The 69,298-nt window shown below is 41.2% G+C and overlaps 1 long non-coding RNA gene across 1 annotated transcript; it reads right to left on the reverse strand.

The window, feature by feature from the left end:
- Window positions 1-27,000: 27,000 nt before the first annotated feature.
- Window positions 27,001-59,156, reverse strand: LOC135320526 (uncharacterized). Its single transcript, XR_010379695.1, has 2 exons — window positions 59,110-59,156; window positions 27,001-28,932 (listed from the first exon to the last, which is right to left on the reverse strand). It is a non-coding gene; the product is annotated as an uncharacterized LOC135320526 (long non-coding RNA).
- Window positions 59,157-69,298: the final 10,142 nt, after the last annotated feature.

Here is a 69,298-nt window from a genome sequence, read left to right on the forward strand (position 1 = left end):
AACCGGCACTAGGAAACAGACTGAGAAACCAGAGTAAAGTGTCTCCTGCAACCCGTTCCCTTGGTGCTAGATGAACGAACGTCTCTGTACACGCTCAGTTCTGAGAGATAAGTGTGTGTGAAAGCCGTCCTTCACCTAGCTTGTTGGGAACACAAAGTTACTTTTCAGTTGCAAACTCCATTCCATACATATATATGGCGAGGTAGAAGCTCCAACTCGGTTTTACAGTGAAAACTGCAGGAACTTCAAACCGGCACTAGGAAACAGACTGAGAAAGCAGAGAAAAAGTGTCCCCTGCAACCCGTTCCCTTGGTGCTAGATGAACGAACGTCTCTCCACTTGCTCAGTTCTGAGAGATAAGTGTGTGTGAAAGCCGTCCTTCACCTAGCTTGTTGGGAACACAAAGATTCTTTTCAGTTGCAAACTCCATTCCATACATATATATGGGGAGTTACTAGCTCCAACTCGGTTTTACAGTGAAAACTGCAGGAACTTCAAACCGGCACTAGGAAATAGACTGAGGAAGCAGAGAAAAAGTGTCTCCTGCAACCCGTTCCCTTGGTGCTAGATGAACGAACGTCTCTCCCCTTGCTCAGTTCTGAGAGATAAGTGTGTGTGAAAGCCGTCCTTCACCTAGCTTGTTGGGAACACAGTTTCTTTTCAGTTGCAAACTCCATTCGATACATATATATGGGGAGGTACTAGCTCCAAATCGGTTTGACAGTGAAAACTGCAGGAACTTCAAACCGGCACTAGGAAACAGACTGAGAAAGCAGAGAAAAAGTGCCTCCTGCAACCCGTTCCCTTTGTGCTAGATGAACGAACGTCTCTCAACTTGCTCAGTTCTGAGAGATAAGTGTGTGTGAAATCCGTCCTTCACCTAGCTTGTTGGGAACACAAAGTTTCTTTTCAGTTGCAAACTCCATTCCATACATATATATGGGGAGTTACTAGCTCCAACTCGGTTTTACAGTGAAAACTGCAGGAACTTCAAACCGGCACTAGGAAACAGACTGAGAAACCAGAGTAAAGTGTCTCCTGCAAACCGTTCCCTTGGTGCTAGATGAACGAACGTCTCTGTTCACGCTCAGTTCTGAGAGATAAGTGTGTGTGAAAGCCGTCCTTCACCTAGCTTGTTGGGAACACAAAGTTTCTTTTCAGTTGCAAACTCCATTCCATACATATATATGGGGAGGTACTAGCTCCAAATCGGTTTGACAGTGAAAACTGCAGGAACTTCAAACCGGCACTAGGAAACAGACTGAGAAAGCAGAGAAAAAGTGTCTCCTGCAACCCGTTCCCTTGGTGCTAGATGAACGAACGTCTCTCCACTTGCTCAGTTCTGAGAGATAAGTGTGTGTGAAAGCCGTCCTTCACCTAGCTTGTTGGGAACACAAAGTTTCTTTTCAGTTGCAAACTCCATTCCATACATATATATGGGGAGGTACTAGCTCCAACTCGGTTTTACAGTGAAAACTGCAGGATCTTCAAACCGGCACTAGGAAACAGACTGAGAAAACAGAGAAAAAGTGTCTCCTGAAAACCGTTCCCATGGTGCTAGATGAACGAACGTCTCTCCACTTGCTCAGTTCTGAGAGATAAGTGTGTGTGAAAGCCGTCCTTCACCTAGCTTGTTGGGAACACAAAGTTTCTTTTCAATTGCAAACTCCATTCCATACATATATATGGGGAGGTAGAAGCTCCAACTCGGTTTTACAGTGAAAACTGCAGGAACTTCAAACCGGCACTAGGAAACATACTGAGAAACCAGAGTAAAGTGTCTCCTGCAACCCGTTCCCTTGGTGCTAGATGAACGAACGTCTCTGTACACGCTCAGTTCTGAGAGATAAGTGTGTGTGAAAGCCGTCCTTCACCTAGCTTGTTGGGAACACAAAGTTTCTTTTCAGTTGCAAACTCCATTCCATACATATATATGGGGAGGTAGTATCTCCAACTCGGTTTTACAGTGAAAACTGCAGGAACTTCAAACCGGCACTAGGAATCAGACTGAGAAAGCAGAGAAAAAGTGTCTCCTGCAACCCGTTCCCTTGGAGCTAGATGAACGAATGTCTCTCCACTTGCTCAGTTCTGAGATATAAGTGTGTGTGAAAGCCGTCATTCACCTAGCTTGTTGGGAACACAAAGTTTCTTTTCAGTTGCAAACTCCATTCCATACATATATATGGGGAGGTACTAGCTCCAAATCGGTTTGACAGTGAAAACTGCAGGAACTTCAAACCGGCACTAGGAAACAGACTGAGAAAGCAGAGAAAAAGTGTCTCCTGCAACCCGTTCCCTTGGTGCTAGATGAACGAACGTCTCTCCACTTGCTCAGTTCTGAGAGATAAGTGTGTGTGAAAGCCGTCCTTCACCTAGCTTGTTGGGAACACAAAGTTTCTTTTCAGTTGCAAACTCCATTCCATACATATATATGGGGAGGTACTAGCTCCAACTCGGTTTGACAGTGAAAACTGCAGGATCTTCAAACCGGCACTAGGAAACAGACTGAGAAAGCAGAGAAAAAGTGTCTCCTGAAAACCGTTCCCATGGTGCTAGATGAACGAACGTCTCTCCACTTGCTCAGTTCTGAGAGATAAGTGTGTGTGAAAGCCGTCCTTCACCTAGCTTGTTGGGAACACAAAGTTTCTTTTCAGTTGCAAACTCCATTCCATACATATATATGGGGAGGTAGAAGCTCCAACTCGGTTTTACAGTGAAATCTGCAGGAACTTCAAACCGGCACTAGGAAACAGACTGAGAAAGCAGAGAAAAAGTGTCCCCTGCAACCCGTTCCCTTGGTGCTAGATGAACGAACGTCTCTCCACTTGCTCAGTTCTGAGAGATAAGTGTGTGTGAAAGCCGTCCTTCACCTAGCTTGTTGGGAACACAAAGTTTCTTTTCAGTTGCAAACTCCATTCCATACATATATATGGGGAGTTACTAGCTCCAACTCTGTTTTACAGTGAAAACTGCAGGAACTTCAAACCGGCACTAGGAAACAGACTGAGGAAGCAGAGAAAAAGTGTCTCCTGCAACCCGTTCCCTTGGTGCTAGATGAACGAACGTCTCTCCACTTGCTCAGTTCTGAGAGATAAGTGTGTGTTAAAGCCGTCCTTCACCTAGCTTGTTGGGAACACAAAGATTCTTTTCAGTTGCAAACTCCATTCCATACATATATATGGGGAGTTACTAGCTCCAACTCGGTTTTACAGTGAAAACTGCAGGAACTTCAAACCGTCACTAGGAAACAGACTGAGAAACCAGAGTAAAGTGTCTCCTGCAACCCGTTCCCTTGGTGCTAGATGAACGAACGTCTCTGTACACGCTCAGTTCTGAGAGATAAGTGTGTGTGAAAGCCGTCCTTCACCTAGCTTGTTGGGAACACAAAGTTTCTTTTCAGTTGCAAACTCCATTCCATACATATATATGGGGAGGTAGTATCTCCAACTCGGTTTTACAGTGAAAACTGCAGGAACTTCAAACCGGCACTAGGAATCAGACTGAGAAAGCAGAGAAAAAGTGTCTCCTGCAAACCGTTCCCTTGGAGCTAGATGAACGAATGTCTCTCCACTTGCTCAGTTCTGAGAGATAAGTGTGTGTGAAAGACTTCCTTCATATATCTTGTTGGGAACACATAGTTTCTTTTCAGTTGCAAACTCCATTCCATACATATAAATGGGGAGGTACTAGCTCCAACTCGGTTTTACAGTGAAAACTGCAGGAACTTCAAACCGGCACTAGGAAACAGACTGAGAAAGCAGAAAAAAAGTGTCTCCTGCAACCCGTTCCCTTGGTGCTAGATGAACGAACGTCTCTCCACTTGCTCAGTTCTGAGAGATAAGTGTGTGTGAAAGCCGACGTTCACCTTGCTTGTTGGGAACACAAAGTTTCTTTTCAGTTGCAAACACCATTCTATACATATATATGGGGAGGTACTAGCTCTAACTCGGTTTTACAGAGAAAACTGCAGGAACTTCCAACCGGCACTAGGAAACAGACTGAGAAAGCAGAGAAAAAGTGTCTCCTGCAACCCGTTCCATTGGTGCTAGATGAACTAACGTCTCTCCACTTGCTCAGTTCCGAGAGATAAGTGTGTGTGAAAGCCGTCCTTCACCTAGCTTGTTGGGAACACAAAGTTTCTTTTCAGTTGCAAACTCCATTCCATACATATATATGGGGAGGTACTAGCTCCAACTCGGTTTGACAGTGAAAACTGCAGGAACTTCAAACCGGCACTAGGAAACAGACTGAGAAAGCAGAGAAAAAGTGTCTCCTGCAACCCGTTCACTTGGTGCTAGATGAACGAACGTCTCTCCACTTGCTCAGTTCCGAGAGATAAGTGTGTTTGAAAGCCGTCCTTCACCTAGCTTGTTGGGAACACAAAGTTTCTTTTCAGTTGCAAACTCCATTCCATACATATATATGGGGAGGTACTAGCTCCAAATCGGTTTGACAGTGAAAACTGCAGGAACTTCAAACCGGCACTAGGAAACAGACTGAGAAAGCAGAGAAAAAGTGTCTCCTGCAACCCGTTCCCTTGGTGCTAGATGAACGAACGTCTCTCCACTTGCTCAGTTCTGAGAGATAAGTGTGTGTGAAAGCCGTCCTTCACCTAGCTTGTTGGGAACACAAAGTTTCTTTTCAGTTGCAAACTCCATTCCATACATATATATGGGGAGGTACTAGCTCCAACTCGGTTTTACAGTGAAAACTGCAGGATCTTCAAACCGGCACTAGGAAACAGACTGAGAAAGCAGAGAAAAAGTGTCTCCTGAAAATCGTTCCCATGGTGCTAGATGAACGAACGTCTCTCCACTTGCTCAGTTCTGAGAGATAAGTGTGTGTGAAAGCCGTCCTTCACCTAGCTTGTTGGGAACACAAAGTTTCTTTTCAGTTGCAAACTCCATTCCATACATATATATGGGGAGGTAGAAGCTCCAACTCGGTTTTACAGTGAAAACTGCAGGAACTTCAAACCGGCACTAGGAAACAGACTGAGAAAGCAGAGAAAAAGTGTCCCCTGCAACCCGTTCCCTTGGTGCTAGATGAACGAACGTCTCTCCACTTGCTCAGTTCTGAGAGATAAGTGTGTGTGAAAGCCGTCCTTCACCTAGCTTGTTGGGAACACAAAGTTTCTTTTCAGTTGCAAACTCCATTCCATACATATATATGGGGAGTTACTAGCTCCAACTCTGTTTTACAGTGAAAACTGCAGGAACATCAAACCGGCACTAGGAAACAGACTGAGGAAGCAGAGAAAAAGTGTCTCCTGCAACCCGTTCCCTTGGTGCTAGATGAACGAACGTCTCTCCACTTGCTCAGTTCTGAGAGATAAGTGTGTGTTAAAGCCGTCCTTCACCTAGCTTGTTGGGAACACAAAGATTCTTTTCAGTTGCAAACTCCATTCCATACATATATATGGGGAGTTACTAGCTCCAACTCGGTTTTACAGTGAAAACTGCAGGAACTTCAAACCGTCACTAGGAAACAGACTGAGAAACCAGAGTAAAGTGTCTCCTGCAACCCGTTCCCTTGGTGCTAGATGAACGAACGTCTCTGTACACGCTCAGTTCTGAGAGATAAGTGTGTGTGAAAGCCGTCCTTCACCTAGCTTGTTGGGAACACAAAGTTTCTTTTCAGTTGCAAACTCCATTCCATACATATATATGGGGAGGTAGTATCTCCAACTCGGTTTTACAGTGAAAACTGCAGGAACTTCAAACCGGCACTAGGAATCAGACTGAGAAAGCAGAGAAAAAGTGTCTCCTGCAAACCGTTCCCTTGGAGCTAGATGAACGAATGTCTCTCCACTTGCTCAGTTCTGAGAGATAAGTGTGTGTGAAAGACTTCCTTCATATATCTTGTTGGGAACACATAGTTTCTTTTCAGTTGCAAACTCCATTCCATACATATAAATGGGGAGGTACTAGCTCCAACTCGGTTTTACAGTGAAAACTGCAGGAACTTCAAACCGGCACTAGGAAACAGACTGAGAAAGCAGAAAAAAAGTGTCTCCTGCAACCCGTTCCCTTGGTGCTAGATGAACGAACGTCTCTCCACTTGCTCAGTTCTGAGAGATAAGTGTGTGTGAAAGCCGACCTTCACCTTGCTTGTTGGGAACACAAAGTTTCTTTTCAGTTGCAAACACCATTCCATACATATATATGGGGAGGTACTAGCTCTAACTCGGTTTTACAGAGAAAACTGCAGGAAATTCTTAGCGGCACTAGGAAACAGACTGAGAAAGCAGAGAAAAAGTGTCCCCTGCAACCCGTTCCCTTGGTGCTAGATGAACGAACGTCTCTCCACTTGCTCAGTTCTGAGAGATAAGTGTGTGTGAAAGCCGTCCTTCACCTAGCTTGTTGGGAACACTAAGTTTCTTTTCAGTTGCAAACACCATTCTATACATATATATGGGGAGGTACTATCTCCAACTCGGTTTTACAGTGAAAACTGCAGGAACTTCCAACCGGCACTAGGAAACAGACTGAGAAAGCAGAGAAAAAGTGTCTCCTGCAACCCGTTCCATTGGTGCTAGATGAACTAACGTCTCTCCACTTGCTCAGTTCCGAGAGATAAGTGTGTGTGAAAGCCGTCCTTCACCTAGCTTGTTGGGAACACAAAGTTTCTTTTCAGTTGCAAACTCCATTCCATACATATATATGGGGAGGTACTAGCTCCAACTCGGTTTGACAGTGAAAACTGCAGGAACTTCAAACCGGCACTAGGAAACAGACTGAGAAAGCAGAGAAAAAGTGTCTCCTGCAACCCGTTCACTTGGTGCTAGATGAACGAACGTCTCTCCACTTGCTCAGTTCCGAGAGATAAGTGTGTTTGAAAGCCGTCCTTCACCTAGCTTGTTGGGAACACAAAGTTTCTTTTCAGTAGCAAACTCCACTCCATACATATATATGGGGAGGTACTAGCTCCAACTCGGTTTTACAGTGAAAACTGCAGGAACTTCAAACCGTCACTAGGAAACAGACTGAGAAAGTAGAGAAAAAGTGTCTCCCGCATCCCGTTCCCTTGGTGCTAGATGAACGAACGTCTCTCCACTTGCTCAGTTCTGAGAGATAAGTGTGTGTGAAAGCCGTCCTTCACCTAGCTTGTTGGGAACACAAAGTTTCTTTTCAGTTGTAACTCCACTCCATACATATATGTGGGGATCTACTAGCTCCAACTCGGTTTTACAGTGAAAACTGCAAGAACTTCCAACCAGCACTAGGAAACCGAATAAGAATCCATTATAAGTCTTTCTACTGAACCCACTCCCTTTTGTTAGTTGAACAAATGTCTCTCTATATGTTGAATATTGAGTGTTAAGTTTTTGGTAAGTCTTCAATGTTCTAAATTGTTTAGAACACATTTTTTTTCTGTTGTAATCTGCACTACATACATATATATGGTGATTACTAGCTCCAACTCAGCTTTACAGAAAAACTTCATGATATTTGCCCGGATCTAGGATAAGATACTGATAAACCAGAGTAATTTTTTCTACTACAGTCCATTCCATTTATACTGGATAATAGAACTTCTCTTCTCATTCTCAATTCTGACAGATAAATATTTGTGCATGGCATCAGAAAGCTTAATTGTTGGAAAAACCGTTTCTTTTCAGTGGGTAAATACACTACATGCATATATATGGGAAAGTACTAGCTCCAAGTCGATTTTACAGTGAAAACTGCGTGAACTTCAAAGTGTCACTCTGAATCATACTGTGAGTCCAGGGTATGTGATTCTATTTCAACCCTTTTCCTTTTTATATATGAACGAACTTCTCTCCACTTGCACAATTCTGAGTGTTAAGTGTGTGTGAAAGTCTTCAATTAAATTTCTTGGGAACACACAGTTTCTTATGAGTGTTATAATTCACTACATTTGTATAAATGTGGAGATACTAGTTACAACTCGTATTTACAATGAAAACTGCATGAACTTCAAACCAGCACTAGGAAGCATAGTCAGAATCCAGTGTAGGTGTTTCTCCTGCACACCATTCCCTTTATGCTAGACAAATGAATATCTCTCCACATTCTCAATATTCAAAACTGAATGAGTGTTGAAGCCATCCTTCATCTACCTTGTTGATAACCCAGAGTTTCAGTCCAATGGAAATTACTTTTCTTTCATATATATAGGAACTTTCTAGCATGGACTCGGTTTTATACTGTAAACTTCTTTTATTTGAAACCGGCTTTGAGAAACATGCTGACAACTCATAGAATCTGTTTCTGTATATCACTTAACCTTCAATGCTGGATGAAAAAACTCCTCTCCACAGGCTTACTTCTGACATCTGAATTTGTTTTGGAGACGACCTTCACTTAACTTGTTTGAAAACCAGAGGTTCTGTTGTAGGGGAACTAAGCTACTTACGTATCTAAGGGCAGGCGCTCACTCCAATGTGGTTTTCCACACTAAATCGCTTTTACATTGAAAACGGCGTTAGGAAACATGCTGAAATTTTAGAGAATGTGTGTCTGTAATACCTCTGCATTTTATTCTGCATGAAGGAACTCCTCTCAACATGCTCAATTTTCATAACTCTATGAGTTTGGAAGCTTTAATTCACCTAGCTTGTTGGAAACCCAGAGTTTCAGTCCAAGGCAAACTAAGCTGCTTCCATATATATCGGGACGTAATAGTACTAACTCAATTTTAAACTGCAAATCGCCTTTACTTGAAATCGGCTTTGAGAAACATGCTGAGAAATCAGAGTAATTATTTCTGTATGTCACTTAACCTTCAATGCTGGATGAAAGAACGTCTCTCCATAAGCTCAATTCTGATATCTGAGTTTGCGTTGGAGCCGTCCTTCAGCTAACTTGTTGGAAATCCATAGTTTCTGGTACAGGGGAACTACGCTACTTACATATCTAAGGGGAGACACTCGCTCCAACGTGGTTTTCCACACTAAATCGCTTTTACATTGAAAAAGGCGTTAGGAAACATGCTTACAAATCAGAGAATTTGTGTCTAGAATACCTCTGCCTTTTATGCTGCATGAAGGAACGCCTCTCAACATGCTCAATTATCAGATCTGTACGAGTGTGAAAGCCGTTCTTCACCTAAGTTTTTGGAAAACCAGTGTTTCAGCCCAAGGTAAACTACTCTGCTTTCCAATATATGGGGATGTACTAGCATGAACTCGATTTTTCACTGCAATCGGCTTTTACTTGAAACCGGCTTTGAGAAACATGCTGAGAAATCAGAGTACTTGTTTCTGTATGTAACTTAACCTTCAAGGCTGGATGAAAGAAGCCTCTCCACAAGCTCACTTTTGACATCTGAATTTCTCTTGGAGCCGTCCTTCACCTAACTTGTTGGAACCCCAGAGTTTCTTGTATAGGGTAACTACGCTACTTACATTTGTAAGGGGGGGCTTTCGCTCCAACTTCGTTTTCCAGATCAAACCGCTTTTACATTGAAACCGGCATAAGAAACACGGTCAGAAATCAGAGAATGTGTGTCTAGAAGTCCCTCTGCCTTTTATGCTGGATGAAGGAACGCCTCTCCACATGCTCAATTTTCAGGAATATAGGAGTGTGGAAGCCACCTTTCACCTAGCTTGTTGGAAACCCAGATTTTCAGTCCAAGGTAAACTTCGCTGCTTTCATATATATGGGGACGTACTAGCACGAACTCAGTTTTTCACTGCAAACCGCTTTTACTTGAAACCGGGTTTAAGAAATATACTGAGAAATCAGAGAACGTGTTTGTACATCTCACTCTGCCTTTTATGTTTACTGTGAAACGGTGGTTTGAAAGAAAAATCACTTTGCTTTGGTAAACTGCTTTGAATCGAGTTCCTCCGCTTTGATATGTAAATTGGGTAGTTCCCGTTTTCCAGAAGCTCTGGTTTTCCAACAGGTTAGGAGAAGGACATCTCCAACACAAATTCAAGTGTCAGAAGTGATCTTGTGGAAAGGTGTTCTTTCATCCAGCATTGAAGGTTAAGTGACATACAGAAATACTTACTCTGAATTCTCAGCATGTTTCCTAATGCCAGTTTCTAAGGAAGAGTGGTTTGCTGTGGAAAACCACTTTGGAGCGAGAGCCTCTGCTTAGATATGTAAGCAGCGTAGTTCCCCTAGACCAGAAACCCTTGTTTTCGAAGAAGTTATGTGAATGGCTCCAACTCACATTTAGATGTCAGAAGTGAGCATGTTGGGAGGCGTTCCTTCTTCCACCATTGAAGGTTAAGTGACATACTGAAACACTCACTCTGATTTCTTAGCATGTTTCTGAAATCCGTTTCAAGTAAAAACGTCTTGCAGTGGAAATGAGAGTTGGTGCTAGTTCGTTCACATATATATGAAAGCAGCGTTGTTTCCCTAGTCCAGAAACTGTTGGTTCCCAAAGAGCTAGGTGAAGGACGGCTTCCATACATATACAGGTTTGAAAATAGAGCATGTGTAGAGGCCTTATTTCACCCAGCATAAAAGGCAGAGTGACATATAGAAACACATTCTCTGATTTCTCAGCATGTTTACTAACGCCGATTTCAAAGTAAAAGTAGTTAGCTGTGGAAATCCACGTTGAAGCGAGTGCCTCCCCTTAGACATGTTAGTAGCGTAGTTCCCCTAGACCAGAAACAATGGGTTTACTGCAAGTTAGTTGAAGGACAGTTCCAACACACATTCAGCTGTCAGACGTGAGCATGTGGAGATGCGTTCTTTCATCCAGCATTGAAGGTAAAGTGACATACAGAAACATTTACTCTGATTTCTCAGAATGTTTCGCAAAGCCGGTTTCAAGTAAAAGCAGTTTGCATAGGAAAACCGAGTTGGTGTTAGTACATTGCCATATATATGAAAGCTGCGTAGTTTCCCTAGTCCAGAAATTCTGTGTTCCCAACAAGCTTGGTGAAGGACGGCCTCCACACTTATACAGATCTGAAAATAGAGCATGTGGAGTGATGTTCTTTCATCCAGCATAAAAGGCAGAGTGACATGCAGAAACACATTCTCTGATTTCTCAGCATGTTTACTAACGCCGATTTAAAAGTAAAAGCTGTTTGTGTGGAAAACTGCATTGGAGAGAGTGCCTCCCCTTAGATATGTAAGCAGCGTAGTACCCCTAGACCAGAAAATCTTGTTTTCCAACATTTTAAGTGAAGGACGTCTCCAACACTCATCCAGCTGTCATAAGTGAGCATGTGGAGAGGCGTTCTTTCATCCTGCATTGAAGGTTAAGTGACATACTGAAACACTATCTCTGATTTCTCAGCATGTTTCTCAAAGCCGGTTTCAAGTAAAGCGGTTTGCAGTGGAAATGAGGGTTGGTGCTAGGACGTCCCCAAATATAAGAAAGCAGCGTAGTTCCCCTAGTCCTGAAATTATGGTTCCCAACAAATAGGTGAAAGAAGGCTTCCATACATATACAGATTTGAAAATAGAGCATTTGGAGTGGCGTTCTTTCATCCATCATAAAAGGCAGAGTGACATGTAGAAACACATTCTCTGATTTCTCAGCGTGTTTACTAACGCTGGTTTCAAAGTAAAAGTGGTTTGCTTAGGAAAACCGCGTTGGAGCGACTGCCTCCGGTTACATTTGTAAGTAGCTTAGTTCCCCTAGACCAGAAACTCTGGGCTTCCAACAAGTAAGGTGAAGGACACCTCCAACACACATTCAAATGTCAGAAGTTATCATGTGGAGAGGCGTTCTTTCGTCCAGCATTGACGGTTAAGTGACATACAGAAACACTTACTCTGATTTCTCAGTGTTTTTTTCAGAGCCGGTTGCAAGTAAACATGGTTTGCAGTGAAAAACCGTTTTGGTACTAATGCATCCCCATAGATATGTATGTAGCGTAGTTTCCCTACCCCAGAAACTGTGGGTTCCCAATTAGCTAGTTGAAGGACAGCTTCCAAACTCATACATTATCTAAAAATTGAGCATGTGTTGTGGAGTTCTTTCATACAGCATAAAAGGTGGAGTGACATATAGAAACACTAACTCTGATTTCTCAGCATGATTCTGAAAGCTGGTTTCAAGTAAAAGCTCTTTGGAATGGAAAAGCCAACTGGAGCTTGTGCCTCACCTTATATAAGTAAGTACCGTAATTCCCCGAGACCAGAAACTGGGTTCTCAAAAACCTAGGTGAAAGTTGGCTTCCACTCACATATGTTTCCAAAATGGAACAAGTGTAGAAGAATTCCTTTGTCTCACCTAAACAGCAAGGCTAAATCTCAAGCACTTACCATGATTTCTCTGCATGTTTACTTGAGTAGATTTAAAGCTAAAAGCATTTTTCGCTCAGATACCTAGTTAGAGCTTATTCCTGCTGTTATATATATCGGTTCGGGCAGTGCCCCAACACCACAATTCTGTTTTCCAGCAGTGTTGGTGAAGGGTGGCTTCCACACATATTCAGTTTTCTCTCATCCTCATTCTTCTGCTTAGACATCAATGCAGGTTGTGTATTGTGGAAGCCAAGGAAATTTTTTTTCATTTAGGATCAGCCTCGGAGAAAACTGAGACCTGCTTCTGCTTCTTTTCCCTGCTAGATTTCCTCTTGGTGCATTACCAATCCTCAAGAGTGAGTTCCTTTAACCAAGTAATTATTTCAAAAAAATGAGCAGGTTTCCATAGGGCCATTACTTCTTTTATATTCTTGCTTTTTAATACCTCTCTTCCATCTCTTTATCTCCAGGTGTCTTATTTCTATGTCCTTTGGTTTGGGCTGATGGCTAATCAGCATTAGTGTAGAAATTGTTGCTTGATATTACTGATCTATATTCTTTCCATGGATATTTGATTTATCATTGGATTTTAGGGAAGATAGTTTCTTTAAAAAATCTCTGGTAAGTAACTTGCGGAGGACCCTGATTCTGTTGGTCTAGAACTATAATGCTTAATTTCTGAATAAGTGATACTTTCACAGAGCTCAAAATTCCAAAGGTTTGCGTGTCACCTCTGTCCCGAAGACTTTCAAACTTTTCTTTGGGGGCACTCAGAACTGAGTGTGTGTGTGTGTGTGTGTGTGTGTGTGTGTGTGTTTGTGTGTGTGTGTGTGTGTCCTTCTGGACTTAGTTTAGCCTGAAATGAGCAAAGGCAAGTACCCCCCATTTTACACAATCAATAGACGACTTTCACAATTTGATACCTTTTAAAAATATATGAACTGTAATGTTGTAGAATTTTACAAGAGGCAGTGACCTTCAGGACTGTCAGCAATGGAGGCAGAACAGTTGGAGGGACAGCAGGTGCTCGTGCTCAGTGGCTGAAGTCACACAACATCCACGGCCACCTCTGGTTAATCTTATAGAGTGGGTGCTGTCTGCAGGCTTTCAGGGCTGTGCCCCCTCCCCACCAAACATATATATTAGGAAAAGTGGTGAGCCTCAGTATGAGAAACAATAAAGAATTAGTAGGGGAAATTGAGTTTATTGTTTTTAAAAGAAAAATTAACATCCAGGTAGTTTAATTTCAGCTCCTAATAGACTGATGTGTTGACATTCACAAGGATGCGTAAACACCTGCAAGATCATGGGGCAGGACCGGAGACTCTGAAGCAGCAATCACCACACACAACTTCCACTGCTGTCCTTGATAGCCTTATAGAATTACTTGATTAAGAAAAGGCCATAGATTTTAAATATCATCATTTTGAGAAACCAGTACTTTTGAAATCTTATATACTAATGTAACTGAATTGGATAAAGAAATGTTAAATGTGTAATAAAGCATCCAAAGAGGTAATGATTACTGAAAACACCACAAATTGAAGAGGACCACAGCATAATGTGCATATATATTTTAATGATCTGGAAGAATCAGCTCAGCAGTCTATTCGAGACATCTAGAGATGATGTCAAAAGTGGGTGTCCTTGGATAGCTTTTTGTGAATGTTAGAGTGAAGTCAGGGTCAGGTACACAAAATTAGTTTAAAAACAAAAGGTGAACCAGATTTCTTTTCAAAAATCTATTGTGTCTTGTTAGAAATCATCAAATCCAGTGTCAAGGGAAGGAAAAAAAAAACCTAGTGACCACGTGACTGTTTCAGGAGCTGGTAGTAAAATGACAGTTGACAATTGTGTAAATTAGATATGATCTTGATGTCCAACTGACCCAAAGATTTTTAGTCCATGTGCCAATAATATATCAAGGAATAAATAGTGATATATGTTTTATCAGCTCTGTTATCCCCCCTTCAAGCCTGCATTTTGATTGGGAAACTAAGAACTTCTACTGCAGGGAGGGGGATTTTCAAAAATGAAGTGTCCCCCAACCGAGAAAATTAAGAAAATGTAGCCATACACTGTAGAGACACAGGGAGATCTGTTGAGCCAGATGACACTTGCTTTACTGTCAACTAGTGGAGGTGCAGCTTTTTGAAGTCTTGGGTACCACGTTGCTGCCTTTCTCAAGGTATTGCCGACGGCTCTTGAGAAGCGATGAAGTGAGGCCAAGGAATTAGCCTCCGAATGCCCTTTGCCATGGATGTTGTCTCTATTCGCCACTTTTAAGCTTTAGCTTAGACAAGTTGCCGTGTCTTGCCAAGTGAGCTAAATACAGTAAGTACATCTTGAAGCACACGACTCTTTCCTCCTCACTGCAGCAGAGGACCTCTGCATTGGAGCATCCTGAGATGTCATCAATTGTCATTTTTTATGTTCGGAATCAGTAAGGATGCTATGTCCACATGGATGAGGAGGGTAAGATTTCATTCTCTAAAGTGTCAATGATGGGTTGACCTTTTCACTTAAAGGGTCTCACATCAACAAATGCGTGTCTGTTCTGGACCAAGAAGAAACAAGTGTTTGAAAAAGAATAGCTTGAAAGGTCAGTGGGACATGTCAGGCATCTTCTTCATGTCCTCAATTTCGGGTATCCAACATGGTTTTCCTATCCTGAGTGATACTGACAATTTGCCGTGCTCTGTGCCACATGTATACCAAAGGCTTTCCTAAATAAAATATCTAGAAATGGTAACATTCTTGATATGTGTTAAACCGGGGGATGTGAAGGATTTAAAATTAGTCCCTAATGTGCATTGATTTTTTTAAAGACATCAATTTTATAGAAACTTTTGAAGAATTAAAGTGACAGAAAATTACAAAGCACCTTTTCCTTCTGGTAAGAAAGGGTTCTGTATTCCTTTATTGATGAATGTAACATAGAATCAGTACTAATATTGTTTGTATTGTACTTAGTGTTTACAGAGTGATTCACAGATATTCTCCTATTTCATCTGTGCAATGACCTCTGGAAGATAAGATTTCCTAGTTATGCTTTTTAATGTCTATTTTTAACTCTGTCTAAAAGCAGATTGAGCCCCATTTGCTCAATTTAGAAGGCTGGACTGATATTGTGTCAGAACATTCCATGAGGCAGAGGAAAGGAAGAGACTGCGGTTCTACATGATGGAAGCTGCTCCTGAAATGATTTGACCAGCAGTCTTATCCATTTTTCCCAAGGCTGGAAACAAAACATAACCCAAGACAAGGAAAACAAGGATCCCATGTGACTCCAGCCTTGGCACATAGAGTCACTGCTGTCTTTCTGTGCCTTGGAGAGGAGGATGCTTTGGGACTGTGTTCTACAAACTCTGTTTTGTTTATCTCCACAGTGTCTTGTTTTACTGGCATATGCTGTAACTTGATTTAAATTTCATAGCTTTAAAACAAAAATCAAGATCTCTTTATCATTTATTAACTATTTGGTAAAGAGTTTTTGGTGAATATTGAACTTTATTATTAGGTCTTACCATGGCAATGCACAACACCTAGTTCCCCAGATAACAGCAGTGGCTTAAACATGCTAAAATTGTATTTCCCTCTTACATAAAGAAGTCAAGCAATCGGTAGCCCAGGGCTGGTTTGCATGATGGCCCCTGGGTCAGAGAACAAGATGCCTGTTATCTTCAGCCCATCAACCTGATGGCCCAAAGTGGCTGCCTGAGGGTCAACCATAAGGTCCACATTCCAGGCAGCAGAGAGGAGGGAAGAAAGGTGCTTCAGTTCCCTTTTGGGATGGTTCTGTAAAGTCCCAGGTAGCTTTCCTGCTTTTATCTTGCTTTAGACAGAGGGCTGAGAGACAGCTTGCTATGAGGTAAGCTCAACTCAGGACCAGCCTTCTCCCTCGAGGGGAGGGGAGGGAGTGCGCGGGGAGGAACCGATCATCCTGCACATGGTGTAAGACACCACGATGAGCCGCCGGGGGCCTCTGCAGTCCGCCCATTGCTTTGGGCTGCACTGAGCGGTTGGTAACGGTTGAGATTTTCACGTAGAGGTGCGTGTATGCTTGAACAATTGCTCGGTTCATTTAAACTAGTGGCTACCAGAGCACGTTGGAGAACACATTTGTTCTCACCTTCTAGCCAGTGACCCTCCCGCCAGGTTGCTGTCCTGCTGTTCATTTCCACGTTATTTTCCAAGACTTCCAGAGGAAATGTAAGCAGCCTGATGCTCAAATGCTTTTCTGTGTGATTCCCCCCTTGTTCTTTGAAGGAAAAACAAATTGCCTAGAGAAGAGTGGACAAAATTCCAACCCTCCATTTCTTTAAAGCTCTGAGATTTGGTGTTAGGAAATAGAAGAAAATTCCAGAAACACCGTTAAGAAACATTATTTCTTTCAAATGTGATTTTTAACAGCAAAGGACAATATAATTTATAGAACAACTTTTAAGACAATTGAATTGGCAGTAAGTTCACATAATGAAACTTCCAACAAGTCTTTATATTTCTCCTGGAAATTCCTTGGCTATTGGTGTAAATTATTAATAATTAATATCAGCTTTCTATTCTTTCTCTTCCTGTAGTTGTAGAGTTACATGAAAATAGCTTGTTGTGTCACTGAGAAAGCCTCCTGGTCAGCCTTTTAGTTAAACAGCTTGTGTGCGTTTCGGTGGCAGGTGTGCTAAATAGTAGTTTTCAGGCACTTGGGGGATGCCCATCACACCAGCACTGTGGGAGCCTATTTCTCACCCACGACCAGGTGAGACCCTCCTTTCCTCCGCTGCCTCGCCCAGCCCCCCGCATTCTGGTTATTTCTCACCACCCAATTTCATCAGATTCAGCCCTGCACAAGCAGAACAAGTCTTGGTTTCTCAAAGACCAGGATCTTAGTTCTAGGTTTTCTGTTAAAGGACAGTGTATAAAATCAGGCAAATTTATGTGTCTATTGAGGCCTCGGGATCTCTGCAATTAAAACAAGAAGTTGAGTTACAATACTATTCTTTTCCACTTCTGAATTTCTATAACTCCACACAATAGCTTTTTTATTAATTAGCTAAAAATTTTTCCAGAATATATTTTCCTAAGATTCACAAATATCTGTTACTTTATATTTAAAGATGCTATATTTAAAAAATGGAATAATTATTTACTTTTAAAAAGTAATTTAAGTCAAGAAATGTTTGATACTGAAAGTTTACTATGAGTCCAAGTATGTAAGCTTAATTTTTGTGGTACTGTCGTTAAAACACACAACGTGAGAGTTGTGGGTTAAGTTTTATCTGGGGCAAAATGAGGACCAGAGCCCAGGTGTCAGCATCTCAGAGAGCTCGGAGGAACTGCTCTGAATTTGAGGGGGAGTTCAGCATTATATGAGATTTCATTGAATGCTGACGTGCAGTCAAGTATACGTTAAGTCAGAGGCTGCTGCTATTCGAGGAACAGGTGTCTCTGTTAATGATTTTAGTGCTTTTCTAGATAGGAGGAGATGCAAGAATTTGGGCTCATAAAATTTCCTGAAAATGTCTAACTATCTGAAAGATTTTCTGCCCATTTTCCCAGAGCACAGAGCGCCCCATTCCTGATCTCCACCCTGAACTACTTTCAGAGGGAGTTCAAGGTCAGCAGCTGCAGCGGCTCATGACTTAATCAAATCAGAGGCAGATGACAAGTGCCAATTTTTAGTTGACAATATGTATATATTGTAGGAAAAAATGTTACTTTCCAACCCTACCCCTGTTTTACTTTTAGTTAGAGGTCAACTGATAACTGTTAGATGACTTAAGTCAGATGAGGGGTGAAGGAGTCGTCTCGTGAGCCGGCCAGTGCTCTATGTCAGCCTCCTTGATCACATTCAATTTTCTTTCTGTTCAAACAGCATGCATCTGATTTTATGAAGTTTGGAGACTGTCCTGAGCACATGGGGTCTGGAAGTGGCCCTGTTCCTGTGGTCTTTGTTTATTCTGTGAATTATGGTGTGAATCTTTATGTGCCCAAGCTTCATCATAATTTCAAACTTTAAGGATTTAAATATGGGAGATGGATGCCAAGTTCTGGGAATAGATTTTCAGGATAACAGCCAGGATTGGTAAAAAGTAGGGAGAATGGATACAGCCTTTAAAAAAGAAAAGTTATTTTACAATTTCTGGCAGATAAATTAAAGTCCTTGTTGGGATTCTATCAGGAATGTTTAATTGGGAGACCTACCTCCCATTTTCATGAAATAAAATAATTTTATTATTTGTTTAGTGCCTACTGTCTAACAAATAAGTATCCCCTTTGCATATATTTTTATCATTTAATCTCTACAAAGATTCCCTGGAGAACACACGTGTCACAGGTGAGGGAACCAAGATCATCCAGGGTAAGTGGCTGGAAGGCAGATGGGTTGGAGGGCTTACCCTCCTTCAGGCTGAGACAGAGACACCAAGGTTTATTGACAAGCGTGTAGCTGAAGTGGTTTATTTAATACTTTGCTTCCTTGATGAATTGGATCTCTTGAAATTGTTTATGTCTGTCTTATCTTCCCCTCTCTCCTCTGCCTCAGGACTTCTCCTCGTAAGTAGTATGAATTCAGCCTGAGCTGATTCAGGAAAATCAGAAAATAAAAAATTAGCCCACACAAATGACTTCTTAGTCCTTGTAATTCAGTACTTCCTAAAATTCTCAGAAACGCAAGGAAGGTGTGTTACTTCGGGGACTGAGTGCATTTGAAGTGTGAGAAATGTTAAGTGTGATCTGGTAAAGGCGCAGGCTCTATAGACAAAGATCCGGGTTTGGATCCTGGTTCCATCAAGTACTGGAAACATGACCACCTACAGCCTCAGTTTCTTCATGTGTTAAATGGGCTGATGGAGCTCACCTCCAAGTGGTCAGGTCAAAATGAGATGGTACGAGTGACTCTCAGGCAGAATGCTTGGCAAAGTGCTAGTTGCTCTTGCTGGTTTATAATGTCCTCTTAGGTAATTCCGTTGTCCATTGGCTTGAGAATACCTCCTCATTTGATTTAAGAAAAATAGCATGCATTAAGAATTTTAAAAATAAGGAATGAAGATTTACTGATTAATGCTGGGTGTATTTTTATAGTTCATTTATTTAAAAAAAAAGTAGGAGTTCTCTAAAGAGAATTTATTCAGTGTGCCTAGAATATGATTCAGTTAAAAATGGTTTTCCTTTAAATACTTTTCAGAAATTTTCTGTGATATTTTTCTTGAAAAGTACTTGAAGATTTCTGAGGAGGTTTTACATTTAGAAAAGTTTATTCTTGTAACAATTGACACATTAAATAAATGATTCATATCCCTGGACAGCATAAAGCACTGGCTTTTTTTTTTTAATATATATAATTTTGGTGGTTAGTTCTATGACATTTTATTGGGTAGAACTATCTCCCATTTCCATTTTACAGGCAGAGAAGATGAGTCATACGATACTCACTATACAAGAGAAGCAGAGGCTGATTAATTTGGGCAGAAGTGTAAAAGGGTATGGAGAAAAAAATCGTTGACTCGCAAACTGGACGCATTCTGTGGTGCTGTGCAGCTGAAACGGATTTGATTTTGCTTCTGGGTTGTCCTAGGTTTTGGCACATGTGCCTGGAAATGTCTCTCGGGCAAAGATGCTTATTTAAGAAGGTTGTCATTGTAAATGTTCTTAAGAGTATTAAACAAATTCCACAGCAAATAAATGAACATGTTTGGAAGGTTTTCCACCCTAATGTAATTTCCAGAAAACAGACATGATTCACTTGCTAAACCAAACACACAGGTACAATAATGAGCCTGGCTCACATGACTGGACAGCACGGAGGGAGCCTCATCTATTGGCCTGGGTTATGCTGCAGTAACTGCACCTGAAATTTTAATTAGAATTTATTTACAGCGAGTGCTGCTTCCGCGTTTTTCTCCCCAAAGTAAGGAAGCGCCCTCAATGCCTGGCCATTAGTCTGCAGAGCCCCGCGGCTCACACACTCCCCTGCTCATCAGGAGGCTGATGGAGCCAGTTTGCTTAGACACACTTAGCTACACTCGCAGCGGGGATCATCAGTCTCTTCTGTGTGTTGATCTCCACGTGCAGGGGAGAAAATCGACTTTTGCTGCCGACAAACGCTAATTGACTACCAGTTGTTTCAGAGGGACTGTGATGTTGAAAACTGGTGTCCCATTCATTTTTATATGTTGGATGCTGACAAATTTCACGGCAACACCTTCACGGTAAGTACACCCACCAGGGAGGGTGTCGGAGTTTGAATCTGTGTGTTTTAGTATTCAGATCCTGGCACTGGTCAGTTTACAGTGTTCTCGCTGGGTTTGGGAGACTGTTTCTGGAGCGATTTCTTTGGCTTCCAATAAATTTGCAAAGCCGTCTCCTTCAGTCGATTTCTGATGAGTTGAGTTGGGAGGGGCATGTGAAATTGGGGCGGGCAGAGAGGTGCAATGAAAACTAGCCACCATCTGGTTACCTTTCATTTTTTGTGGGCCAAAAATGCTTGTCTTCTTTTCTTTTCTCCTCCATTCATCCCTTCAGGTCAGGGAGTCGTCTTCAAGAATTTCTTCCTAAAATGTAAAGTAATGATGAAGGCAGTGTGTTTCTGTGGTTGATTTCATTTGATTTGCTTTCATTGTTAAAGATTTTCTGGTGAGGTTCTTATAGCTCTTAAAAGCTGGAAGAGCAGCAATACCAAGGAGAGAAAGTCAGAGAAATGAGTCAGCGGCCCCTGTGAGGTCTGGGGGACGAGGGCAGGAGGTGGGGCGGAGGCAGCACCGTGGCCTCACCTGCAGCCCTGAGGGCAACGTGAGCATGTAAAGCCAGCGTCTCTTGTCACCATGTGTTCTAACAGGACTCCCACTAAAGGAATGCGAGGAGATTTGGGGAGGCCTTAACTTTTACCCTCTTGCCAAACATCTTTACTGCTGACTGTATTTATTCAAGATGACACAGAGATCACCTGCAGAGTGTGAGGAAGCGGTGCTTGCTTCCTGTCTTGCCCGCCCCAGGCTCACTCATCAGACACCTGATTCTTGCAGGCACTGCAGTTCCCGTGGGGGGAGCTCTGCTCCTCGGGGAGCTGGGCACGGCAGTGCGCACATTGAAGCCGGCCGCACCATCGCTGATCCCACTCCAAATGGTGAGATGAGCCCTTTGTGTAAGTAGTAGAGGTGGGATCCAGAGTCTTCCTGTGTTTGAGTTTTGCAGTAAAGCCAACTTGGAGGAAAGAAAGAAAATGCCTACTGTTCCATGACTGTGTCCTAAGGGTTTAAAGCTCACTGTGGAGCACACGTGAGATCTCATTCAGTAAATACTCTGGGGTCTTGATTCTGACTTGTCTTGAATTTGGCATTCTCATGTTATTTCTCTTAAAATATGTCTAAGCAATCATTTTTGTTTGATGGTTATGTGTGCATAAGGGTCCTGAAGAAACTGTTGTGGATGGAAGTGTGGGTACCAGAAGGGCTGGTGGCCCTGGGGTCTGCCCGAGCTCCACACCGTTTGTTACCAGCAGTCTTTCAGATTGCATCTTATTCCAGAGCTCATCGGGGCTCCCATCTCTCACTACGTGACTTTAGAGAATATTTGTTCAGAGGGGAGGGGACGGGGTGCTTCCAAGTTTGGGTTCTGGGGTTCCCTGTCTAAAGGTGGCACTGGAACAAATCATTTATTCATGGAGTAATGAAGCCCCCCAGTCTCGTGGCTAATTGGGACTCCCTGTCCTTCTTCATTTTAGGAGCTGGAGGGCTTGTGTTAGGCCCCCAAACCTGTTTTTTGGTGAGCTTTCAGTCCTATAACTCCACCTGGGTTGTCCCGTTTCAGTCACATGACTTTGATTTTTGCAGGTAGGTGTGAATCCTGGATAGTGCCTGGGACTTCCTGGTTTCCCCTACAGTAGGGACACTGAAGAAAGTTCACCCCATAAGGTGTGTTCGGGGGCCTCGAGGACAAGTAGGGACCCACAGACAGATGTCTGGATGGGTGGCGATCAGGCCCAAGTCTTGGAAGAACAGAGATTCCATTACTGTTTTAACAGTGAAATTGAAGGAGTAATTCTGGAAGGTCTGATGCAACTGAGATTAAAATTATTATATGGTTTTTATTGTTAGCAGGAGTGGTTTTTAATCCTTAGACCCAGTCCCCCCTATTGACAATAAATATTTTGTAACCTTTCTTTTCTGGTGCCCGGAAGTGAACGTCATAGAAAATGTAACCTAACTATAAATATGATAAACAAATAGACAGGTAGATGGAAAGATGTTTTGCCTAAATTCTTATATTATGGGGTATTTTATATTCTATGCTAATTAGTGACCACTCAGGACAAAAGGCACATACAAAGGGAGTCACTTCTAATAAACTATTTTTCCAACCCTTACCTAACTGGGAAACAAGTGGCTTCAGAATGTTAGAGCACCTCCCAAGTCCCTGGGGAAATCTCCTTGTCAGAATTACACTTGCTTATGGTGTCCTGTGCCAAGTGCAAGCAGATGCGGTTCGGAAGCTGCCCGGAGGCTGACTCCGGGGATTCCTTCTCCGTCGCAGCTGTGAGGGAGCCTTGTCTTTCCTGACCACAACCAAAGAGGCGATTTTGAATCTCTTAAAACTGCCATACCAGTGTATATCACAACCCTCACAAGATACGTTGAATAAAGTAGAAAACTTTAAGTGTCTCCTTTAGGATAGAAATAGGGTATAAAAGAAATAAATTAAAAAATTCTAGTGCCCGAATAAGTGCTACATTACACTGGCTGCATTATAAGGTTAGAAAACTTCATTACCGCTTTACATACCACATCTTGTATTTAGATTTTATTTATCTTTTTTTCCCTAAAGAAAAAACAATCATTTGATGAGTTCTTGTGTCAGAGGTGATGAGCAGAGAGCAAGTGTAAAACCGGGAACCGTGGTGCTGGTTAGTCTAAGACCATCTCCGTCACTGCGCAGATCATCTTTACTCATTTTACTGCACTTTTTGGAATCACCTTCTCACTTGGAAAAACTCCCGTGTCAGTTGGATTTGCTAGTAAAACAATTCTTTTTCTTACCTAGAACATCAGTGATGTTTTCAAGATGATAAAAAAAATTTGCCCATGGCATTTAAACAGTTGCTTGTTCTCGTAACTCATGGCTCACGGTCTCGTATTTGTCACAATTGGAACTGTGTTTTCTTTGTGCAAATTCTCATTGCTTTGGTGACGCAGGGACACTTGTCCTTACTGGATGGAATATGATAGTAGTTTTTTGCATTCTCTCCCTAAATCTGGAGTCCTGTGTTATGTTTCCTGTTAACTTAAAAAATAGGAATATTGTTATTTACCTAAATATCTAACCTCACACCAGTGGTGCATATCAAATTGGTCCAAATAAGAATTCCAATATTAAATGAAACAGTAATTTCACAACCCACTTTTCCAAAAATTTGGATTGATGGTTCAATTATACCAGGGACATTAGCTGTTTTAATTGAATCAATCATTGCTTTCTTCAATAAAATTTTCCATTCCATCTGCTCTTTTGGTTTATTGTTCTTCAGTGTTTCATTTGCTTTCTTTCCCAAAAATATATGATTTTGGCTTTTGTCATTGAAAACCTTACTGGTTTTGCTACCTCATGCTGGAGAGGAAGGCTTGTGACTGTTTTATAGTCACTGGTTTCATGGTTGTATGAGTGCTTAATGCCACGTTGCAGGGGTGTGGAGACCTAATGAATTGTGTACATAAAAGGCTTAGTCTACACTGAGTGCAGGGTTAGTGTTCACAGCCCATGTCATCAGTATCATAATTAATCCATTACAATCATCCTCTATTAATCAGTGTTTTCCTTCTAACGTCTCCAGGAGAGGAAATGTAGTAGTCTAAATGCAAATCTTTGCCAAACTTTCAGTCAATTCAAAACCTTTAAAGCTTTGCTGTCAATAGGACTGTGTGCCTTCTATCCCTAATTCTACTCCTCCTGACCCAGGACGCGGTCTCCACAGCTGATGATCCATGAGACACTGGATTCTTGGTCCCATGGCTCTGTGTGTTCTGGGACTTCTGGGGACTTCAGCACTGTTTTAGGGGCTTTGGGTCCCACCTCTTCATAGCATTGCTGAGATGAGATCTGTGGGTTCACCCTCATTCTTGACTGTATGGTGCATTTTTTCTAGAACCAACACACGCCACCGTGGCAGCACTACTTTGAACACGTGCTGGGGCAGCGTGTGCTTGTCAGTTCTTGGGTTTAAATTTTCTGTTCTAATTTCTATAATGGGGTATATTGACAGATACACTCCATTTAAACAGAAGCTCTGTGGGGTTTTCAGCAACTTCTAAGAACATAAATATTCCTGAAGCAGCTAATCTTCCTCCCAACAAGTGAGGAGCAAGCCGGCAAGTCCTGGGGGCCTGTGGCGGCCAAGCTGTGCAGCCCAGGCTGCTCACCGAGGAACAAGGAGAAAATCTTAAAAACCTACTTCCATGTTGTCTTTCACAGAATCTCAGAAATGAACGTTTTAATATCTAAAGAGGGGTGTTTTTTTAAAATAAATTTTTTATTTTTTTCCTTTTTCAGTTTTATCAGGTAGAATTTTTACAGTTCAACTTCACATACACATATTGCATGTAAATACATGTATAGAGCATACTGCATTTTTTAGTTTACATATATGTACTAATTATTGTTTCATAAGAACAGATTAGAGCTTTAGATTTTTAAAATTAGTTACCAGAGGAATAAGGACATCTACAAAAGAATAAACAGAATATGGTAATCCAATCACAAAGGACGGTCAGATGTGCTTGCATATATTCAAGAAATCAAAACAATATTTAGTTCATTTGTGGTCTTATTATTATTGCTATTAATTTTAGATTCCCCATAAATGAAGTCATATGGCATTTTTCTTTCTCTTTCCACCCCACTTCACTTAAAATGACAGTCTTCAGGTCCATCCATGTTGCTGCAAATGGCATCTTTTATGGCTGAGTAGTATTCCATTGTATATATGTATCACCTCGTCTTTATCCAGTCATGTGCTGATGGACATTTGTGTTGTTTACATGTTCCTTGTTCTATGTCCCTTCTGGCAACAATTACGGATTTTAAATATTTTCCACCTTAAAATCCTTCCTGAAGGAGATGTGGTAACTGGAATCAAAAACAGTTACAGCACAGGGTTGTTTGTGATGGCCTTGGGGGCTTGGTAGAAAGGTTGGCAGAAAGGATTTCAGATTCTGATCAAATGAGTCCTCCTCTTGTAGCCCTGCTGACCGCCTCTCTCACGGCCTGCCCTACAAGTCTGACCAGTCCCTTCTGTGAATCCTACTTTATTGTGCACAAATTTTGTCCAATTGGTGTCATCCAGTATGGACCTTAAGTGAGGCACCCAAGCTCCTGTGTTGGTTTCTTCCATCAGTCCTTACTTCCTTGGGAGCCAGGACTGTCTCATTGCCCCAAGGATCCCTAATGCCTAGTGAGATGCATGATAAAGCTGGTACTTAATGAGCACATGGGTCAAATGGAAAAACCTGATCAAAAAAAGGCCCTCATTTTTCAGACATGCCTACTTGAGCACATAGGGTAAAATGACATGTCTTCTTGGATTTGCTGTCAAATACTTCAACAAAGGACAAATAAAAGAACAAAGGTCTGAATAAAGGAAATATGGAAAAGTTTGTGAATTCCTTAATCTGGGTGATTGGCTTATTGTACTATACTTACTCATGTATACTTAAGTTAGTTTATAATTTTACTGTCATTAGCTGAATAGCAAGTATTAATGCGTATTAATTGAAATCCTTAGAACTGAACAAACTTACCCCACACAAAATCCTTAATATCCTAGTAGTTTGTCTTTCAGAAATCTTTTCCCACAAAGACAGGAAAAAAGGGAAAGGCAGATCCGTGCAGTATTTCCACGTTGTCAAAAGACCAAAGGCCGATACAAAAGAAGAGATTGTAAAAAAGATAAAGAGGCTGAAATCAATGTCCGGAAAACCTAGCTAACAATCCTAAATGGCCCAACTTAACTAACCTCAGCACTGCTGCATCAAGAATGGGGCAAATAGCACCTAGTGGATTTTTTTTTAATAAATAAATAATAATCCAGTTCCTACCACAGGCAATTATGATAAGACTGAGTATAATTTCTAACACCAACTAGTGTACAAATCATAATTTCTACTTGATTCAAACTGCTTCTTCTATAAAATTTGAATCTTTTTATTCTTAAGACAGATTTGTGGCCTATGACCTAGTGATAAAATTTTCAACTGGCTTGTATTAAAAAAGGTTCACCATAGTGAGAGTTTATTACATCAAGTATTCCTTTTTGGGAAACCCATGTGCCTTGTCATTCTCTTTCATAAGATTTCCTGTGGAAAATTCAATCCTTCATTCAGGAAAAGGCTGAGCAATATATCTCATGGGAAAACCTTCATAAACTGCAACACAAGAAAATGAAAATGACAGTGAGCAGCCCGTGAAGCCGGCAGACACACAGCGCACGGCTGTGTTCCCGCCTCGAATTTCTTTAACCAGCAGGGAAAATGTGCATTTCAAGAAATAGACATAAACAATTTTCAGGACCTGAGCACACAATTTCCCTTTCAGGGTTTAGTGGGCTTCCATTTAATTCTATGAGAAATGTTTAAAACAACAGAACAACAGCTGAGATAGGGTTTAAAGTAACTTTTATGTCTTAGTGAAAATAAAGCCAACTGATAGTTATCATTTTTACTTTATTTGATCTCACTCTCTTACTTTACCTCCCCAACTTCCTCCAGAAAATGATTGTGAACATCCCCTCCTGTGTCAGAAGGCTAAGTAGAAAGTACCAATCAAATGGAGGTGGGCTTTGTTGTTTTATTTTTCAAAACAAACAAGTTTAATTCATGTGATTTAATAATTTACATCAGAAACAAAGTCTACTCAATAAATGGTAGCCAACACATGTCATCATAGCTGCTCATCAGGTTTGGCCCCACGTTACACACTTTTACATGGACATGTGCCATGTGCTGTCATGGGAAATGGTGAGTGGGGACAGGGCCTCTGCTCTCACAGGGCACACAGCCTGGTGGGGAGGTGGTGTTCAATCATTGCCCTTTTTTTTAATATAATTACAAATTATGGGAAATGCTATTTAAAAAGAACAAAATGAGTCAATGAAAGTGAAAAATACAAGGACAGTATTTAGGCTGAGGGAAGACAGGGAACCTCTTTGAAGAGCTGACACTCCACTGAGACCCAAAGGACAACTCCGGTGCTGCAGGTGAAGGGCAGGGACACATTGATAAAGGGCTGATATCCAGAATATACCAACATCTCTTTAAACTCAACAAGAAGGATGAACAACCTGATTAAAAAATGAGCAAAATTCCTGACACAGATCTCATCAAAGAAAAAATCTAGATGCCAAAGAAGTCTATGGAAAGATGCTCCACAGCATCTGTCATCAAGGGGATGCAGACTGAAACAGCGAGGTACCACTGCACACCTGTCAGAACTGCCAAAACTCTGAACACTGACAGCACCAAATGCTGGTGAGGATGTGGAGCATAAGGAATTCTCATGCATTGCTGGTGGGAATGTAAAATGGCCCAGATACTTTGGAAGACGGTCTGGCAATTTTTTACAAAACTAAACGTACTCCTAACACATGATCCGGCAACTGTGCTCCTTGGTGTTTACTCGACGAAATGGAAACTTATGTCCACACACAAAACTGCATACAGATGTTAATAGCAGCTTTATTCATAATCACCAGAACTCAGAAGCAACTAAGCTGTTCTTCAGTAGGTGAATGGATTAACTGTGGTCCAGCCAGAAAATGGACTATTATTTGGTGCTAAAATGAAATGAGTTATCAAGGCATGGAAAGACATGGAGGAACCTTAAATGCATATTACTAAGTGAAAGAAGCCAATCTGGGAAGGTTCCGCAACTGTCTGATTCCAACTGTATGGTGTTCTGGGAAAGGGAAAACCACAGAGACTAAAAGATCAGTGGCTGTCAGAGGCTAGAGGGGAAGGAGCAATGAATGAGGTGCAGCACAGAGCATTTTAAGGTCACTAAGACAGACTACTCTGTATGATGCTGTGACGGTGGATACATGTCATTGCACATATGTCCAAACCCACAGAGTGCACACCACCAAGTGTAAATCCTAGTGTTAAGTCTGGGCTCTGGGTGATGATGACGTGTCAGTGCAGGTTCACCCATTGTCGCAAATGCATGCTCTGGTGCAGGCGTCAATAGTGAGGAGGCTGTGGGGACAAACTGCAGTTCATACACTGAATCCAGCCCCAGACACCGCTGTTAATAAAGCTCTGTGGGTGTGTGGAATGTCCGGATGCTCTGGCGTCTGAACAGCAGAGCTGAGCAGCTGCACCAGAGATCAGGAGGTTTGCAGACCCTGAAATATTTACTCCCAAGCTCTTGACAGAAAAAGTCTGCTGAGCCCTATTCTAAACGAATCAGAATTCACCCTGATGAGACAGGACAGCAGGGCCCAAACCAGGCATGGTTAATGGGACTGAAGCAATGTTTTAGTTCCAACACCTTTGCTGAAGTCCTGCAGATCCCGCGACAGACTGTAGCCAGGAAGCGTCTGCAGAAGGAGTCGGGAGAAGACCTTCCCGCCAGGCTCCGGGATGCCGGGGGCCGCGCGCTGCACGGGGGCCACCCGCTTGAAGAAGGCGGACTTGCGGTGGAAGCCGATCAACTCATAGAGCTCGGAGAGGATGCTGCACTGCTGAATTCTCTCCTAGGAATGCTGAAGCACAGGGAGAAAAGCAACAAGCATCTGAACGAAACATGTAATGGAAAAAAGACCCGTAAAAAATTTTCCCTTAAAACAGAGACCGAACGACACAGGAAGGAAGAGGAAGGCTGACTTCACGCACTGATGGGACCGGATGCAGAAATGCAGGGAAGCAGCGCTGTGCGGATGCTCCAGACCCACTCTGGGCCCCACCTTTCCGCGTTCCGCCTCTCCTTTTACTAGAAAGGTCCGAATTCCCTGAAACAGAGGAATCTGCTACCTAAACATGGGACACAGAGAAGGGAAAGAGGAAAAGGACGGGAAAGTAAAGGAACAACAGTTCATCTACACCCTAGGGTTTGGGCGGGACTTTCACCAAACACACAACCTCTCAAAGCACAGAGCACACAGTGAGAGGCTGACAGAGTGACTGCGACTTCTGCTCCTTAAACACCAGCTACCTGCCAGCACACGCTGTGCCCGTTACTGAATCATTACAATCATTTCAGAAACTATTACTACCCCAGCTCACAGGCAAGGAAATCTGAATCTCGGGGAGGATTTATTATCATCCTGGACAAATTCCCATGGCCCAGAAGTGTCAGAGCCTCCGGCAGACCCTGGACTAAAATGCTCCTCATCACCACGGGCCCTGAGCCTCAGGCTGAGGCCACGTTAGGTCTGCACCGGCCCAGAGCACGAGTCTGTGGGACAGGGAGTGGTCCCATTTGAAGTGCCAGGCCAAGGCCCTCAGGAACATATGTAATGAAACCAAATACCCAAACTCATTTCCAAGCACTTCCCTGTCCGGTAGGACTGCTCAGCACATCTGGCTTATCACCTGTGCACAGGCAGTGCAAGGGGCCCAGACAGTGACGTGACGTCCCCATGGAAGTGGCTCAGAGACCGCTTCATCACAGGACAGACTCTCCCGGCTTCCAACGTTAACTCTCCATTCCATTTCCAACTGGAAAGTAAGTTTAGACTTGTTTTCCTCTCCAGAAACAAAGACAGTGGTAACATCAGCGGGAAACTCAAGACTGAGGAAGAGTCTCCTGGACATTTGGAAGGATAGGCTGGGGAGGGAACAGAGATAGGGATCAGAAAGACCCGTGTTCCAGTCCAAAGTCTGCACATCACTCGCTTTGACAGTTTCCTTATTAATACAGGTGATAAAATCTAATTATGATTGTTTTGAAAACTAAAAGAAATAACGTATGCCACTAGCATAGGTGTAAAATCCTCCATGAGTGTTCCAGAAATGGACGTGACCATGGTTAGATACTGTCTGCCAAGTCTTGTGTGCTAAGCTCACATCAGCCAGCCAGAGATGTGCCAGAGAATGCCTCAACAGCCAGCAGCCTTCTCCAACTTGGAAACTCACAGTGTCTGAAGAACAGGCAGTGGTGGATGTTTTGGGACACTGTGGAGGTAGCACTCCAGTGATGACTTTAAAAAGCTGGGGAGAATTTAGGGGACCATACAGTTCAAATACAGTAAACTCATTCCATGTCTACAAATATTCATCTGTAGCCATGGTTATTCAGAGAGGAAGTACATATTCAAACGTACATCATTTTCCCACATAAGTGCATCAAAACAATTTGGAAAGAATGTAACTTTCTTCTCTAGATCACACAGTGGGGATTACAAGGTTTGTATTGACAGCACTACGTGTAAATCATCTGCAAACGTAACTGGGTCCATTATCAGTCATCATCATTTGAAGGGAAGGATGGAAAAGAACAAAGCCTAGCTAATACGCTCCGGTAATTTGTTGGGTTACGATGTCACAGAGGAGACGGACAGCTCAACAAGGAAGCACTCTGCCGTGATCACGGAGCCGGGGAACGGGATGGGCGGCAAGATGTATGGCGCAGCCGTAGCTGTGCCCGCCCTTCTAGGCAGGTACCCAGTCACTTTGACAAGGTGTCAAAAGTGTATGCCCACGTCCTCATCACCTGTCATGCATTAAAGAGAAATGGAAACCTATTAACGGCCAATAACCTCGGTGGGTACACCGTCCAAAGAGCAACGTCACAGTTTGACAACTGGCCATCCCGGTTCCCTGGGCTTCATTCTTGGAGAACCTTAAAAACCACTCCTCTGTCCTCAAGAACTGCTGCCTACTTGTCCTATCTTTGGCTCAGGGATACAGCACGTTCACGTTGACTTTAATGTCTGCACAGATTTGACTGTCTTTCTCCAGGTTCACTTGTCCATTCTGAAGAGGCCTGAGTTAAGTCCAAACTCCATAAGATCAATTCCCTCCAGTGACAACTCAACGAGCCTGCAATTACAAACCAACTGAACAGGACTGTCCTCAGCTAAAAATGTCACCCGCCCTTCACTGCTTTCTTAATCTCCTGTCCTGGCTAATTGCAACAGTCTAACACCACCCTCCACCAAGTTCCCCAACTATGTCAAATAGAAAGTAAGGTCCATAAAAGAGGTGACAACTCCATAGTCACATCTGAATTCCTAGCATATATTAATGTCAATAAATAGAACTATGATTATGGCTTCTTTCCTTTAAAACCTTTCTGGTTATTTAAATGAGACCATGGAAGGGAGGTGTTTGGGTCCAGTATCTTGATCCAGAAGACTCTGGAGACATTTTTCTAAATGGCTGCCCACTGATTCATTCAAAACACAACTTCTCTTTCCAGGAGGAGCTGTGATTTTCTGCCAGGAGTTTGTTGTCAGTCTCATGCCAGAACAGATTTAAACTAAATACTTACATTGGATATGTTATTTTTCCCCGCTTCCAAAAAAATTGACTTTCCTTACTTCCTTGCCTTGAGGAATGCTTTTTTACTTTTCTTTCTAATTCACCCTTTTATAAAGCAGGATTCTCAGGATGTGCTTGGCCTTACATAAGAACAGCCATCCAACTCCCAGTGTGAGAGGCCTGGGGCTCACCTCCTGCCCTCCTGTCAAGGCAACTGAAACTCAGTTCAGGAGCCAACTGGCCCCCAGGGCTTCTAAGGCTCGTGTATCTCCCAGAATCCCTGCTTTCTGGTTGACTTGGCTTCTGAGGATTTCCCCTCACTTTCTTGACAATTAGCTGTGCAGCTTGAAAGATGAGGAAGGAAGGTCTTATTTCTTAATCAGCATTTTAAGGAACTTATGTAATGAAGGTTTTCAAGAGTTTCTAGAACCCTCCATTGCCGAGACAGAAAACACACTAGATATATTCTAAATCTAGCTATCATGTGCATTTTTTATTTGCTTTTGTTTTCTTAACTGCTAACAGACATTTTTGAATTAAAAAATAAAATAAGGCCCCAAATAGGATAGAACATTGAAGAGGAAACAAAATTAAAGGGCAAAGACAGAAAAATGATAAGTACTCTACAAAGTTAATAGAAAAAATACACTATGGATCAGATCAGCAGTTCTCAGTAACAGCTAATTGAAACCTGACCATGAGGTAAAATGTCTCTCCTGTCAGGAGACGGTCAACAGAAAACAGAATTAAATCAACAAACTAAAATTCTAAGTCTGGCGAAGTAGAGAAGTCTACCAGCTAAATGTGTTTTCTTCTGGAAAAGAGGGAGACTCACAAGATCTTTTCTGTGGAGCCTGAGCCCAGGTGAGGATGGTGAATTGAGCTCTGTAAGTACCCAATTAGCAAAGTGAGTGATGAATAAAGAGACGTGAGCTTTGATGACAGAGATGATACTACTATTCACTTGTCCTGTAAGTATGTCTTCACGTTCAATGATCAATACCTCGGCGTCCTCAGGGATTGAGATTATAGGAAAATGCACAGCCCGGGCCTAGACCTCCTCTGTGATTGTGGCACTGCACTTAGATGTTTCAAGGGCACCACCAACTCCACCCTCTGCCTCTCCCAGCTCAGTCCCATCACTCACAGATGTGACTGGACCCCTCCTTCAGGGCCCAATTTCCTCAGTCAATGAGTCACACCACCCACACCTCACCTACAAAGTTCTCACTGGCACTCCCTCAGCACTGACTGTGCGCTGGGGACCACGCTGCACATTGTGCACACGTTATCTCACTGGATCTCCACAGAAGTCCTGGGAAGTCGGTATATCACTGCTTCAAGTAATAAGATAAATTGTTTCACTTCCTTGAGTGCGTCATCCAAAGTGACACGGCTACTGAGCCACAAACCTGGGACTGAAAACCATTTGAAAATTGAACACTGCTACACCTCATAGCCACCCTACTCTGACTTATCACATCACCTCCTGCCGAGCCTTCTAAATGTTTCTAAGCATTCTACAAGACAAAAGTGATCTACGAGAGCACCCCTCTCCCCTACTTAAATTCTGACAATGACGTTCCACTTCCCTTAGGAGAAAGCCCCACCGGGCCTGAGCACAGCCCAACGGCCCGGCATCCGCGTTCCCTGCCCGGCCGCGCCGCCTCACCCACCACGCAGTGCTACACGTGCCGTGTCCAGGACAGGGATGCTGACTCCGTACAACCCGGGGCTCGTCTTACTCAAACAATGATCAACCTCTTCAGTGCTGACTCTCAGAAAAATGTTTTCTCTGGATGAATCAGTATCTTTTTCCTTACAACTTCCCATCATTGATAATGAGCTCCCCCCAAAAGAGAGAAAACCTAATACTCAGACTCCTTATCTGTAAAGTGTGAATAACAAGGAAATATGAGAGGTTTTAAGCGGAATAATATTCATGTGAGGCTGAGGGACAATTCCCAACATACAGTAAGCACTCAATATGTGCTTACTTAATATTAATAAAATAGATACCATTCCAGCAACCTTAAATCAATGCTTTATGGCTTTGTCCAAAAGACTACCGACAAACTATTGGACGAACCCCTTTGAGCAGATCCACCCAAGCGTACTGGGATAGGTAAGACTTGACTCCAGTTACAGCTGCAGCCAACCAGCACTACGGGGCGGGGGCAGTTTGCTCAAACTCTTACATGTTGTTTGAGCATTTAGTTGTAGTTATTGAATAAAGACAGGTATTATATAGTCAAAGCTCCTGAAACATAAATCTTCAAATTGATGCAAATTAGTTTCAAGTACAACACTCTCACTAGAAATTATTTGAAAATTATAGTCTTAGCTCCTCCACACATCGAAAGGGCATTTTCTTAATGTATCTGACTATATACACTGAAAGGATTGTTTAAAAGAAATTAAGATGAAGCCATAATGAATAAGCTTTCAGTATAATCTGCACAAAGCCCCACCCAAGGGTCTCACTTCTCACTTCCACATAAGTGTTCAGGTAGCTTAACCTGGGTCTTGGTTTCTTATGACACGGGGGTGGGAAGAATTGTGGATAGATTTATGTAGCAAATATAAATCTAGGGTATTTGCTGTGTAGGAATCCTAGAAATAAATAAATTGATATATAGTCCCACCCTTAGGAAGCTCAGCCTTTCCAACTACAACAGCATTAAAAATAAAATGAGAGATACATTTAAGAAAATTTTACAAGATTTGCACATTGAACATTTTGAAGTATCACCAAAAAAAAATTAAAACATCTACATATATGGAAGGCATCCCATGTTCATGGAATGGTAGACAATATTATTAAAAATGTTAAGACTCCCGAAAGTGATCTACAAATTTAATGGAATCCCTATCAAAATTCCAGCTGACTTCTTTGCAAAAATTGAAGAACTGATGCCAAAATTCATATGGAAGTGCAAGGGACCCAGGTCAGCCAAAACAATCTTGAAAAAGAAGAGCAAAGTTGGAGGACTCACTCAATGGTTACTACAAATCTATAGTACTCAAGTCATTATGGTACTGGCATAAGTTTGGATGCATAAATCTATGAGAAACAATAAAAAATCCAGGGGGGAAACTTACATTTACAGTCATTTTTCCAGAAATGTGCCAACAAAACTCCATTGAAAGAATAGTCTATTCAACAAATGGTGCAGAGACACCTGGGTATCTGAAGGCAAAAGAATGAATCTGGAATCTGGACCCCCCGTATTTTATATAACAAATAAAATATTAATTCAAAATGGATCACAGACAGAAACGTAAAAACTAAATGTATAAATTTTCTAAAAGAAGACATAGTTTAAATCTTTGTGGTCCTAGGATAGGCTATGGCTTCCTAGATACAATACCAAGAGCACAAGTGAAAAACAAGAAAGATAAAATGGACTTCATCAAAATTAAAACCATTTGTTACAAAGGACATCATCAAGAAAGTGAAATGAAAGGGGAAGGGGGTAGCTCAAGTGATAGAGTGCGTGCTTAGCAAGAAAAATAAAATGAATAAATCTAATTACCTCCCCTAGAAAGAAATTGTTTTAATGTTTAAAAAAAGTAAAGTGAAACGACAATCTGCTGAATAGGAGAAAAATTTTGCAAAGCATATATCTAATAAGAGACTAGTATCCAGGATATAAAACAAATGCTTACAACTGACCAATACAAAGAAAATCGACCCAATTTTTAAATATGCCAAGTATTTAAATAGATAAACAATTGGCCAATAAGCATATGAAAAGATGCTCAGCATCACTTGCGAAATCAAAATCAAAATGATATCTGATTTTACACTCACTAGGATGGTTATAATCAAAACATGGACAATAACAAGTGTCGGTCAGGAGGCAGAGAAATGGGAACCCTCAATATGCAGCGGTTGGAAAGGAGCAATGGTGCAGCTTCTTTGGAAAAGCCTGGTGTTTCCTCAAAAGGTTAGAAATATATGGCTCAGCAATTCCACTCCTACATATAGAGTCATCCCTCAGTATCCTCGGGGGGTTCGTTTCAGGAACCCCCCACCCTGGATACCATAATCCAAGGATGTTCAAGTCCCTTTACAACCAGCCATCTGGATCCTTGAAGTGGAAACTACAGATATGGAGGGCCAACTCTACAGCCAACAGAATGAAAACATATTCTCACAAAAACTTGCACATCAATATTCATGGCAGTCTCATTCAGAGTAGCCAAAGGTTACAAACAATATCCATCCATCAATGAATGGATAAACAAAATTACCAAGAATAGGCCCACAAACTTTTGGTCATTGAATCTTTGACAAAGGAGGTGAGAACATACAATGGAGTAAAGACAGCCTCTTCAGCAAATGATGTAGGGAAAACTGGACAGCTGCATGTAAATGAATGAAGTTAGACTACTCCCTCACAGCATACACAAAAATGAATTCAAAATGGCTTAAAGACTTAAACATGTAGTCAAGACACTATAAACCTCTTAGAAGAAAACATAGGCAAAACATCTGACATCCATCTCAACAATGTTTTCCTAGAGCAGTCTACTCAAGCAATAGAAATACAAGCAAAAATATACAAGTGGGATTTAATTAAACTTGCAAGCTTTAGCAAAGAAAAGGAAACAATAAGCAAAACAAAAAGACAATCTATGGAATGGGAGAAAATAGTTGCAATAAATGAGACTGACAAGGGCTTAATTCCCAGAATATGTAAACAGCTTTTACACTTCATAAGAAAGAAAAACAAACAATTCAATCCAAAAATGGTCAGAAGTCCTAAAGAAACATTTCTCCAATGAAGACATACAATTGACCAATAGGCACATGAAAAAATGCTCAATATCATTATCAGAGAAATGCAAATCAAAACTGCAATCAAGTATCAACTCTCACCAGTCAGAATAGCCATCATTCAGAAGTTCACAGACAGTAAATGCTGGAGAGGCTGCGGGGAATTGGGAACCCTCCTACACTGTGGTGGGAATGAAGTTTGGTGGAGCCATTGTGGAAAACAGTATAGAGGTTCCTCAAAAGACTAAAAATTGACCTCTCATATGACCCAGCAATCCCACTCCTGGGCGTATATCCAGAAGGATCCGTAATTCAAAAAGACACCTACACCCCAACATTCAGAGCAGCACTATTTACAATAGCAAGACATGGAAACAACCTAAATGTCCACTGACAGATGACTGGATAAAGAGTTTGTAGTGTATTTGTACAATAGATTACTATTCACCCATAAAAAAAAAATAAAATAATGCCATTTGCAGCAACATGAATGGACCTGGAGAATGTCATTCTAAGTGAAGTAAGCCCGAAAGAGAAAGAAAAATACCATATGAGATCGCTCACATGTGGAATCTAAAACAAACAAACAAACAAAAAAACAAAAAACAAAAAATAAAGCAAAGAAACAAAAAGATAAACTTATCTACAGAACAGAAACAGACACAGAGACATAGAAACCAAACTATGGTTACCAGAGAGGAGAGGGTGTGTGAAGGAATATATTGGGAGTTCAAGATTTGCAGATACAGAGTATGTATAGAATAAACAGCAAGTTTATACTGTATAGCACAGGAGAATATATTTATTATCTTATAGTAACTTATGTTTAAAAAGAATATGAAAATGAATACAGGTATGTTCTTCTTTAACTGAAGTGTTGTGCTGTGCAAAAGAAACTGACACATTATAAACTGACTAGACTTCAATGAAAATGTTTTTAAATAGACCAAAAACGAAAAAAAAGAAAAAGGATATTATCAAACTAAAAGAATAAAGTACTGATTCAGGCTACAACATGGATTAACCTTCAAACTTTATGCTAAAATAAGCCAGACACAAAAGGCCAAATAGTGCCCTTTAAGGTGAACTGTATCTGAGTGTTTATTGTACTATTTCTGTAAATTTTCCGGAGGTTTGAAGTCTATCAATATCAAAAAAAAGTTTTATTCATTAAAATCATAAAACGCTTCCTCACAGGAGGGCTTTAATTATTAAATGCAAAAATGCATGTAAAGCTCTTGAAACAACACTTTGCACGTCCACACACAGTCACTGCTTTCACTGCCACTCAGACGTTGGTACCAGCGCTGATGAGAGCTACCTCCACTCGCTCTCCTGCATACAGGAGTGAGGGCCTGAGCTCTGACAGGCAGGGTGAGCGTGAACCTGGGTCAGACACAGCCACATTCCAGACTCTGCATTACCCAACTTTCTTATACAAACTGCAACATATAATGTAAACATGCTACAGGGATGTATCTTACAACGCAGGGAATACAGCCAATGTTTTACAGTAACTATAAATGGAGCATCTATTGTACACCTGAAATATATCATATTTTAAATCAGCTATATCTTTGTAAAAAATTAAAAAATAATTTAAAAATGTTATCACTTTAATATTCAATTCAGTTTTTAAGTAACTACTAAACAGCTTAGAATGTATAAAAGCATTTAAGTGTGCTGTTTGTTTACATATTTATTTACTTTTAGCCTCCTGCTAAAAGAGAAATTAAACAATTTTTTTAAACACAGCTTAACAACCATAACAACAAAAAGGCAAAACTGAGAGTGAAGAGAAAATGGAGATTCAATACTTAAATGAAACCAGTGGGAGGTAAAGTCATAAAAATGGATTCCATGAAGTCAGGGCAAGTGTTAAAGGCCGACTAGAAATTCAGGTGTAAGATTCTTGACAGATAAAGCAAAAAGAAAAAGATGATGGGGAGGGCGGTACAGCGTGTGCTTAGCGTGCACAGGGTCCTGGGTTCGAACACCAGGGCCTCCACTAACAGATAAATACACCTAATTACCTACCCCCACAAAGAGCCCCAAAGAAAAGAAAAAGAGAAATTTCTTTCCCAAAGAATCCTGATATTAAATTTGGATTAAATACTTAAAAAAAAAAAAAGAAAAACAGAAAAGATGAGTGACACTGTGAAGGAAAAGCCCAGCTGGGCTAACAAGCTAAGTCACAAATCTAAGTGTGATAAGTGTCCGTTTACTGATCTAAGTTTTGCTGGGCTAACTCGTAAATCCGATGTCAACAATTGTCAGTAATGTGATCTGTTCCAAATTGATAAGCTTCAGTGTACTGATTCCTTGCTTTTTGTTGTTGGAGCCTTATTGGCTGATAGCCCCATACTTGTAATTAAACCTATAAAACCTCACGTGCAGGTCTTGGAGGTGCTCAGAGCTTCGGAACAGAAGCCCCTCTGAGCCCGCCGGGGTAATAAATCTCAGTACTCCAACCCTCTGTGTGGTGCTTGTTTCTTGGCTGGCCTGTTGTTTCCATAACAACACAAGCGACGATGCCCGTGAGATAGTTCTGCAGTGGCTGCTGGCAGGTCCCCATGTCTCACGTGGGAAAATCTGAAACATCCTTCTCACCACTCAGAGTCATCATAAGCCCACACCTCACCTCCCTCTGTTAAATGCAGGAGCACAGGCAGGGCCCGGCCTTTGTTCTCTCTGTGTCATCACAGTGAGATAGGATGGAAGGGGGCAGAGCACATTCATTCAAGGAAGGCCACAACAATTAACATCATAATGGTGAAGGATTCAACCCCCAATAGGCCTTGAGGCACAGGATGAAGAGATTTAACTTCTAGCAGATCTTGAGCTTCATTATGCACCCACTGTAATAGTAACATGGTGAACAACATGCCCCAGGCACCATGGCAGTCCCAAGGCTAGCCACAAAATGTCAAAGGGTGGGAAATGGTCAACTCTCTGGGAATACAAGCCCCTTGCCCTAAGGCTGATCCTTCTACTTATTAGCATATGAAACCACCAAGCCCAAGAAAAAAGAGCAACACAACACCACCTCGGGGTCACCACTCTCTCTCCCTCTTCAGAGAAGGCCCACACTATGTGGAGTGTGTACCTACTTTTAATCTGAGCATCAAACCCCCACAACTCGTGAAGTTTCTCTTGCCTTTCAATGTATCTCTCTGAATAAATATACCTTTACTCAACACTGGCTTGCTCTTGAATTCTTTACTGCATGAAGCCAAGGAACAAAATCTGGTGGGGCACATCCCAGGGGCTCATCCAAAGCCTGAGACACAGCCCTTCTCATGCGTCACGTTTTTTTTTCTTGTATCAACAGGACTGGGTTGTGAACGGAGCTCTGAGGCCCCAGCTAAGGGACAGAAGCAGCCCCCAGGGCTCGAATTGGCGGGCAGCCTCTTCCCCAGCAAGGGCCCTGGGGTCTGCCCAGTTCTCTGTGTTTCCCTGTTGTGCTGACTCCCCAGCCAGAGAGCGTTCTCCCTAGGCCTGTCCCCACAAAACCCTTCTCTCCAAAATACAAGCACATCATGTCACAGTCCTCTTGTTCAACCAGGAAATGTTCAACCCACTGTTTCCCTCCCCAGTAAAGTACCTAACTGTCCTCCCTCCCATCCCACCACTTCTTTCTTTGTGACAACTCTGCACTCCCCACCCACCATCCTGAACGCAGGTGCCTTGCTGGCTGGGACCGAGATGTTTCAGTCTCACACATCCTGCGCCCATTCACTTTCCCCTTGTTACCTTAAAAAAGCCTTTCCTGAGTCACCCACAAATCTGATACTGAACATCACAAAGTGCTGAGTTTGCAGTCACTGTGTGCATACCTCCCAGGTTTTGACTAGGTTTCCTTCACAAGATCTTCATTAAGGAGCTGCATCAAGAAGTTTAAAGAGTCTTTTCTTACATCTGAGCGGAGGAGCCTGCAAAAAATTTAAATGGCTTTGAAGAGAGGGTTAACCAGGGACAGAGGGTTAGCAGGTCCTATTCAACAGTGTCATGAGGCAAAATGTTCTTCAAAGGCTCAGAGTGGCTTCTGAACGTGGAGTCAGCAAGGAGGAGGTGACAGGCAGTGAGTAGGGTGGGTGACACTGGGTGCGCTTCCCCAGCTGGGGAAGAATTGGATTTTGTTCTAGTTTTCCAAACAATTTCTTACTACCTTTTTCACCTATTGTCACATACCATTTCCTACGAATTAAGAATATCAATGTCAGTCATTTGGGCCACTTGGGAGAAGCAACACGATGCCATTCACAGGGCTGGGACATGACAGCCACACCAGTCTAGGTTGATATACCAGTGGGGGTATTTCCAAGGTGATCACGGGCATGCAGCAAACTCCCCAGCTTCAATGACCTCATCTCAAAGGTGGGGCCAATAAAACTACCAAGAAAAGTGCGTGATGATTATTGCCGACAACTGTTTACTAGGTAATTGCCCGTGACAGCTGCAGCTTAATGGGGAATGAGTATGATAACAAGGCCCTGTCTACCTGGCCACACGCTCCCTGCCTTCCTGCCTTGGTGCAGCAGCAGAGTTTGTTTAGCCGATATGAACGCCCCCAGAGCAGCACTGATGGGAAAGCTCGCAGCTCTGCACTGCGAGGTGTGTTCCTTTCCTTCTCAGAGCTGATCACAGTTTGCTGTCATCTGTTTTTATGTTTATCCCTTTTATAACAGCCTCCCCCCGGAGTTTTTGCTCAAGCAGCGCAGGGCCAGTGTGTCTTGCGGCCTGCCAGATATTCTGGGCTGGGAAACAGCTGACCCCACATCTGGCTCTGGTGCTGAACGGAGAGGGCAGAAGGCCCTGGGGCACATGCTGAACCGAGGCCACTGCACCCAGAATTATGATCTGACTTTGGGCAAATTACAGTCTTCTTTACCCTGAGATTCCTCATCTGTCCATGAAAATAAATGCCCATGGCACACAGAGTTACAAGGATTAAAGGAAATCACCAAATTCATAACCTAGCCAAGGGGCTACCAGTGCGTCCTCAACAGACAAATGCTGCCTTTACGGATCTGACACACGCGAAGCGGGGCGGCCGCACACAGTGAACACTGCTAAATGCCAGTGTGTTAAGTGCTTCATGGGTGCTACAATACTCTTCAGAACTTACAACAATCCCAGGAAGAAAAGAATAATATCATGCCCATTTCACAGATTCACCAACAGGTTAAGAGAGCTTACATTCTAGTCCAAGGCCCTATGGTGAAGAAATGGCGATTTAAACCGGATTCTGGGCCCAGGCCTTGTCTCCAACTCTCTCCCAGCCACCTGATCACTTGCCTATGAATTCCACCTGTCCAATACCTAAGTGTGCAGTCGGCCAGCTCTTAAATGCAATGTGTGCCACCGTTTGTCAATGTTGGTTAATTACCATAAACTGTTCTCAGAAACCACTACAGAAAAGAATGGTGGACTTAAGGAATTCTGCATTGTGTTCTCCTGTAATGTGCAGAAACCCTTCACTACACCACCAAATCCAAATGTATGCTTCCTCCATGTTTATGTTTGCACACGGCTTATTAAAGTAGAAGGTACCTGCAGTAATTCCATCTCGGCTGCTTTCCAAGGTTGCAGATTATCCATAATCAGTCCATGAACGAAAATACTACAATTTGAATGAAAATACTGCAACCATGTCAGTAAACAAAGAATGCTGAAACCAAGTCAACAGCGGCTGCCGCCACCACCCAGCGAGGACAGGCCTGCAGCCCAGCCTCTGCAGCCACTCAAAATGGTGCCCTCTGAGGGGACTCAGTATAAGAAAGGACAGGATACTGGCCCTAGATAGCTAGGTGCTTGTCTAAAGAATGAATTCAGTGAGTCCAAAATGTTTTCTTCCTCCCATATATAGAAAAGCACTAAATTATTGAACTTGAGATACCTGGCTTTCTTTAGATAACAAGCAATCTTTTATTGTTCCAACAAGCTTGTCTTTGTTGTAAAGCTCCTATATATCCTAGCTCATCCCAAACCTCTTGGGAGCAGTCCCTCAGAGAGATCTGAGAGGCTGTCATCCCGGCTCGAGTCCTCCCGCAAATAAAACATAACTCTTAAATTTTAGGTGGCACATGTATTTCAGTCAACTGTTTTGGACACCATGAAGGGACCCAGAGCAGACTTTCTCCACCTGAACTCTCCGAGTAACTGGGGCCTTTGTACCAGCAGTGGCCCTTTGTGACCATCCGCCTCCTCGGGGAGTCCAGATGAATTTGGGTGAGTCTCTCCTGGTTCTCGGATCTCATATATTGGTTGATAATCCTGAGTTTTATTTGGCGGTGTTTCCAGGTACCTGGCCCTCCAGTTGAAGGAGACTGGGGGGAATTACCCACCCAGTGGAGACATACTGGGTGGGACCTCGTTGAAAGGTAACGGGAAATACCCACATTGAAGAGACGTCAGAAGTGGGCTGGTGGAAACCTATTAGGAAAATACTCACCCAGTGGAGACGTCCTGAGTGGGTCCAAGTTGAAAACACTGGGTTCAGGACTGAGTGCTTAGGTAAGAGGCTGGTCTAATGTTTTCCTCAATTTGGTTACATCCATTGAATTTTTCAGGATAAAAGTAAAACTCTTATGAGGAACCTTTCAACTCCAAAAATGGGACCATCCTCCTGGCTGGTAACAGCTTTCTCGGGTGACAGAGAATCTTGCAGGAGTGGTAGAGACAAAGACTTCATGCCATAGAGTTGTCCCTGCGGGAAATCTTAATAGCAAATTTATTCTGAGAACCCGACCTTACAATGGGGAATAGAACTTTCAAAAAAAATAAAAAAAAGAAAAGAAAAGAAAAAGAAATGACAGATTGCCAGCCTCCAATTAATACCCCAGCCAGGTTTATGTACATACAAAACTTACAACATTAATTGGGAATTATAAAAGAAAATCTCAATCTGAAAGTAAATAATCAGGCCTGATAGAAACATTTTTTGGAATTCTGAACTTATAAAAACAAAATCCACTTTAGGGGGAACTTGGATTTCTCTTCCTGTGTCCTTGAAATGTAAACGTTTTATCTTTCTCTGGGTCTTTTAAGTGTGTTTATGTATGTATATGTATGTTTACTTTCTTTTTAAAGGAAACCTTGGACTCTGCCATACAAAAGGTACAAGTATTGCGTACATATGGTGGCCACGTAAATAAATTGGATTCTAAGCAATTCTTTGTTTGTACCAATTTTCAGATATTTTGCCATTTTAAACTTTGTTGCATCAGCCTGGACCACAAAGGCCTTTAGCTTTTGGAGAGTAAAGCTTTGAATTTTATTTAGGCAACACCCCCACTCTCATGTGGAAAAGCCTCTTCATCTTATTCATTTAAAATCACTATATATATATATATATAAATTGATGGCCATATGATGGATCCTTTAATTTGGAAAAACTTTTAAATTTGTGAAAGTTGAAAGAGATCTCATTATAAACAGCTGTTTAATTGGTACCTATTAAAATCAAGTTTAAAGATAGAAAAATATATCTAATTGTTAACCTAAGAACTTAGTTAAAAAAAAAAACTGTTTTGAAAAGCTACATTTGTGTTTTTCCTTTCCAATAAATGGTTCTAGAGATGTTAATAAAAACTTAGAATAATTATTGGTAATTAAATTGAATAACTGGAAAAAGGATTGTAAAAATTTCGGAAAAAAAAAAGATAAGGGCTTATCCCAAATGGATAAATATTTTTATATGGTTATTTTGAATGAGATAAATAAAATGGACATTTTTGGAATAGATACAAGGTTTTGATACTACACTAGTAAAGTTAAAAAAAAGGGCCAAAGAGATCACCTACTGTCCCCCAACATTAAAGTTCAAACAAGTCCATTTTATTTGCCACAGTTTAAAATATATGTATATATAGACTGATATACTTGATTAATGATTGGGACAACAGACCAATTAATCAAATTAAAAATTGAGTAGGACCTAAGCACTTTGGCTGAAACTTGGGCATCCTAGAGATTTTTCTATAAAATTAGATACAATGAACAACAACAACAAAAAAGTTTCTGGCAATCCTTCTAGAAATAAAAATTATTGATTAAACCTAATAAATATAGAAATTAAAGGTATAAGATTTAAAAAATTTGAGATAAATGTTTATAAAATTGGTATATTTAAATGGTCTTTATATAAACCTTTTGCTTAATTATGTTGTGGGATAGATCTGTTTCAATGGAAAAAAGCTTCCCCTTCTTGGTATTATAAGGCTGGGCACATATCTGTCCCTCAGAAAATATTAATTGAACAAAGTAAAGGAAACCAATAGAGTTACATGAGCCATCCAATATAACGTAGAACTAAAAACTAATATACAGTGGCTAATAAAAAAAATATAATAAGAGGTTTACCCTGGGTTTAACTTATAACTCAAGGAAAAAAGACATCACTAAATACCTTATGCAAGCTTTGGAAGACATGATAAAGTAAACCTTAAAGTTTTAAAACATTGAATTCTTTGTTTACAGCTCTCCTGATTGATAAAAAAATGCCAATTAAGGAGATACAATTGGTTCTGGGTGACAGAGCAGTTCTCTGTGGAACTGGAAGCGTGTGTCTTTGTCTTGCAGACCAGAAATGTAAATACAGAAACAGTGACCTAGGACTGAGCCTAATTAGCTCAATGAGATAAAACTTAGGGCCAAGAAATTTTTGGCATTTTAGAACTCAGAACTCTGACGGGTCCTTCAGACTTTGTCAAGAAATCTTAAATATCTGTTTCATAAATAGTAAGCCTTAGTGATTTGAGCAAGCAAATTCAGCTTACTAGAACTATTATTATACCTATCTTATAAGTAACTTTTAAAGTGAAGCTATGAGATCTCTAGCTTTTGTCTGTTTATAAACCTGCGTACACATTACAGATGTGAGATATTTATACAGCTAAAAAAAAAAAATCAAAGTCAAAGAGCTCTGCTTAATTGACGTAAAAAATAAGAGCTTACAAATTAAGTATTTTTAAAATAAAAACTGAACAAATTGACTTTCAGCATCACGTGAACTGGAAAAATTCAATATTAAGATAATATTTGATATTGTTTAGTTTAAGTATGTTCTAATTAATATAGACATCTTTAAAGTCATCAATATTAAGTATAATACCTTTACTGTACCTAGGTTTAATGAAAGTCAAATAAGATTCTGTTATATCTGGTGAAGATTTGTCAAGAAAAAAATAACAGTAATGTGGTGTGGTAAAATTTTAAGTAAATTAAATGCAAATGAGATGAGAGCTTTGGGTAAATTTTTAAAATATATTTTTAAAATGTATGCTTAACATAATCTCTAAATGTTTGGTATCTTTAAATTCTAGAGTTGTGCTAAATTAAGTTAAATGATAGGATTTTATTTAATAGCTATGCCATTTTCAGATAAAATAAGATTGAAATATGAATTACTTAACATTTAACTTACTCTTACAGAGAAACTAAAGGTGTTTAGATATATTAATAAATGGTTGGTGCCACCCTGAAATAGACTCTATTTTTAAGGGAATGATCTAAGTATCCTAGGAAAGTAAGATAAATGTGTAAAGGAAGATATAAGAATGGAATTATATTTTGTTAATGAAAAATGGTGACTTTGTCCTGAAGCTGGTTATTTCTGAATGGAACAGAAAATAAGGGACACACTAATATGAGAATAGAAAGCTGTGGAAGGCTTGTGGAAGAGGTACCCTAAGGAAAGAGTTTCGTACGTTGTCAGAATTGGCTAAATTTAGAATCAACTTGGGCAAAGTAAATGAATCTTAGAAGTAAGTTGGTACAAGACTAGATTTGGTTTTCTCGCTGTTAAGAGGAAACATGTTTTTTGAAATGTTAATCCACCTTCAGCAACAGATTGTAAACCTTCTTATACCACTTAACTGATCTGTTCTGCCTTTACCTTTGACGTATTTCCTTGTTAATGAATAAGTACTGCTTTACAGTGACCTATATGTTTATCTGACCAAGTGTTCTGAAATCTTTTAAAAAGATCCCCAGATATCAATTTCTAATTAAAGTTCTTTTAATCTCCAGTTAAGTTTGGGAAGTTACAGATGGCCCCTGAAACATCCCAAAGAGAGATTTTAAAACAGTAAGTTTCAATTGGCATGTTAAATAACATGATATTGTCAAATGAATAATAAATCTTCTAAGGTTATATTGTATGAGAAAATATTATTAATATAGATATTCTAATAATTATATGGTCTCCCTAAAATTCTGGTATATCTGAAATGTTACCAGTGATAATTCTGGGTATAGTGACCAGGTTTCTTTATCGATTATACTATAACGGTGTTTAAGCATGCTTTTAAATCTTTGTCTTTTATAGACTTTTAATTGTTTTCATCTAATGATTTTGAAAATGCTTTCTCTTCAAGGAGATTTACTGATTTCTAATAAATGTCAAACTATAGCACTGAACTAAACTGGGTAAGAAATTTTAAATATCTAATGAAAACTCTGATTAAAAGAATTAGTTATGTGGGACTAAGTAAACTGATGAATATGGTTATAATTTTTGATGTTGTTTGAACTACTACTGGCTTTTAACCTGTTTCCCAGACATAAACTCTTCCTTTTAAGCTAGTTATAAATCACAGAAATTTGATAAATTATACCTATGTAAGCAGACTTGATACAGTTATCTTTTCTCCCTATCTGATCCTTCAAGAGACTAAAAACTCTTAGGTCCCCAATGGCTCAATCAGACAAATGAGGAAGATCATCTCCTAACAGATATAAGAATCTAAAGGTATTTTAAGAATTTTAAAGAGAAAAGAAATTACCTAAATCTGTAAGGCAGAAATCAATGACAAGCCATTGACGTGGCTTTCCAGGCCTTAGCAAATCTTATTAACATTCTACCCTGAGACTCCTTATTAAAAGTTCCAACACAGCCAATTTAAAAAAGCCTATATGATCAAATAATCAGACTTGACTTGTAAAGAAATTAATCTTGATTTGGCTTTATTTGAGAAAAATGAGGGTAATTTTAGAGAGAAAAAATATTATATTTTACTGGATATTAAGTTCTAGTTTTGTTAATTGAGGTCTATATTTACTAAGACACTTCCCAGATCATTCCTTGCTTTTATGTCATATTGCTGTACAGTTTAATTTAATTATGAAAAGGATACTCTAGGTTTGTTTCCGAAGCTCAGTAATCTATCCTTGTGTAAATTTCCAATGCTCCATGACCTAAGCCAGGGGATTATACATACTGGAACATGCATGACTTAAAGAACTGTCTCCAACCTGAATGGAAAGACCTTTTATCAAGTACTCTTAACTAGACCATACACACAAAAGCTGAAGGAAACGGAATTTCGGATTCATTTCCTATCAGAAACAGCCCCTTCAGTTCACTGGCCTATAGAGCACTTGCTCACCTGAAAACAATGCCAAAATGGTGAAAAAGCTACCAGGCCAGGATGAGAAGAAGACGACATCTGAGCTCGACAGCTGACCCAAGACAACGGACCAGGCTTGTATACCAATTACTTTGACAATTTCTCCTACCTTTGATTATGAACTACTCCAAGTGTTAAGTTTATGGTAAATTACCTATGTCTAGTACTTCTGTGTTACCTTGGTGGGTTTCCCTACTCCAAGGCTCTAACTAGATAGCCCTCAGAAACGTTATTCTAAAAATAATTTATAGTTCTGTTTAGGCCACTGTTGATCTTACAACGTGGGAGAACTCACCTGGCCAATTAATACCTGCTCGGAGCCTGACCATAAATATGAACTTTCTCATAAGATCACTCAAACTCAATCAGAAATACAAGCAAAATTTTAACCCAAATATACAACTTCTCTACTATTAAATTCTTACTCGTGACTTTAAAACGTTACTAGCTATATTAGTTATATGATCTCTATTTTATTAAATTGTTGTCTGTTACATTTCCCAACGTGTAACTAGGCCTACAAGATTGATGATGGCTAAACATCCTGAAGAAATAGATAAAATTTTTAACCCTGCATAAAATAAATGTAATAGTGTGATTCTAGGTATGGTAATGAGCAACGAAGGGCAAACATTTCCTGGATCATAATAGACTAGTAAGACAGGCGATCCAGAAAACTTTTAGTATCAACAGGCCCTGAAAAAAAACCTAACACCTTGAATGGCAGCTCAGAAAATTCTTCACCTGAAATAGGAATGAGCCATCCTAGCACCGTGGGACAAAATTGGTCATGAAATGTCTCTCAAAATATAGGTCGAATTTAGGACCAAGAGGGAGCACTGTGAATGAAAATACTACAATGTGAGTGAAAATACTGCAACCATGTCAGTAAACAAAGAATGCTGAGACCAAGCCCTCAGCAGCTGCTGCCACACCCCAGCGAGGATATGCCTGAAACCCAGCCTTTCAGCCACTCACAGTGGTGCCCTCTGAGCAGACTCAGAATAAGAAAGGACAGGATACTGTCCCTAGATAGCTAGGTGCTTGCCAAAGGAATGAATTCAATAACCCATATATTTGCTTCATCCCATACATAGAAAAGCACTAAATACTTGAACTTGAGATATCTGGCTTTCTTTAGATAACAAGCAATCTTTTATTGTTCCAAGTACCTGGTCTTTGTTGTAAAGCTCCTATTTATCCAAGCTCCTCCCCTACCTCTTGGGAGCAGTCCCTCAGAGATCTGAGAGGCTGTCATCCAGGCTCGAGCCCTCCCGCCAAATAAAACATAACTCTTAAATTTTAGGCTGAACGATTATTTCAATGAAGTCCCAGAATAGACACAACTCATCAATTCTGTAATGGAACACACTGAATCAGGAACCAAAAGCATGTTCTAGTCCCGAAAAACTACGGTTTCCTCTTTCTTCCTGTCATTATACAATCCCACCAGAACTCATTAATTTGCTGTCTGCACGCTTGGCAACCAAACTCAGAGAAGATTCAACTTAACAGAGCTCCATGCTGGGGAGAAACCCCCGCAGAAGTACAGCGGTCGGCCTGCCCTCCCGCACGCTCTGCTGACCCCTAGTGTCCTCCGTGGAGACCAGGCCAACAGAACTGCTCCAAACAGCTACAAAGTCCCACAGATTAAATAAAAGCATTTTATTTTATACTATATGTTATGTATATACTCATCTCTGAAAACAGCTTTGCCAGAAGCCCAAATCTTCAACATTAATCTGCAAAGGCAAATCCGGTCCCCAAGGGAAAACAAGTTTTAAGATGATGCTATGGCCTCCAAAGTCCTCTCCAGGACCATCAACCAAACTGCCTGCAGGCCTGCAGCTGCAGGCGGCTACATGTCTGCTTTTAAAGCAACCCCTTCCTGCCCTTGGGCACTACAATGTCCCTCTACGCCCTCCCTTCTCAGGGTAAGAGCAGCTGCTGCAGAACCTTGCAGGGCAGCACTGACAGGACTGGACAAAAGGATCAGAGCTAAACTAAGCCTTCTGATGACACGAGCTGTGTCACTTTACAGATGAAGATATATATAGAGAGGGGTGGGGTGATATTGCTCAAAGTCACACAGCTAATAAGTGGCAAAGTCCATACCTCTGCTCCTCCCTCTGGCGTGATGCCCCAGCTGGGACGCCCACAGGGTTATCTCGTGCCTGCCTGACCAGTCCTTTACTGTCACTCATAACCCACAACACGGTCTGACCCTAGCCTGCCTTTTCAGCATCTTTTCCTTCCAATCTCGCAGGAACAAGGCTGCTTGGGCCACTTTATGACTTCCGGCTTCCCAAAACCTCCATGCTCAGGCTGGTCTTGCCTGTGCATCCTTCCCCATGCTCAGAGGCACTTCTTCCCCTGCAGGAGGACTTTTCCACTCTCCGCAGGGACACCCCCTCAGGGGAGCCCTCTTCTTGCCCTCAGAATGGCAGGTGTCCCAGGCCACATCCTGAGCTACCCCATTAGGTCTGCGGGTGCTCAGGTCTGCTAGTCAGACCAGCAGCCTCAGAGCCAGGAATTATGCCCGGGTCACCCTGCAAACCTACTGCCCACCTCACAGCCCCCAGCCAGCAGGCCACCTGGAAGTCACAGCAAGTGCCCCACCCAATCCAGAAGTCTCTTCATTTGCCGGCACCGCTGATGACTTGTCTCCAACCTTTGGTCAGTTTTGCAAAAAAGAGCACCTTCCACAGTGAACAGTGGGTTTTCGCTTCAGCTCCCATCCTTACTGCAAACGTCAAGGGAAACCAAAAGGCCTTTTCTCAACACTTTTCTGATGACACCCTTCCACCCACTATACTCATATGCTCAAGAAAATTGGGTCCACGTGATTTTGTTTCCCTTACGCTAAGTGGCTCAACACACTGTGTGATTTTTTTTTCCTTTTTTGAGGGTATTTGTACTCAGTTTCTCGGCTTTAATCTGTTTTTGTCTCTCTCTTCAGTATCCCAAGCAGTTACCACTTCTTAGCCACTTCAGCAGCCTCCCTCCCAACATCTAGTCTAGGAAATGAGCTGTGATGAGGGGTCTGGAGGCAGTCACAGAAGAAGCAACTAAGGGACAGAGAGGGGACATAGTTTGCCCAAGGTGATCAGCCTCAACCCCCAACAGTGTGTTTCACGTCCCTCTGTTTAACTCTTATGCTAAACAAGCTAACTTTTTGTAGATTATGGTTATAAACAGATGAGGTATCAAAATACATACAAGGACACACATCAACTCTAAGATGTTCATTAACTTCACTATTTTGTTTCTATTTTTTTTATTTCTATTAAAAAATAATTAAGAACCTCTGCAGTCAATATAGAAAAATGTTACTGGGTTTTAATCCAGAATATAGAGGTGTTGTGTGTCATTACTCATACTTATTTGTATGTTCACAAGACAAAATGATTTGAAGGTCTCTCTCCCCTCCTCCTACTCAGTACCTGCTCTCACCAGATCTCCCAGTCCACACATCTAACAGCCTTTCACTTCACCCACAGCTGAATTCATCAGTTTTCCCCCAGAGCTCCCTCTGCAGCTTTCCCTCCTCAGAGCACAGCAGGACCATCACTTACCTCATTAATCCACCCAGAAACCTGGGCCTTCCTCCATCCTACCTTCACAGACAGCATTCATCCTTTCATTTTTACCATCTAAACATGCCTTCAATCTGTTCGCTTTTACCCACTGACCGTCCCACCGCTCAAGTGGAAGCCACCAACACTGCACACCTGGACTCACGAGTCTCCCAAGTGTCCCCACAGCCGCTCTCACGTACTTGAGACAAAAGGGATTGTGTCACTCCCGCGGTTTTAGGACTCTTTTCAAACCCACTCTTCTTAGAAGAAACTCCCAGTTCTTCACCTGGTAAAGATCTTTGCCATCAAATTGTCAGCTCAGGGAGGGCAGGACACGCCCTCTCCCCTCGGCCCCTCCCTCTGGCAGAGCATCAGCTTGGGAGGACCTGCTGAGCTACACCAGCCTGTATTCTAACCCTGGTCTTGAGTTCTTAGCAAACTGCTTCACTTATCCATACAAACCCAAGGTAGATTAGAAAGATTTTAGATGTTGAGCTAGACTATTGATTTGGGGATTTTGCACTAGCAACCTGCAAGTACATGTTCTAATGATTCTGTCTTCTTAAAACCACACCCAGATTTAAGGAGTATTTGTGGAATGTCTTCGGAGTAAAAGGGACTGTACTTTAACAGACTATATGTTTTATAACATGAACAACCCTGACAGGGTCACAAATGGAACCACCTCACAAGTGACAGAAGACAGGTGAGAGGCACAAAGCAACAGGTCACAGAGATGGTAAGAGCAAAGTTGTTTCTCCAACCCCCCAAAAATTTTTTGAAAGAACCGAAAACTCTGAATTTTGAAAGTAAAACACTATCATATAAAGAAATAAAATAAATAATCCTCTTCATCAGTGTTTCAAGATCTGACTGCAGAATTTTTAGCATGCCATACTGAATCCTAGCACAGAAAAATCAGATGGACTAGTGGTGAGTAAGTTCCAGGGAAACGGCAGCAATTCCTCCACTTGTAAGAGGACACACACTCAATTGTCGAAGGTGATTTTAAACCACATTCTGGAGAAATTCAGAAGATTCAGGCACCGATTCTAGATGGTGATGACACGGAAGGACGGGTTGGATGCATGCTTCTAACTGAGTCACCGGCATTCTTACACTGCAGGGGGAAATGGAGGCTCTCAGTTATGAGCAGAGATGTTCCTGTCATTTCTCCCAGGCCGTGCCTCGGGGACTCAGTGTCCTGCAGCAGCCTGGCCCCAGGCGAGGACCCGCAGCGTGGCCCACTCAACCAGGAGGGGCACTGTGCTTGAGAAAGCCCATCCCCGATGGGAGAAAGAGGGGCTGGTGGGGTTGTGTGTACCTATAAATGATCATAGAAATACACCTGCATACATTCATTTGATACAATTAATATTAGCAGGCTATTTAACAAAATTTCAATTGTCAGTGTTAATTTTACCATTCCTTTCCTCTTGTCCCCTGCACTCTGAGACAGGCTTAGGCTCTCTCACACCTGCAGCTCTGATGCAATAGTTGTGAAGTCATTTTACTTTGCTGCAAGTGTCCTCGCTCCCCGTGTCGCTGTGACTGTCGTCTCTTAACAGAGTCAGATGTCTTCCTGGATCTCTCCCTGAGTTCCTTGCTCCTGCTTCTCAGATCCTGAGATAAAGAACAGGTGAAGACACATGACTAGAAAAGGCACTGTGGACTTGACCAAAGTCCTCAGTGACCCCCTAGGTGAGTGCTGCCCACCCCTTACCTTCAATTCTCAACGTTCTGCCCAGGGTGACATCCAGACAGGAAAGAGTCTTGGGCCCAATTAAAAGCTGTGAGGCTTGGGTGCAGGGAAAGGTGCAGGAGCTAGTTCTGGAGCCGGGCCCCTCCCCACCTCTGCTACTCTCTCCCCCGAGGCCCCGCCCCCAAGCCCCCAGGCTCCCTGATCTTCTGTCCTTCTCTTCTACACTACTCCAAGCCCTTTTCCCCTTCCTTTAGTCCCTGATTATCCCCAGCTGGAGTGATTTTTTCATCACAGCATCTAAAAAAATTTCCTACAGCTGAAAAAGAAGTCTCCAGAGGTCAATGCCCACATGGTGGTTCCTGAAGAGAGCCCCTGGTTAGGGGGACTCTCACCAACACTCACAGGGCATCAGACATGTTGCAGGGTCGACCACCCCCAACAAGAATTTGCTGTGACCCCTATGCCCGCACAGCATCCCTGTTCACAAAACTTTAGTTGGGCCACTTATCCGTTATTAAGAAGCAAAAGTAAAAAAATTGCTCATGTTTCTTACTAAAATTATCTATGAGGTGGAAAAAGAAATTGTAATAGAAAAGAACAAATTTGACTCCATGTTAGATGTGTTCGTTTGTCTTTAAGCCTGTACCCTGTTTTCTAGGCTAAGACTTGTTATCTCTGCACCTTTTGTAAAAGAAAGTTGCCTTTAGCCTGAAATATCCAGGAGGGCCTATTCTGCGGGCTCTGATCTTTAAGGATGTTAGCTCTTCTACACTTATGTAGAGATGGCAAGTTGCAAAATAAAGAATAAACTTTGTTTTTTTGAGGTTTTACAGGGGTGCCATGATTTGACCCACATGGACAGCTGCAAGAACAAAGGATTCCAAGGAAATCAATTCGTACAGCAAGAAGTTTGCAACAACCAACCACACCCCCACCACTTTTTAGTATAAAAGGAGACTGAATTCTGACTTGGGGAAGAGAGTTCTCCTGGATATCAGTATGCCATCTTCTGAGTCTGCCAGCTTTTCAAATAAAGTCACTATTCCTTACTCCAAAAGCTCATCTCCCGATTTATTGGCCTGTCATGCAGCAAGCAGAACGAGTTTGGACTTGGTAAATAAATGACTGCATTAGAGGTAGTATGTCTCCACTGTTTCCTCATTTCCAGTATGTCACAACCAATCAATTTTATATGCTGTTTAACAACACGACCAAAAAACCTATTATACGGAATTGATTCCATGGAAATAAAATTATTTCTTCTCCTTCAAAACTTTGTTCTTTTCTATTTTATTTTGTTTTGATTATTGAAAAGAAAATAAAAGTCAAATCATTTTATTTCACCTATTTTTTATAGCTACATATTGTAAATACTACAAAGATATTTAAATTGCAATAAAAATTGTTCATATATTAGTATAAAGATATATACACAATCAAAGCAGAGTAGGAAAGGAGTGGATATTTACTAAAAATCCACTGCACATCCAGTCTTTTACAAGCATATTCTGGAATATAAGCTCTATTATCCAGGGGTCCACCACCCCCATTCTCACTGCCGAGTCCCAGAGTAATCAACCTCCAAGGCACCAGCATAGAACCACGCGATCACTATTTTAGGTATAAATGAGGGAATTAGCTCTTTCAATTCTAAAACAGAAACCTTAAAATAAATACTGAACTTATTTACAAAGAAAATTGGACACAAAAAAGTACAGTTTCTCCCCCAAGTCACAAAGATAATTACTGGTAAAGGCAATATTTGAACTCATCTGCCTGATTCTAAAAACTAAGGTGGAAATCCCCTTCGACTGTGGAGGTCCAGCAGCACAGCCTATCACCCTATCTTTGTTCAGATCTAGCTTTAGACAGCCTGAGACAGCACCCCATTCCTATGGAACTCGAGGGCAAACGATAACAATAAGGATTTTATATTCAGTAGTTTCTTAGATCTCATTTATATAAAGTGTCAGCAGGTCAGCAGAAAACTCTGGGAAATATGAGTGGGTCCAGAGCTTTTTGCTGATAAGAAACAATCTATCAGGACAGAGTGACCTTCCCATGAGAGGCCTCCTGGACATAAACTAAAGGCAGCTGAGCAATGAAAACTAGCAAGACCATGGAACTCAAGCAAGAAAGATCCCTGCCATCCCCCACCCAGTTGCCTCTTCACCCACATGGACAAGATGGCAGAAGACCCAGGTTCTTGTCCAAGTTACACCATCATGGATTCTCACCCATAAAAATTTATGACTCTATGCTGTCTTAAGCCATTTCCAACTCAAATATGATGACACCAATATCTCAGCAGAATGTCTATGTCTTCACTTTCTCTCTTCTATTAGGATACTATATCTATGGCCAAAAAGCAGAAATCCAATTAAAAACAACATGCACGAAGGCTGGTGAAAGTCTGCCTAAGAGACTTTGTTCTCACGCTCAGTGAATGAAAACTCAGAAAAAGTGTTCCTTCTCCCTCTGAAAGTGGGAGGTAGCCTGATTGTGTGTGTGTTTGTGTGCACGTGTGTGTGTGTGTGTAAATCAAATACAATGCATTCTGGGATGTGTACAGATTTTTTTTATGTTACTGTCATTTCATGAGGATGAGCCAACCTTTAAAGTAACTTGAATCTAGTGTTCTGAGAGAGTCCCAGGATCTTTTGATGGAGGAGGGGAAAGGGGAAAGGAAAGGAGGAAAGAAGTAAATGAAGCAAAGGAGTAAGAATACTACTAGGGAAAGGCAAGACTTTAATTTTGTTCCTACTTGCATCACACACAAATTAGGGACTGACTTTCCCCTATGTCTCGTCAAGCACTGAGTTGCAGAAGAAGAGGCGACAGCCCATTTCTCACTGAGATTGTGACTGTACATGGCATCTTATAGACACAAATTATTTACCCTGATCAAACACTCTAGCAGCAGGCCGTAATTCTCCTGTTTTGAGAGACAAGAAAACAGGAGTTCAAAGAGGATGTATAACTTGAGAAAAGTCAGAGGACCAGTAAACTAAAGAGGATGAATTCAAACTCAGATCTGAATGGAGAGTCTGATCTTCCCACTCCCAGGGCTGGAAAATCCTTAACAGACAGGCTTCCCAGCTCCCTGCATTGTTCCTGGCACCAAGCATTTCCCATGGCGATGGTCTCCTGTTCTCACAGACACAGTGCTCTGTGCAGCCAATAACCTCCATTCGACCTTGATCATATACCTGCCTCACTCACCAGGCTTCTCCATACAGACAGGAAAGCTGGCTTTCAAGTGCGTACAAAGCCACCCCTGGACTTACCTGGGCTCTTCAGTGGCTTTTCCAGCATAAAGGCAGCCATGAAAGTGCTCACAGTTTGTACATGAGCCACACTACCTCTCTCCATCTGTCTCCCCACCTATACTACTTAGCTATGACCATTTTGAGAATCTTGGAAACAAATTTTTAAAAACAGAAAAGAAAGTATTCTGTAACAAGTACTTAATACCTACAATTTTAAATGACAAGTTACAAAGTGATTATTTACAAATTGAATCTGCCTTCCTAGGTGTCAGTTTTAACAGTTAAAATATATAATAGCAAAAATTCTCACTTACAAAATTAACAAAAACATCAACAATAATCTGGAATAAACTCAAAAACAATGCCCATGTTGTACATGGAGAAACACAGGACTGTACTGAGGGGTAAAGTAAGAAGTGTGAATGCAGAGACATCAACATATTGTATGGAGGAAAGCAGTTTTGTAAAGATGAACGTTCTCTTAAAGATAATTCAAAACTTACTTAAAAATCCCATGACAGCTCTTATCTGTTTTTTTTTTAACTTGAGCAAAATATTTTGGAACTCTTCAGGAATAATAAAGTCATAATACTAGACAAGGAAATTGGGGATGGAAAAAAGAATAAAAAAATCGCACTGTCATATATTAAATAAATTTTTACAATATGTAAGATATAGCACTGGAGTAAGAAAGTAAGACTGACAGAAATAAACCATGAGCTCAAAAAGAGACTCTAGTGTACATAAATATTTTTACAGGTGGGATTTCAAATCAAAGAGCAAAGTATGAATTCAATAATTGTCTTGGGACAATCAGAGAATCACCTGGAAAAACCAAATTCTATTCCAGTCATAATGACCACAAGAAAAATTACAGATAGTGATGTAAATATTAGAAAGTACTAATAACAGCAAATACAACTCTTTGCTCATAGTACTTCAACTTCTCCTCACTATAACAAGTAGTATTATCATCTCCATCATAGAGATTAAAAAATCCTACAGAGGAGATATATACCATTATAAGAAAGTATTTCTAAGAATACTATCAAGGATAAAACCCAAAAAGAAGACATTTACTGTCTTAAGATTATTTTCGGCCACAACAAAAATAAACCTACTGAACAAAATGAAAGGCAAGAAATGACAAGAAAAAGCTCTGTGATACATGTTAATGAAGACAAGGGGTTAATGTTCATAACATACAAAGAGCTGTCACAAAGCAACAAGAAGCTCCCTCACTTAAATGTGTGCAAAGGACAAAAGGGATCATTCACCTTTTAAAAGTCAGATGGCTAATGAGTGAAAAATGCTCAATACCTCACTAGTCATCAAGTGCAAACTAAAACAATGAAAAAGCAATTTTGCTCATCATATTGGCAAATGTTTTTAAAAAATATTCTAGGTAGTGTCCATCTTTGAGAGAACAAACTGAGCGATCTTTTTGGAGGACGACGTGTCAATGGATATGTAAACTCTGAAAAATGTGTGTACACACAGACTGAACTCCATTTTAGGAATCGTTTCGTTTAGAAAAAAAATCAGTTCAAAAAGATGTACTCATCAGAGCATTTACACAGCACTTTTTACAATGGTGGGAAGAAAAGCTGAAGTGAAATCATATCCAGCGATAGAGAATTGGTTACATAAGTTATTCTACATCTTTTCATTCCCCGCAGGAGAAGGAATTTCTAGAGTCACTTGAAAGGAGCCTGTGATGTATGTAATTGTCACATCCAGGGACTAAATTTCCAGAAACCTTAACTAAAGGAATACTCATACAAGATCACAGGAATATTTGTACAAGAAGGACGCCAGTCAAACACCCTTTCTGACAGTGGAAAATGGAGAAAAATTAAGTATCCACCATCAAGACAATGATGAGGTAAATCAAGGCGAGCTGTGGGCACTAAGGGGCAGGCGTTTTGGTGTGGTCCAAGGCCTTGTCCACAGTACTCTCCCACCAAAGGTGTCCTTACACAAGAGACCAAATCTACTGCACATCAGGAGACCCCTCTACTCTATCTGAAAGGACCGGGTGAGTCTGGAGTGGGAGGACGTCTATGATATACACCTCAGTGAATAAACCGAGCTGCACAAAACATATAGTATGGCCTTATTTTTCAATAAAGCATATATACACACACATATACATAGATTTCTCATATACATGTATGTATGTGTATATATATATGACAGGCATAAAGGTCATGAAATATATACACCACATTGTCAGCAGTTTTTACTCTCAGGAAAAAAAGGGGAAGGGATGTAGGGGTCTTTCGGTACCACCACAGATCTCTTTTCAGTATTTCAGTTAAATATACTTGGAATTTAAAAGTTTATTTAAGTCCGAAGTAAAATGGACGATGCCTCCACAAGACAGAATGCTATACTGGTCATTAAAAATCATGCCAGGGGAGAGAGAATACTGTAGAAAAACATGTAATAAGCCGAATGGAAAATGGAGGTCTCCACACAGTAAACAGGCACAGAGTGCTCGCTGGTTTTTATGACAGACGTAATACACACTGATGAAAAGAACAGAAAATAGATGTTAAAGTGTTAATTATTATCTCTGAGTAGTGGGACCAGGATAGACACTTTTGTCCCATTTTTCAGACTTATTATATTAAATACACATTATTTTTCATCTGAAAAAAGCATTTTTAGATGTCTAGTACCACACATTGAAAAAATTACACTAGTACTTACAGAAATAACTAGGAGACACGGCAGCAGCGTCACACAGTGTAGAATGGGCGATCCTGATTAACATCGTGCAGTTACATAAGGACCCACAAAGTGAGAGCACCTGCTGTCATAGGGCGTAGCCCCCTTCTATTTGTCAGTTGTGTCTTCAGGGCTGAGGCAGTTCTGAGCACGGCCAGTGTCAGTGCTGGTGTCTGAATGGATGCCACTGGAGGTGAGGGCACCTGCAAGCCGAGAGGAAGAACAGAAATCATCCTCTGCTTTTTCTGTCTTGTTACTTTGTTACTTTTGAAGAGAGGTGTAAATAAGATAAACTAAATCTTCCCTACTAAAATTTCAGTAATGAAACCGTTTTTAAAGTGTTCACAACTTATATTCTGCCTATAACTGTCTTTTCAACAAAGCATCATATTTCTTAAATGTTAATTAACTCAGTTAATTAACTACCTGTTGAAACCTATTAAAGAACATGAAATGCACTATGTAAAATCACCACGCCTGCAGTGACTGGCACAGCTGTCTTGATAGCAGTGCAGTCAGCCCCCACCATCCCGTGGCCCTGAGCTCCTGATGCTGCTAAGAGAGCACGCTGCCACCTCAGATGGAGAGAAACGGTGAAAGCGTTTTCTGAAATCTACAGCACTGACAAAACATAACTGACATATCCCAGGCTCCTTTGAGGCTGTCATTTTCTGTTTCTGGCCTACACCCGTCAATGAGCAGAACCACCCCATTCCCGAGCCATGGGACTCACGTGGGAAGCAGTTTTGGAGAAATTTCCAGGTATAGAATGTAACCAACTATACATAGAACTCTGAAAAAAGAAAAGATGCAATACTCTGATTTTGGAAGAAACTCAACATATTCTCCTAAGCCTTAGTAGCTGGAAAGGCTGGGCATCTCCTAAGCCACTTATTTATTTCACAGCCAGTGAGCATCTCCCACAAACCCTGTTTCCCTGTGTCTGCTGGGAGCCTCAGGCACACTGTTGCTGTCGATCTTAGAAGTCACAGGGCTGAGGCGCGTGTCTCACGCCTGCAACTCTCACACAGGCTCGCCTCCTAGCCTCACTGTCTGAACTTGGCCCCATTTTCTCACCTGTTAATTTGGTATCTGTTCTTCTGTAAGCTGCCTGAAATGCTTTTTGGAACAAGTCAGAAGAATCAGTGGGTAGAGTAATGGACAGATGGACAGGTGAGAGTTGGGGAGACAGAGTGACTCCAAGAAAAGGGGAACAAAGAAAATTTCCTATGCAGAACCCTCTTCTAGTCAGGGAAGAAAACCACCACGGAGAAGTGTGAAGAGGCAGGTGGCTTAGGACTGTTTCCTGGATTCCATGAAAAGTCACACCAAGAGATGAGAGGGTAGAACTATAAATAATAAAAGAAAAAAGCATGCATGCTTGAAAAATATATCTACAATATGTACTTTCTAAAGAATAGATTCAAATCAGCACGGCCCAATAACACAATCCTTGGGTATTTACAGAAGTGAGAATCCCATCTCCAAACCACAAGGCATCCCTTCGGAGCACTAAGAGTCTACACGGGACGGTCATAAAGCTGTCACCGCAAAAGCGATGCTATCCTGCCCTTACGAGGAATGAGCAGCTGTGCTCGGGCTGCCGACGCGCGCCATTTACACCCCACAGCACCTCTACGGGAGAGGGCCGCCTAGCGAGCCCCATCTCTGCAGGACAGAAAACAAGTCCGGGAGAGGCTAAGCCGACCTAACAGTTCTCCATCTCACAGGACTGGTCACTCCAGAGCAGGACTCGAACTCGGACCCACGTTTGTAACCGCAGTACTACCGTGATTTGTGTGCTTTTTGTGTGTATAATACATTTGTTTCCGGCATGAAAGGATATTTAACAAATGTTCGGTTGTCTTGTCTATCTCATTAGCTCACAATCTTTATATTTTTGAATTGTACTCTTTTCCCCTGGAGAAAGGAACGGAAAGAGCGGGGGTCAGAATGAGATGGGGCTCCATTCTTTATCTGTTACCTCATCTCATCCAGTCCCCAACCAGGGAGAAGGAGCAAATGTTCTCTTCATCTTTAAAGAGAGAGCTCCACTGATGGTGACTTACTCAACTCCAAAACCAAGTCTGGGAGAAGGGCACAGACAGCAACCAGAGAAGTATCACCCGTAGGAAGGAGAAAAGAGCTCAGGGGAGGGCTCAGGGGGTCAGCCTGATTTAATTTCAATGGATAATATAATACCACAGACTAAAAATACATGCAGTGAATTTGCTATTTCTTGACATCTAGCAAGTTTTCATAGCCCGCATGAAACATTATCGTGAACTAGTTAAAGGAAGAGTACACACTCAGGGAAAATCAATGCCACAGGCAGGCTGAAACCCAGGCTGGAGGAAAGGAAGACAAAAGGCATAGTTAAGAAGAGGGGAAAGTCTGGGAAAAAGACATCATCACAAGGACTCTCCAGCATCATCCAGCTATCATATAATCATTCATTCAAGAGAGAGTTACTTAGGTCCTATTTTGTGCAAGATTTTACACAGGGCAAAGCAAGAGTGCAGCGTCCATGGTGGCAGCAAGTGGCGGGGCTATAATACAATTCTGATCCTGGTACCTTGCACACTTGTACTCAGTATAAAGGCAAAAAAATAAGGTAAAATAATACTATGTAAACTCTACGCATTGTTGAAAAAAATTAAAGAAGACCTAAATACCTGTACAGACACACCAAGCACATTCCTGGATCACATGACAACGCTCTTGGGATGGCAGTGCTCCCCAGAGCGATCTGTATACTCAACGTGGTCTCGATCACAATCCCAGCGGGCTCCTCTGCAGTAACTGACTAGCTGCTGCTACTATTCATATGGGAATTCGAGGGACTCAGTAACCAAAACGTACTTGAAAAAAAGAAAAAAATGAGAGGACTTGTAATTCTCAATTTCAAACCTTACAACTGTATCTCCAGGTGAGATTAGAGGCCATTTTTAAGTTATTACTGGGTTTATCCTTATTTTCAAAATTTTCTACAATGAATATACCTGTTAGAATAAGAAAAATAAAAAGTAAGGTATCTTGTAAAACATGCACAGTGATTCATTCATTGGGAAAAAAATTATTTTAACTATAAAGAGGTAAATATCTAGTGAAAAAGGACTACTTAAAAACAAGTGTGCATTTACAATTTTCATAAATTGAAAACTGAAAAGCACAAAAACATCAAGTTTCTAGGGAGACTAGTGAAACATATTAATAGTTATTTTCAAAAATTCTAATTGAACAATGAAAACTCAAGAAAGGGAAAATTGTGATTGACACCCAAGGGCAAACACATGGAGAGCAAACGCCTAGAAATCACAGTTCCTTTAAATCTGCTTCTAACTCAATAGGAGAGGAAATTCCTCACTTAGGGGACAGTGGAATCCCATACATAAGACAGGATACACAGTACAAACTGCAGTAGTATCGGGAGTGAATTTCTTAGAATTCTAATGTTACAACATTGCTGAAAAACTATAAAAACACTGACAGACAGATTAAAACACACAGTCATATATATTATATAGAAACATATGAAGTCTGCTCCCATGTTGCATAGAAATACAAACATATTTGTTCATTTATAGGCACTGATTACTTTATCCCAGATAGAATATTTCAACTAAAACAAAAAATCAATAATACACTCCTCTTGTCAAATCTACTTGATAAGTTACTCTGCTATGTAACCATAATGTGTTTAAGATAGATCTAAAATTAGTGAAAAATCTTTGTATGGTTTCTTGAATTGTTCTCAAAATTCCAAGCTTAATTTTAAAATAGATCTGAGCAGTATTTCTATATTATCTTTTCCCTTGTGAAATGAACAACACAGTCTGTTGTCAAAATTCTGTCCTTACAATGATTCACGAGCACCGTTTCCTAACAAAACTGCTGAACAGCAAGGCACTATCCAGACACTGTGACCAAATAAATGAAACACAAGGAAGACAGTGACCCTATCCTGGAGGGCTTATAATCTGTGTCAACAGCGGGTTTTTATTTGATTGGTTTGATTGGGTAGCAAAATAAAATCAATCAAGTACTTTCTGCTTTTAGCATTCTGTAAGTCATGACTGTTTTTAGTGTCATGAGAAGGAAAGAATTAAGCATGACTTGATTAGGTCAACTAGCAACATTCATCACTGGAGAGTGAGTAATAAAGAAGTTAACTGATAGAAATGCTTCTGCCTACATGAGACCTAAAATAAATCTACACTGATATCCGAAAGGAAAATGAGGAGATGAGGTCCCCAATGAGAAAGCAAACTAACAAGGAATCAAAAAAGGAAAGACGTTTTCATTAACGATTCCAGGCAGTAGTGGAGCATGGTGGTGAGGATCACAGATGTTTGGGACAAACATGAGTGTCTGAACTCCCACAGCACTGGGTAGCTGTGAAACTGATATTTCAGAGAAATTTTCTGCATCTCAGTCTTCTATCCATACACTGGGGACAACAACCGCACCCATCTCCTAGAACGGTCCTACGAATTAAGTTATTTTATATATAAAATTTTAAATAAAATACCTCAGATTTTAAATAATACCACAAAAGCACAAGGAACAAAGAAAACAGAGATAAATTGGAGTTCATCAAAATTTAAAACTTTGCTTCAAAGGGCACTATCCAGAAAGTGGAAAAACAACACACAGGAGAAATTTTTTTCAAATCATTTATCTGATAAGGAATTTGTATCTATAAAAAAAAAAAAGGACCTCCTACAACTCAACAATAAAAAGGCAACTCAATTAAAAGTTGAATAAAGTATCTGAAATGGTATTTTTCAAGGAAAATATACAAATGGCCAATAAGCACAAAGAAACGATGTTCAATATCTTTAGCTGTAAGGGAAATCAAGTCAAAATCACTAGGAGAAACCGCTTCACACTCACAACAATAGGTTATAATAAAAAAAAAGGGTAAAAAGCACTAATAAGGACACAGAGGAAGCGGAGCACGCAGCCCTTGCTGGTGAGGACGTAACACAGCGTGGCCACTTTGGAAAACAGCCTGGCAGGTCCTCAGAGAGTTGAACATTTGGTTTCTGAATGACCCAGCAACTCTGCTGTCTGGGCACAGACGTAAGAGAACTGAAAACAAATGTCCACATAAAAACTCCTACAGGAATATTCATGGCGACACTACTCATCACAGCCAAAAAGCAGAAACAACCCAATTGCCTATCACCTGATGAATGGGTAAACAGTGGGGCCCAGCCATACAGTGGAATATTATTCAGCAATAGCAAAGCATAGAGTACTGACCCAGGCCACAACGTGGACAAACTTTGATAACGTTACTCAGTGTGAAATAAGTCAGTCACAATAGACGGTTCCACTTACATGAAGTGACTCGATTTAAATGAAATGTCCAGCACAGGCAAATCCACAGAGAGAGAAGAGTGGCTCCTTGGGGCTGGGGGAGGATGGGGAAGATGGGAATGACTGCTTATGCATACGGGGCTTCCTCTTGGGGGAATGAAAATATTCTAAGATTAAATGGGATGCACAATTCTGGGCATAGAGTAAAAACGACTGTATATTTAAATGGGTGAATTGTATTAAAACTGGTAAGAAAAAAAGCACCTCGGGCCAGTACCTTCCCTAGTAAATGCAAATTGCTAACTTTTATTAGAGGAAGAAGAAACTGCCCTCAGCATGAAAGTAGGAGATCAGCAAATGTGAGTTAACCGAAATTGGACAAGAGCATTTCACTTGAAACAGTTGCTGAGTGTACACGAAATATTCAGAAATAGGAAAATCTGTTTCACATCAGGAAGAAGCATTCTGCTTCAAATGCAGATCAAGGATTCGGCAAGCCCAGCTGCTACAAATGACCAGAGAAGAAACCTGGTTCTTAAAACAAGCACCAGAGCCAACAAGGAAATGGTAGTGAGGAAAGCAGGCGGCCGACTATCTGGAACAGTTTGCTACAAATAATTTCTCCACTGAAAATTTAAAAATAAAATGAAAGTGATAAAATGCTCTGTTGACCTCACGTGAATGGGCTTCCTTCGGTGCTCGACTGTTCTGTAACCCCGATTGAGAGACTCAGGAGAATCAGCATGTCTCCTGGGAGTCCGCAAAGGACTGCCCACCAGCACGCTGACCACCATCACATCTGCCAGGGTTGAATTGCAGAGAAGAGACCAACTTCTTAAAGGCACAGGAAATGTTGACAAGGGAAGAAAAAGCTGCAGTCAGTCCTGGGACAGAGGCCCTCTGAGCAGAGGCCAGAAGGCTGCAGGTGAACTGCAGTGGCCGTGGGACAGGAAGGGACCATGGGGAGCATATCTCAATTCTCTCCTCTCTCTCCATCGGGTAGGAGAGATAAACCTGCATCCTTCTCACCTGGAACTGTGGGTTGGCTGGCAGATGTCTTACCGACATGGAATGATTATTCAAGTCTCTGTGGAAAAAGTCAATAAATCGAGAGGGAGTAGGGAGCCAACTCCACGAGCCTCTCAATTGCACCCTTATTTATTGTGTATAATCAAAGGAAAAATTCATTAACAGTTGTGTGATAGTAATAGGAACTTCGGGAAAGACAGTATGAAGCAGAGATTGTAGAATACACAATGAGTACAAAGGATTAGTGTATCTTTAGGGAAGTCATGGGGTGAGGGGAGCAAGATACATTTTCAGACATGTGAATTACAAAGCAGACCACCAGACCAGCCAGGTCCTTGTTCTGTGGATCATAGACTATCTAACAGCACACAAGCTCAGCGTTTATAGCTGAGGGCCTCGGTCCTTGCTTTGCAACCAGCAGAGTGCTATCTAAAAGCTCAACTATGCAAGCAAAGCATTGTCTCTGCTTTTTAAGGCAAGGAGACTGGAGTGAGGATGTACAGGCACTTGCTTGCAAAGCAGTTTTTAAGCATATATTTTTCTTCTTAAAGTTCACAGGAGGCTGGTGTGTGTTACAATTTGTTAAACCAATCATGGGGTCCCACATGGAACCATTATGGAGGACACCCTAGGATGACAAATCCTGCCTCTGGGTCTTTTCCTGCCATCTTCAGCCACTCTAGCAGGGTCTAGGCACATCCGTGAATAACGATCCTACAGAACTACCCACACTCTTAACTCCTGGTGCTTGAAACTTAATTTTAGCTCTACACAACTTACCGTAGAAAAGTTTCAGAAATAAAAGATATAATATTCCTTTTATATCTCATCATATTACTGATTTTTCTGATTGCTCTAAGTTGCTTCTACTTGGTAAAGCACATAATTCTGCAGGTGAATTCAGTAATTTCCATTGGGCATATCTAGCCATTTTGGGCTCTCTAACTTCTATTGGTCAAATACCGATACACTTAATTGATTTCTTTGTTTATCAATTTCAGCCGGGAGGAGAGGGAGTGTCACTCTTTTCCTCAGCCCACCCTCAACCCTTTTCTCATCAACTCAGGCCTCCTGAAAACAAAACAAAGGATTTGTTTCCCTTCTACTCTTTCCACAAAACCAACAGGAAACATCAGCCTGGAGAAAGAATTCAACACAAATGTTAAAACAAAAATCTATAAACCTGGAGCAACTCCATCTCCGAATCATGATACACAATGACATGAGAGTAAGTGTGTCAGGCACAAAGCAGGTGTGAGCCTGACCACCTCATTTCTATTCTTCAAAGGAAGGAAGGTTTTCATATTTTTTATTATCATACTTTGTCATTGTTTCTGATTATGCCAAAAAATAGTTTATGAAAGAATTATGCACTGCAATAACAGATTACTATTGTATCAATTATAGAAGGCATTCAGAGGGGATAGGAAAAGCCACCTCTGTAAAAAATGCAAAATTTCTTCCCCTGTTAAGAACACGTATACAAAATGCAACAGAGAATTCAAATTCTTGTGGAGAGGAGCAAAAGCCATAGAACCAAAGCAAAGTCAATAGAATGAGTTAATTCAGAATTCACTGGACAAACATGCTCAATGCATTCAAATAATTTTAAAGGCACACTGCAAACCATTCACTTAATGATCTGCAGGCTAGAGGAAGCATTTCCCGCTTTAACAGACAACAGAAATCAATAGGGTGCCCCAACAAACAAGGACCAAATAACAATCAGGTTTTTAACAGCTCTGATAAATCAGCATGTTCTAAAGATCAAAATCCAGAAATTTTAAACATTCATTCACACCACAATGAAACAAGCACTTAAAAAAAAAAAAACAAAGGAACTAAGCACATAGATCATGTGCATAGATCAATGAGGACTTCATGTACCGCTGGAAGAACACGCTATAGCCTTTTACTTGAAAAATAAAACTACTTTTAATGATAACTGCTAAAACACATTTCATCATTCATGTTGCCTTGAAAAATCTGAGGCACTTGTATCTGATCAGAAAAGCAATTCTGGGTAATAGTAGGTTACAATTCAGTTCCAGTTTGCTTTAGAAGAAAAGAGAAAAAAAAGCTACTGTTTCTCATATCCTGCACAAAGTGTGAAGTGCCTCCCTGCCTCTTTCTCCTCCCGTTTTCTGAGCTCATGCTCCCCAACCCTTCTGAAACAAGTATGAGAAACTCTTATTCCCACAAATATGCAAAATGACAAAAGAATATCAATTTATTTGTGTAAATATATGCCTATACCTTGAACTGTAGGAGAAAGGTATCAGAAGTCCATATGAAACTTATTTCTAGATTCCTGAAATCACACACACAAACGTTCACTCAGACACAGACACATACCCCCTGGATTACTGGGCACTTCACAAGTTTAGGAATTCCAACTTCTACAAGATAACTTTGTAGTTAGTTTAAAATACAAATCTGTCAGCTTTTGAAAGCCTTGATCATCTGCTAAACCATCCAAATATCAAAGAGATCCAATTAGCTTTCTCTGTAGAATGTAATTTCACTTGATGGCAAAACAGACCCTAAGAAGTACTGGATCAAAGATTCGTGTTTATCACTACCTATGATCGTTTTTAAGCACATTAACAGATTCAGAAATGTATGTCTCAACAACATTTATTCTTATTGAAAAAGCATACGTGTTCAACTCTCTATACAGTGACTAGGTCCCATGATGGTGTTTAAGAGCTATTTTGTGTATTGAAATATTTATTTTCAAGTGCAGACAAGGAGGGTGTGTATTACTCAGTTGTAGAGCACCTGCTTAGCATGAACAATGTCCTGGATTCAGTCCCCAGTACCTCCAAAAAAATAAATAAAAATAAGTGCATATTTAAAAATAAGAATAAAGTTATATAAAAAAAGCAGACTAAAAAGCACTGCAATCTATGTGCTACAATTATACTAAAAAAAAGTGTTTCTTTCAAATATTGACTATATGCCAATCACAGAGACAATCACAAATCACACCTGAACCATCACGTGTGATTCTCAACAACCCTAAGTAGACACGGATGAGAAACCCGGCACTGAGGATGAGGAGACGGAGCTCGGAAGATCCGGGGACTCTGACCGTCCTGCTCCCCGTGACACCACGTCAACCCAGGGCAAGCTCTGACAGACATGCTCTGAGGGGACACCCAGCTGCATGGAACCTTGGGGCATTGGGGAGTCCCAGAAAACACTAAAAATTGTTCAGTGAAAAACCAGCTCAAATATATTACACTTTGCCACATCCTTTAAAAAGGGAAAATGACTGAGACCTTTTTGATACCTCCGTGTCCTTTCTGCCATCATCAATTATTTGCCCTCTCAGGGTGACCAGTGATGAACTGGACCCCATATGAAATGCACTCAGATGGAAGAGCTTTTAAAGTTATTTTAAGAAGTTTGTAAGACCCTGTCAATGCCTCACACAGGTGGTCATCCATCACTTCTCACCTGAAATCACTCCTTTTCTGCTTTTTAAAATCCCTTCATCTAATCCAGGCTTTTCAACAGCAAAGAAGCACCTCAACCACAGACACTGGACAGCTTTTCACCAAACGGGCTCGAACAGCCCATTGGACTACCTGGAAACCCTTTTCTTCTATTAAAACCACTTCCAGGTACTTCATCATTTTCTGATTGGTGGACTTGGCCTCTGACTGGCCTACTCAGAGAGCTCCCAGCCTCACATGCGGGGGTGGGAGAGGACCCTGCTGTTGGGGGAAATCAGTGAGGAAGGCGGACATACTCCCGCCAGGTCTGCAAGGGTAGAAGTGCCACAACGTGCTCAGAAATTATACCGTCATCA

The sequence above is a fragment of the Camelus dromedarius genome, unplaced genomic scaffold, assembly GCF_036321535.1.
Source record: "Camelus dromedarius isolate mCamDro1 unplaced genomic scaffold, mCamDro1.pat HAP1_SCAFFOLD_43, whole genome shotgun sequence".
NCBI classification, from domain to species: Eukaryota; Metazoa; Chordata; class Mammalia; order Artiodactyla; family Camelidae; genus Camelus; species Camelus dromedarius.